Genomic DNA, 62,838 nt, shown 5'->3' on the forward strand with positions numbered 1-62,838 from the left:
AGGGGATGTTTAAACAGAATTTCTGCGCAAGTCAGAAGCAAGTACACAATAAGCGCTGCCCATGCAGCGTGCTGAGGGAAGCTGCACTTGATAGAAGTGGCACTCATGTACTGTACTGGTGCTGCGAACACTGCAGTTGTGAAAGCTTTACTTGGACGGACAGCTACGCAACAAGTGTTTCCATTTCGCCGGCAGAGGTGGTCACTCTAGGGAGGCTGGCTTCGCCGCCCACGCGAGGGGGGGGGGGGGGGGGACTAGCCCATGATGTAAACGCGAGAGGTTCGAGCGCGGGAAATTCGAAAGCAAGGCGCGCTCGCGTGAGCCTGCCGTCAGATGGCGACACCAACCCACGAGCATTGCATTTTCAAGTGCACCCTTGGTTTCCCACCCACCTCCGCACAGGACGAGGCGTGTCGAATGTGTAACCAAGGCGCACGACAGTGGTTCTGCTCAGGCAAGCCTACCTATAACAAAAATTGTTCTCCAAGTGTGTACCTTCATTTTCTCGTGAAAATGTGAAAGAGGAGTGAATGGGACTTTTTGAGGCGCGTGTTGATCTTCGTTTCTATTATGATTATTATTTTTCACCCTTTCATTGAGTCCATTTCCTGCTTTTTGTGCCACATATTTTTTTTTCTTTTTTAGTTTGAAGGCTTTATCAATTCTAATTTTGTTAATGTTGTGTATTCTTGTCAGCTGTGGTGTTCTGTTGCCGCCACCGCCACTGCCTTATGTACATTGGGGGGTGAGAACTTAGTCAAGCGGATAATCGCTTTTATTCTCACCCCCTCCATCAACTGTGTATTGGTGGAAAAATAAACCATTATTATTATATTATTATTATTATATTTAGCACTTAGAGGTGGGGGGGGGGGGGGGGGATTGCTGATGTGTAAGATGGAAAAGAAGAGGAAGGTGAGCCCCGAAACTGTCTGCATCAGGATGCGACACCTCAGCGGTAGCTCACAAGGGATGGGGGGTGAGGAGGGATTAAAAGGATAGGAATAAAGGTGTAGAGAAAGAGAGATGAGGGAAGCCAGAGTGAGACGACATATCGAGGGAATAGGAGTAAAAATGAAAGCAAACATTCGAACGCAAACACCCCGTACATCCAACCGCCATTGAGCGCACCTAGTAGTTTGGCAAGTATGTATGAGTGATTCTTAAGAGGGAAAGGAAGATAAAATTGAGTCCCGTTACTGTCTGCGATTGAGCAAGTAGGCGCGCTCAGTGGCAGTTGGATGTACGGGGTGTTTGTGTTAGAATGTTTTGTTGCGTTTTACTCCTTGTCGTTGCGCGGACGTGTATGCATATACCAACACTGCCGGTGGTCTCTCGTCGTCTTCGCCCATCTACGTAATGGTCGCAAATAAGCGACAACGCAAGGAGCAAGTTTTTTTGGCGTGGCAGTGCGCATTTGCCCTCGGTGATGCGAGGCGCTCTAGTGCGATGCGCGCTGTTGGCGTGAATGGTGGCGTCTCGCACTCCGTCGCGCCGCTTCGGGAAGCGACGAGCTACAGCGTCGATTGATGTGTTGCCTGGAAGGCGAAAGAAATGCGCAGCAGGCTGTATTGTACAGCGGTAGTGGTTTCGTTTCGGTGTACCTCTTTGCAGCCGCGAACTGCACGGTTGCCCGAAAATGAGCGCCAGCCAGCATCCTGGCGTACGCTTCCGCGCTCGCACGCGGACGGGTTCTCACGCTTCGGCCAATGGGAGGGAGAGAGATGGGTCGTGCGGCGAAGCCGCTTTTGCCGATCTCCGGCAGGAGCGCAGTTTCGCTCCGTCAGTCGAGGTGATCGGACGCACGCAGCATGGCCCGAACTAAACAAACCGCGCGCAAGAGTACTGGAGGCAAGGCTCCGCGTAAGCAGCTTGCTACCAAGGCTGCTCGCAAGAGTGCCCCTGCCACAGGCGGGGTGAAGAAACCTCACCGTTACAGGCCTGGAACCGTGGCCCTGCGTGAAATTCGCCGATACCAGAAGTCGACCGAACTGCTGATCCGCAAGCTTCCCTTTCAGCGCCTGGTGCGGGAAATCGCTCAGGACTTCAAGATGGACCTCCGTTTCCAGAGTTCTGCCGTGATGGCCCTACAGGAAGCTAGCGAGGCCTACCTCGTTGGTCTTTTCGAAGACACCAACCTGTGCGCCATCCACGCTAAGCGCGTCACCATCATGCCAAAGGACATCCAGCTGGCTCGGCGCATTCGCGGTGAGCGCGCCTAAGTTTGGCTGCTCCCTGCGCTTCGGTCGACAGGCAAGCAACAACAAACGGTCCTTCTCAGGACCACCAACGTGTCTGCTTTGGCTACGAGACCACTCCAGGCCACGTACTCCGGCCGCACCCTCTTTTGCTGTCATGTTTTGTACGTACGTGGCTGCCGTTGTCTAGCGCGCGGAAGAACGGAACGTCGGCGCGTCGTTATTACGAAGAAATGGCTCAGCTTTGACAAATTCAAGGTAAAAGTGTGTATCATTATGAGTAGACAGAGAAAAGGTAGGCTAGCTTCAGTCGGTGTGTGTGCAGCAGCCGTGCTGCGAACCTGTGGTGTGTCAATTTCATTTATGTGTTTACCTTTTTGCCCGCCGCTTGTAAGGTGTTTTTGAGGGCTTCTGTTTGCGTAACGCCATGGTGACTTGGGCTGCTGGACCCCGGCGCAACTTTTGGGTGCACTCGTAGGAGGTGATGAAGTTTTACCGAGAGACGAAATAAACAATTGTATCGGGCCAGTTGGTAAGGATCCATCTCGCTAGGAAGCGCAGCCACTATTACACAGACCTCACAACACAAGCGCTTAACTTCAACTGAACTTTCATTGCAAACGTCAGAGTTTATAAAAGGGGTGAACAGAGAAAAAGAATAGTAAAAGGTAGACAACAAAAAGCACACGTGCCAGTCCCGCACATTACTGTCTGTTATTCTCTATCACCCCATCCAAAAAACAGTTCTTTCCGCGTGAGCGCGATAGAGAGTGCACTAACGCACTCGAAATCATCGCGTGTCATTTCCTTTCATTTCTTTTGAAGCTGAACAAGTTTTTGTGCCATATTCTGGACAATTTTTTTTTTTTTTTTGCAATAAACGTTTAGTTGAAGTTAAGCGCTTGTGTTGTGTGTTCTGTGTAATAGTGGCTGCGCTGCCTAGCAAGATAGACGAAATAAATTGTGTTAGAAGCACCAAATGGAATGCGCTAACGGCGGGTTCTCTCTCTCTCCTTTTTTTTTTTTTTTACCTTACGTTTGTTTTTCTATTCAAAGGTATTAAATTTACTCTGTCCCTGTGCTGACCCGTTCAGGTGTCATCGTAAGGATAGACGGTTACGTGTGGAGCTTTTTTTTTTTTTTTTTTATGAGAAATGACAACGCTTACATGCTCTTTTCTGTCTTTTTCGGTGCCGAGCTGCGTGATTTGGTTGTCTCTTTGCAGCATTTGGCGTCGCGCACTTGTGGCTAACTGATGTCGCGAGGAAATATATATAAAGTATAGAAAAACAAACACGCTTGAGGGTACGAACAGAGCCATCGTGACTGCGAAGCGAAACACGGCCGCGTCACCTGTTTGGGTGGTCCTTAGAAGGACCGTTTGGGGAATGCGGCGAGCGCGCGGAAGGGGTGCTCGCTTACGCCTTCTTCTCCGTCTTCTTTGGAAGAAGCACGGCTTGAATGTTGGGCAACACACCGCCCTGCGCGATGGTGACGCCGGAAAGCAGTTTGTTCAGCTCCTCGTCGTTGCGGATGGCGAGCTGCAAGTGACGGGGGATGATCCGGGTCTTCTTGTTGTCACGAGCGGCGTTGCCCGCCAGCTCGAGCACCTCGGCGGCCAGGTACTCGAGTACGGCAGCCAGGTAGACCGGAGCGCCAGCTCCGACGCGCTCGGCGTAGTTTCCCTTGCGTAGGAGGCGGTGAATACGGCCCACGGGGAACTGAAGCCCCGCGCGGCTAGAACGGGTCTTGCTCTTGCCTTTCGCCTTGCCGCCCTTGCCACGTCCGGACATGGTGTTGCTTTTCGCTTGGTACGACGCCGGTTGCCGAAAACAAGAAAGCTGCTGCCTTCTGAGATGAGAGCCGTGCTCGAATGGTTTCCGTTGCCACCATCGCGCGCCGCCGCTCGCGGGGAACGGATGAGAGTGTGAGAGAGAGAAGCCGTGCGAACCAATGGGGCGCGCGCGTTGTGCTGATCTCGTCAACACCCCTCGCTCATATTTAAGCGCGGCGAGACGGGGGGACACGCGCATTCGACTCTGGTCTCGCGTGCGTGTTGTGTGAAATCATGCCTCCCCAACCGTCTGGCAAAGCCGTCAAGAAGGCCGGCAAGGCGCAGAAGAATGTGCGCGCCACGGACAAGAAGAAGAAGAAGCGCCGCAGGAAGGAGAGCTTCTCCATCTACATCTATAAGGTGCTGAAGCAGGTGCACCCCGACACTGGTGTCTCCAGCAAGGCCATGTCCATCATGAACAGCTTCGTGAACGACATCTTCGAGCGTATCGCCGCCGAGTCGTCACGCCTTGCTCACTACAACAAGCGCTCGACCATCACGAGCCGGGAGATCCAGACCGCGGTGCGCCTGTTGCTGCCCGGAGAGCTGGCCAAGCACGCGGTGTCCGAGGGCACAAAAGCCGTCACCAAGTACACCAGCTCCAAGTAGGCGTGCGTCGTGGGCCACAGCGAGCGGCGACAAAAATCAACGGCTCTTCTCAGAGCCACCCAAATTGTTTGCGTCGGCATAGGGGTTGTGCTGAGAGATTCGGCTCCAAATCCATCCTCTTCTCTCTGTTGAACACCGCTAGCAGGAGCGTTGGTGTGCCGCGCTCGACGTGTGTGCTCGGGGAGGTTGAACAGGTAAATTAGAGAGAAGACCGAGTGCGCGGAGAAAAGTGCCACAAGTACGGTAATGGAGGGAAAACCAGGAGCGTGGTAATTTAAAAAAAAAAAAAAAACAGGGGGAAGGTGGCCGCTTGTCTCAAAAGGTAACATGAACTCGAGTGTGTTCAGCTCTAGGGGAATGATAGAATAGGAAACTCGCGTCAGCGCTTGCCCGAGCAACTCCGACATGTCGGGCCAAATATGAAGGGGTATACACGGTATGCAGTGCATGCGGAGAGAAGGAAACTGCCGAACACTTGATAATGCTATGTAAAGGGCTTCACCTTATAGTTTAGAATGATGGCGCAGAGTTTTTCAAAAGCACCGGGGTTTAGAGACGGGGGAGGGCAAAATAGACTTTAGGCGGGTAGAATTAACTAGAAGGTGGTTATCTTATTGGTGGCTAAAGTCAAGGCAAGAGTGAAAACTAAACCATTCACTGCAAAGCACCGCGGTCCTATACTTCACTATTTAAAGAGAGAAAAAAACTGTAGCTGTTTGTTAGGTCAGCATTATGGCTAGGTGGTGATAGCTGCCGACCGATGTGAAGGGTACAGCCACATTCATCTGACAGCGCAGAGTTCCTTCTCTGCCACGCCATTAATTTGTTTACGAAATTGGGGCATTTATTTCTTGAGAGCGCAGGGCAGGCCCGTTTCGAGACTGTAGGAGGAGTGAATGTAGCTTAAAGTGCGTGGCGCGGTGAAAAATGTGCGGAAGCATTGATGCAAGAAAAGATAGGGGAGAAATATATAGACGCATGTGACAATAGCTGTAGAAGCAGAAAAGCGTGGCGGCGAACTGCATGCTAATTATTGTCCGAAAGCAAAGTATCGACAGCCCGAGTGAAGGAAAAAAAAAAAAAAAGAACTGTGCGTACGCATGACAGGGGTACCACGCAGGTGATTTATATAGTGCACAAAGAAGTACGAAATCCAGTAAAGAAAGTCGGTCGACAGGAGGTATGGGCATTTCCCGTTTTCGCACCGAGTGCTCCGTTTGCGCGTCGCCGAAAGAAACATAGCCAGGCCGGCCAGCAAACGACACTGCTCGGCTTGACGTTTACATAATCACACGGTGTAGCGGAACACTGTGTTCTCTTCGAAAGAACAAATGCGCCTGTGCTAGGCACAAATGAGTGGTACGTTCCATTCGGAATGTGGTGGGAAACTTACCTTAAATGAATGAGCGGACGCACCGTTTATTTCCGCTTTGTTTTAGATTACTGACTATGTTCGGCGGGTCGACAGTGCATTTGTATGAAGCTTTCAAGCGCGATCATTTTGTAATTTCGCATCGTGCGTCCCTGCCACCAGTTCGGGGAAGGAATACTTTCAATATGGGAACCCTCATGATTGTGAAAGATGAAACTGCGACTACTTAAACACACTTGCACCACAGAAATGGCACGCGCAGTTTGGTATTGGGGCACGTGAGAAGGGAATACAATAGATGGGCATTGGCGCGCATCTTTTTTTCTTATTGATATGATATGTAAGGAGATGTCGGCGCACCATTATGGCGCCGGCTACTCCTTGGCCGTTGAGTTAAACTTGAACACGTATCTTGAAGCAAAACGTACAAAGCAGTGCATGGAAAGTAGAAAACTCGGGCAGAGATATGCAAAGACACACTTACACTTATACGCACATATCAGAACACAATGGTAAGTAAATGTTCGAAAGTCAATGAATGAAGTCTCTGATATAATGTCCCTCGTTAATATTCGGTCCACCAGCACAAAACAGTAGAGCACACGTCTGGTCCGTATAAAGATGCATTCGCTCGTGCGTACATAATTGTCGACACGTCATTCATTTCACAACACACACATGATGAGAGTCACGTGATACTGTACATAATAAGTACATTTGTTACAAATGAAAGTTCGTTATTTCTTAATACTTATCAGCAATCCCGCTGTCTTGTAAAGAACGCGTTGATGCTTTTAAAGCGTGCGACTGTAAAACTCGAGTAGGCCACGGACCCAGAAGTTTCTTCATGTTAAACGGTCTGCGGTCTAATGCCAACTGTTCGGACTTAAGACGGCGTCTCGTGATGTGGACAGTCTACGAGAAGGTGACATACGTCTTCATCTATCAATCCGCATTCGCATTCGGGACTTTCAGCTCTGCCGTGTCTGTGCAAAGAAAAAAAAAAAAACAAATGTTTTGTGTATGCCGTGCCTAGCCTCAATCGGTCAATTAGAGTTTCCGATATTCTATCTAATGCCAGCGTAATTTTTAATTCAATAAATGGATCGATGTGGTATAAATCGCACCTCTTTGTACTTTGGTCAAACCAAGCAGTTTTGCTCATTCTGAAAGTTGTATTCTTTATAATACTACGCAATTCACTTTTTTCGAAATATTGGTTGCCACGATGTGTAGACCTACTTTGTGTGCTCTGGACGGCTCTGGAAGGCCAACTGCAAATCTTCTTTGCACAGCTGATGCCGTCCGGATAGTCGTTGATAGATTACTTAACAGGTTGTCAGCCTCCGAAGGTATTATGTAAGCGAAAGTACGCATGCGTAAAACATGCAGCGAACGAACACTCTTCCAACGCTGTAAAGAAGAAAGAATGCATAAAGGGTGGTGCATTTTACGCTCCAATCTCGTCCTATGTAAGGCGCTTTAGAGTTAGGGCTGTTTTGCCTGTAATTGCGTGACCCTTGCAGGGTTCCTCACAGTGCAACCGTGCACTTGAAACGGGCAGGTGTTGAACCACCCCGCAAGGAGATGGGGAAACTTCGCTGCGACCGGACCGCTTGACAGTCCGTGTTTACGGGAGGAGAGGCGCGCCCGAGAGGAGGTGCGCTCTCACTCTCTGCCGTCCCCGTGAATGCTGAAATGAGCGCGGTCGCGTTGCGTGGCTTCGGTGAAACTGCCGTATCGCGATATGTAGTAGAGCTGCCACAGTAAAATTTGAGACACGCGTAGCCAGCCAAAGGTGCTGTTACTTTGCCGAATTTCACGTGCCGGCGTCCACAACAACGCGAGCACGCTTTGTTTAGAAATTCCCGGCCATGAGGCCGTGCCCGGACCGCGTGTGTTAGTCCCTTGGTTTGGCGACAAGGATGGCGTCAAAGTGACGCCGTGAAACGGGTTTCGTGCGTGCAAATGAGGCATTGATGTGATTAGAGAGAAAGCGAGAACATAGAAAAGAAAAAAAAAAAGAGGGAGGGGGCACACGCCGGGGACGAGTAGTCGCAAAGTGTTAAGTGTGCAGTTTATTTACGTGCGGCACACAGGTAAGCTGTTGCAGCTGTGAGTTTTGACAAATATTGCGTGTGTCATGTTCAGTGGACACGATGAAACGTTTTTTTTTTTTTTTTTTTTTTTTTTTTTTTTTTTAGCGAACGCGTTGTATCCGCTGGGCTTGTACGTACGCGTACATGAATTGTCGCTTACTCGGTTTGATGTCTCCTTGCCGCTGGGGCAGCTGATACGACTGATACGCCATTTTGCAGCAGTGAAGGGTGCGTGAATGAATGGGCAAGAAACTTAGCAACAGTAACGAGAAAAGAATTAAAAACAAACAAACAAACGAAAGCATGTTTGCCGTGTATATTCAATCTTGTAGTGCAGAAAAATAGTCAGTGCAGCAACCTGCGCGGCCAACGCGCTCCTCGCGAAGAAAAGAGGGAGAGAGACGAGCTGGCCGCCGACCAACCGGCGTGCGCCGTTCGCCTTCCTCCTCAGTCTCGCGGGCCGGCGCCGACACCGCGACTCGATCGTGTGGAGCATTCGCTGGATTCGCTCGCAGGATTTCAAGCTGGACGGTTGTGCCCTCGCGATCTCCGACTTCAGCGTAGCTCCCGCCGACTGGTTCGCCCTCCGCGGTCTCCTGATGCCGTGTAGCTCTCGCATTGTGGCACCCCGCCCTTGGACTGCTTCGACCGGATCCCCACTTTCCTATCTCCTTCTTTTTCCTCTCGTTGGCTGTCTTCTTCTGCTTCTACTTTCCTTCTATTCTTTTTATCCCTCCTTCCCCCCACCCCTATAAGGCACTGCGCCGTGTCGCCTGAAGGCAGACAGAAATTAGGTGCCTTTTTCCTCTTCATTGTAACCACTACCACCACCACCATTCGCTTTCCGGGCGCGTTTCGAAGCAGAAGCAGAAACTTCGGAAGCCGTCATGTCTGGCCGTGGCAAAGGTGGCAAAGGGCTGGGGAAGGGTGGCGCCAAGCGTCATCGAAAGGTGTTGCGTGACAACATCCAGGGCATAACCAAGCCGGCCATCCGTCGTCTGGCGCGCCGTGGCGGTGTCAAGCGCATCTCTGGCCTCATCTACGAGGAAACTCGCGGCGTTCTCAAGGTGTTCCTCGAGAACGTCATCCGCGATGCCGTCACTTACACCGAGCACGCCAAAAGGAAGACCGTGACAGCCATGGACGTCGTGTACGCCCTCAAGCGTCAGGGCCGCACCCTGTACGGATTCGGAGGCTAAGAAGCCAGCGGCGTCGCCTGCAGCCAGCCAACGAGAACACAACAGCCCTCTTCAGGGCTACCCACTTGATGCTTCGGCAGTGTGATCCCAGCGGTTCGCCATACCCGCCCGTCCCTCTTTGCAATATCATTGCGTCATCGCTCAGGTGAGCAGCACCTCGTGTAGTAGTAGCTTGATCGCGCTGGGTACTTGTCACGTTCACCGCATTTCGTTCGCGTCGTCGTCTTTCTCCTGGGTCTGCATGCACGAATCAATCGCCGCATCTGCGAGTTCTTCCTCTCCTTCCTGCAAGCCAAGCTGCTAAAACGGGCCCGTCAAGCGAACGTCGCCTAGTTACCTTATCGCGCGAAGGAAGAAGCCGAGCGCAGCGTTCTACCCTGGTCACTGCATTCTTGGAGACACGACTATGCTCAGGAAGCACGAACTCGCTTTTTTCTTTGGAATGCCCACTACACGATCGCGTCACGTTGTGTCAAAATAAATAAAAACGCACTATGTTCTACCGTGGGGCACCCAGACGAAGAAGGGATGAGTACTTACAAATGAAAAAATTGATTGTGACAGGTTGGTCGTGTTTACCGCGCCCGCTGTGCACTCAGAAGTGCCCCATTCAATAACACATTGTGTACATTGTCACGCCTAATAATTTTTGTTTGTTTTTTTTTTTTCTTTCACACCTGGCGCTGCCGAGCTGCAAAATACAAAAAAAAAAAGAAAGAAAAGTGGAAGGGGATGTTTAAACAGAATTTCTGCGCAAGTCAGAAGCAAGTACACAATAAGCGCTGCCCATGCAGCGTGCTGAGGGAAGCTGCACTTGATAGAAGTGGCACTCATGTACTGTACTGGTGCTGCGAACACTGCAGTTGTGAAAGCTTTACTTGGACGGACAGCTACGCAACAAGTGTTTCCATTTCGCCGGCAGAGGTGGTCACTCTAGGGAGGCTGGCTTCGCCGCCCACGCGAGGGGGGGGGGGGGGGGACTAGCCCATGATGTAAACGCGAGAGGTTCGAGCGCGGGAAATTCGAAAGCAAGGCGCGCTCGCGTGAGCCTGCCGTCAGATGGCGACACCAACCCACGAGCATTGCATTTTCAAGTGCACCCTTGGTTTCCCACCCACCTCCGCACAGGACGAGGCGTGTCGAATGTGTAACCAAGGCGCACGACAGTGGTTCTGCTCAGGCAAGCCTACCTATAACAAAAATTGTTCTCCAAGTGTGTACCTTCATTTTCTCGTGAAAATGTGAAAGAGGAGTGAATGGGACTTTTTGAGGCGCGTGTTGATCTTCGTTTCTATTATGATTATTATTTTTCACCCTTTCATTGAGTCCATTTCCTGCTTTTTGTGCCACATATTTTTTTTTCTTTTTTAGTTTGAAGGCTTTATCAATTCTAATTTTGTTAATGTTGTGTATTCTTGTCAGCTGTGGTGTTCTGTTGCCGCCACCGCCACTGCCTTATGTACATTGGGGGGTGAGAACTTAGTCAAGCGGATAATCGCTTTTATTCTCACCCCCTCCATCAACTGTGTATTGGTGGAAAAATAAACCATTATTATTATATTATTATTATTATATTTAGCACTTAGAGGTGGGGGGGGGGGGATTGCTGATGTGTAAGATGGAAAAGAAGAGGAAGGTGAGCCCCGAAACTGTCTGCATCAGGATGCGACACCTCAGCGGTAGCTCACAAGGGATGGGGGGTGAGGAGGGATTAAAAGGATAGGAATAAAGGTGTAGAGAAAGAGAGATGAGGGAAGCCAGAGTGAGACGACATATCGAGGGAATAGGAGTAAAAATGAAAGCAAACATTCGAACGCAAACACCCCGTACATCCAACCGCCATTGAGCGCACCTAGTAGTTTGGCAAGTATGTATGAGTGATTCTTAAGAGGGAAAGGAAGATAAAATTGAGTCCCGTTACTGTCTGCGATTGAGCAAGTAGGCGCGCTCAGTGGCAGTTGGATGTACGGGGTGTTTGTGTTAGAATGTTTTGTTGCGTTTTACTCCTTGTCGTTGCGCGGACGTGTATGCATATACCAACACTGCCGGTGGTCTCTCGTCGTCTTCGCCCATCTACGTAATGGTCGCAAATAAGCGACAACGCAAGGAGCAAGTTTTTTTGGCGTGGCAGTGCGCATTTGCCCTCGGTGATGCGAGGCGCTCTAGTGCGATGCGCGCTGTTGGCGTGAATGGTGGCGTCTCGCACTCCGTCGCGCCGCTTCGGGAAGCGACGAGCTACAGCGTCGATTGATGTGTTGCCTGGAAGGCGAAAGAAATGCGCAGCAGGCTGTATTGTACAGCGGTAGTGGTTTCGTTTCGGTGTACCTCTTTGCAGCCGCGAACTGCACGGTTGCCCGAAAATGAGCGCCAGCCAGCATCCTGGCGTACGCTTCCGCGCTCGCACGCGGACGGGTTCTCACGCTTCGGCCAATGGGAGGGAGAGAGATGGGTCGTGCGGCGAAGCCGCTTTTGCCGATCTCCGGCAGGAGCGCAGTTTCGCTCCGTCAGTCGAGGTGATCGGACGCACGCAGCATGGCCCGAACTAAACAAACCGCGCGCAAGAGTACTGGAGGCAAGGCTCCGCGTAAGCAGCTTGCTACCAAGGCTGCTCGCAAGAGTGCCCCTGCCACAGGCGGGGTGAAGAAACCTCACCGTTACAGGCCTGGAACCGTGGCCCTGCGTGAAATTCGCCGATACCAGAAGTCGACCGAACTGCTGATCCGCAAGCTTCCCTTTCAGCGCCTGGTGCGGGAAATCGCTCAGGACTTCAAGACGGACCTCCGTTTCCAGAGTTCTGCCGTGATGGCCCTACAGGAAGCTAGCGAGGCCTACCTCGTTGGTCTTTTCGAAGACACCAACCTGTGCGCCATCCACGCTAAGCGCGTCACCATCATGCCAAAGGACATCCAGCTGGCTCGGCGCATTCGCGGTGAGCGCGCCTAAGTTTGGCTGCTCCCTGCGCTTCGGTCGACAGGCAAGCAACAACAAACGGTCCTTCTCAGGACCACCAACGTGTCTGCTTTGGCTACGAGACCACTCCAGGCCACGTACTCCGGCCGCACCCTCTTTTGCTGTCATGTTTTGTACGTACGTGGCTGCCGTTGTCTAGCGCGCGGAAGAACGGAACGTCGGCGCGTCGTTATTACGAAGAAATGGCTCAGCTTTGACAAATTCAAGGTAAAAGTGTGTATCATTATGAGTAGACAGAGAAAAGGTAGGCTAGCTTCAGTCGGTGTGTGTGCAGCAGCCGTGCTGCGAACCTGTGGTGTGTCAATTTCATTTATGTGTTTACCTTTTTGCCCGCCGCTTGTAAGGTGTTTTTGAGGGCTTCTGTTTGCGTAACGCCATGGTGACTTGGGCTGCTGGACCCCGGCGCAACTTTTGGGTGCACTCGTAGGAGGTGATGAAGTTTTACCGAGAGACGAAATAAACAATTGTATCGGGCCAGTTGGTAAGGATCCATCTCGCTAGGAAGCGCAGCCACTATTACACAGACCTCACAACACAAGCGCTTAACTTCAACTGAACTTTCATTGCAAACGTCAGAGTTTATAAAAGGGGTGAACAGAGAAAAAGAATAGTAAAAGGTAGACAACAAAAAGCACACGTGCCAGTCCCGCACATTACTGTCTGTTATTCTCTATCACCCCATCCAAAAAACAGTTCTTTCCGCGTGAGCGCGATAGAGAGTGCACTAACGCACTCGAAATCATCGCGTGTCATTTCCTTTCATTTCTTTTGAAGCTGAACAAGTTTTTGTGCCATATTCTGGACAATTTTTTTTTTTTTTTTGCAATAAACGTTTAGTTGAAGTTAAGCGCTTGTGTTGTGTGTTCTGTGTAATAGTGGCTGCGCTGCCTAGCAAGATAGACGAAATAAATTGTGTTAGAAGCACCAAATGGAATGCGCTAACGGCGGGTTCTCTCTCTCTCCTTTTTTTTTTTTTTTTACCTTACGTTTGTTTTTCTATTCAAAGGTATTAAATTTACTCTGTCCCTGTGCTGACCCGTTCAGGTGTCATCGTAAGGATAGACGGTTACGTGTGGAGCTTTTTTTTTTTTTTTTTTTTTATGAGAAATGACAACGCTTACATGCTCTTTTCTGTCTTTTTCGGTGCCGAGCTGCGTGATTTGGTTGTCTCTTTGCAGCATTTGGCGTCGCGCACTTGTGGCTAACTGATGTCGCGAGGAAATATATATAAAGTATAGAAAAACAAACACGCTTGAGGGTACGAACAGAGCCATCGTGACTGCGAAGCGAAACACGGCCGCGTCACCTGTTTGGGTGGTCCTTAGAAGGACCGTTTGGGGAATGCGGCGAGCGCGCGGAAGGGGTGCTCGCTTACGCCTTCTTCTCCGTCTTCTTTGGAAGAAGCACGGCTTGAATGTTGGGCAACACACCGCCCTGCGCGATGGTGACGCCGGAAAGCAGTTTGTTCAGCTCCTCGTCGTTGCGGATGGCGAGCTGCAAGTGACGGGGGATGATCCGGGTCTTCTTGTTGTCACGAGCGGCGTTGCCCGCCAGCTCGAGCACCTCGGCGGCCAGGTACTCGAGTACGGCAGCCAGGTAGACCGGAGCGCCAGCTCCGACGCGCTCGGCGTAGTTTCCCTTGCGTAGGAGGCGGTGAATACGGCCCACGGGGAACTGAAGCCCCGCGCGGCTAGAACGGGTCTTGCTCTTGCCTTTCGCCTTGCCGCCCTTGCCACGTCCGGACATGGTGTTGCTTTTCGCTTGGTACGACGCCGGTTGCCGAAAACAAGAAAGCTGCTGCCTTCTGAGATGAGAGCCGTGCTCGAATGGTTTGGTGGTGGTAGTGGTTACAATGAAGAGGAAAAAGGCACCTAATTTCTGTCTGCCTTCAGGCGACACGGCGCAGTGCCTTATAGGGGTGGGGGGAAGGAGGGATAAAAAAGAATAGAAGGAAAGTAGAAGCAGAAGAAGACAGCCAACGAGAGGAAAAGAAGGAGATAGGAAAGTGGGGATCCGGTCGAAGCAGTCCAAGGGCGGGGTGCCACAATGCGAGAGCTACACGGCGTCAGGAGACCGCGGAGGGCGAACCAGTCGGCGGGAGCTACGCTGAAGTCGGAGATCGCGAGGGCACAACCGTCCAGCTTGAAATCCTGCGAGCGAATCCGCTCGAATGGTTTCCGTTGCCACCATCGCGCGTTGCCGCTCGCGGGGAACGGATGAGAGTGTGAGAGAGAGAAGCCGTGCGAACCAATGGGGCGCGCGCGTTGTGCTGATCTCGTCAACACCCCTCGCTCATATTTAAGCGCGGCGAGACGGGGGGACACGCGCATTCGACTCTGGTCTCGCGTGCGTGTTGTGTGAAATCATGCCTCCCCAACCGTCTGGCAAAGCCGTCAAGAAGGCCGGCAAGGCGCAGAAGAATGTGCGCGCCACGGACAAGAAGAAGAAGAAGCGCCGCAGGAAGGAGAGCTTCTCCATCTACATCTATAAGGTGCTGAAGCAGGTGCACCCCGACACTGGTGTCTCCAGCAAGGCCATGTCCATCATGAACAGCTTCGTGAACGACATCTTCGAGCGTATCGCCGCCGAGTCGTCACGCCTTGCTCACTACAACAAGCGCTCGACCATCACGAGCCGGGAGATCCAGACCGCGGTGCGCCTGTTGCTGCCCGGAGAGCTGGCCAAGCACGCGGTGTCCGAGGGCACAAAAGCCGTCACCAAGTACACCAGCTCCAAGTAGGCGTGCGTCGTGGGCCACAGCGAGCGGCGACAAAAATCAACGGCTCTTCTCAGAGCCACCCAAATTGTTTGCGTCGGCATAGGGGTTGTGCTGAGAGATTCGGCTCCAAATCCATCCTCTTCTCTCTGTTGAACACCGCTAGCAGGAGCGTTGGTGTGCCGCGCTCGACGTGTGTGCTCGGGGAGGTTGAACAGGTAAATTAGAGAGAAGACCGAGTGCGCGGAGAAAAGTGCCACAAGTACGGTAATGGAGGGAAAACCAGGAGCGTGGTAATTTAAAAAAAAAAAAAAAAAACAGGGGGAAGGTGGCCGCTTGTCTCAAAAGGTAACATGAACTCGAGTGTGTTCAGCTCTAGGGGAATGATAGAATAGGAAACTCGCGTCAGCGCTTGCCCGAGCAACTCCGACATGTCGGGCCAAATATGAAGGGGTATACACGGTATGCAGTGCATGCGGAGAGAAGGAAACTGCCGAACACTTGATAATGCTATGTAAAGGGCTTCACCTTATAGTTTAGAATGATGGCGCAGAGTTTTTCAAAAGCACCGGGGTTTAGAGACGGGGGAGGGCAAAATAGACTTTAGGCGGGTAGAATTAACTAGAAGGTGGTTATCTTATTGGTGGCTAAAGTCAAGGCAAGAGTGAAAACTAAACCATTCACTGCAAAGCACCGCGGTCCTATACTTCACTATTTAAAGAGAGAAAAAAACTGTAGCTGTTTGTTAGGTCAGCATTATGGCTAGGTGGTGATAGCTGCCGACCGATGTGAAGGGTACAGCCACATTCATCTGACAGCGCAGAGTTCCTTCTCTGCCACGCCATTAATTTGTTTACGAAATTGGGGCATTTATTTCTTGAGAGCGCAGGGCAGGCCCGTTTCGAGACTGTAGGAGGAGTGAATGTAGCTTAAAGTGCGTGGCGCGGTAAAAAATGTGCGGAAGCATTGATGCAAGAAAAGATAGGGGAGAAATATATAGACGCATGTGACAATAGCTGTAGAAGCAGAAAAGCGTGGCGGCGAACTGCATGCTAATTATTGTCCGAAAGCAAAGTATCGACAGCCCGAGTGAAGGAAAAAAAAAAAAAAAAAAAGAACTGTGCGTACGCATGACAGGGGTACCACGCAGGTGATTTATATAGTGCACAAAGAAGTACGAAATCCAGTAAAGAAAGTCGGTCGACAGGAGGTATGGGCATTTCCCGTTTTCGCACCGAGTGCTCCGTTTGCGCGTCGCCGAAAGAAACATAGCCAGGCCGGCCAGCAAACGACACTGCTCGGCTTGACGTTTACATAATCACACGGTGTAGCGGAACACTGTGTTCTCTTCGAAAGAACAAATGCGCCTGTGCTAGGCACAAATGAGTGGTACGTTCCATTCGGAATGTGGTGGGAAACTTACCTTAAATGAATGAGCGGACGCACCGTTTATTTCCGCTTTGTTTTAGATTACTGACTATGTTCGGCGGGTCGACAGTGCATTTGTATGAAGCTTTCAAGCGCGATCATTTTGTAATTTCGCATCGTGCGTCCCTGCCACCAGTTCGGGGAAGGAATACTTTCAATATGGGAACCCTCATGATTGTGAAAGATGAAACTGCGACTACTTAAACACACTTGCACCACAGAAATGGCACGCGCAGTTTGGTATTGGGGCACGTGAGAAGGGAATACAATAGATGGGCATTGGCGCGCATCTTTTTTTCTTATTGATATGATATGTAAGGAGATGTCGGCGCACCATTATGGCGCCGGCTACTCCTTGGCCGTTGAGTTAAACTTGAACACGTATCTTGAAGCAAAACGTACAAAGCAGTGCATGGAAAGTAGAAAACTCGGGCAGAGATATGCAAAGACACACTTACACTTATACGCACATATCAGAACACAATGGTAAGTAAATGTTCGAAAGTCAATGAATGAAGTCTCTGATATAATGTCCCTCGTTAATATTCGGTCCACCAGCACAAAACAGTAGAGCACACGTCTGGTCCGTATAAAGATGCATTCGCTCGTGCGTACATAATTGTCGACACGTCATTCATTTCACAACACACACATGATGAGAGTCACGTGATACTGTACATAATAAGTACATTTGTTACAAATGAAAGTTCGTTATTTCTTAATACTTATCAGCAATCCCGCTGTCTTGTAAAGAACGCGTTGATGCTTTTAAAGCGTGCGACTGTAAAACTCGAGTAGGCCACGGACCCAGAAGTTTCTTCATGTTAAACGGTCTGCGGTCTAATGCCAACTGTTCGGACTTAAGACGGCGTCTCGTGATGTGGACAGTCTACGAGAAGGTGACATACGTCTTCATCTATCAATCCGCATTCGCATTCGGGACTTTCAGCTCTGCCGTGTCTGTGCAAAGAAAAAAAAAAAAAACAAATGTTTTGTGTATGCCGTGCCTAGCCTCAATCGGTCAATTAGAGTTTCCGATATTCTATCTAATGCCAGCGTAATTTTTAATTCAATAAATGGATCGATGTGGTATAAATCGCACCTCTTTGTACTTTGGTCAAACCAAGCAGTTTTGCTCATTCTGAAAGTTGTATTCTTTATAATACTACGCAATTCACTTTTTTCGAAATATTGGTTGCCACGATGTGTAGACCTACTTTGTGTGCTCTGGACGGCTCTGGAAGGCCAACTGCAAATCTTCTTTGCACAGCTGATGCCGTCCGGATAGTCGTTGATAGATTACTTAACAGGTTGTCAGCCTCCGAAGGTATTATGTAAGCGAAAGTACGCATGCGTAAAACATGCAGCGAACGAACACTCTTCCAACGCTGTAAAGAAGAAAGAATGCATAAAGGGTGGTGCATTTTACGCTCCAATCTCGTCCTATGTAAGGCGCTTTAGAGTTAGGGCTGTTTTGCCTGTAATTGCGTGACCCTTGCAGGGTTCCTCACAGTGCAACCGTGCACTTGAAACGGGCAGGTGTTGAACCACCCCGCAAGGAGATGGGGAAACTTCGCTGCGACCGGACCGCTTGACAGTCCGTGTTTACGGGAGGAGAGGCGCGCCCGAGAGGAGGTGCGCTCTCACTCTCTGCCGTCCCCGTGAATGCTGAAATGAGCGCGGTCGCGTTGCGTGGCTTCGGTGAAACTGCCGTATCGCGATATGTAGTGGAGCTGCCACAGTAAAATTTGAGACACGCGTAGCCAGCCAAAGGTGCTGTTACTTTGCCGAATTTCACGTGCCGGCGTCCACAACAACGCGAGCACGCTTTGTTTAGAAATTCCCGGCCATGAGGCCGTGCCCGGACCGCGTGTGTTAGTCCCTTGGTTTGGCGACAAGGATGGCGTCAAAGTGACGCCGTGAAACGGGTTTCGTGCGTGCAAATGAGGCATTGATGTGATTAGAGAGAAAGCGAGAACATAGAAAAGAAAAAAAAAAAGAGGGAGGGGGCACACGCCGGGGACGAGTAGTCGCAAAGTGTTAAGTGTGCAGTTTATTTACGTGCGGCACACAGGTAAGCTGTTGCAGCTGTGAGTTTTGACAAATATTGCGTGTGTCATGTTCAGTGGACACGATGAAACGTTTTTTAGCGAACGCGTTGTATCCGCTGGGCTTGTACGTACGCGTACATGAATTGTCGCTTACTCGGTTTGATGTCTCCTTGCCGCTGGGGCAGCTGATACGACTGATACGCCATTTTGCAGCAGTGAAGGGTGCGTGAATGAATGGGCAAGAAACTTAGCAACAGTAACGAGAAAAGAATTAAAAACAAACAAACAAACGAAAGCATGTTTGCCGTGTATATTCAATCTTGTAGTGCAGAAAAATAGTCAGTGCAGCAACCTGCGCGGCCAACGCGCTCCTCGCGAAGAAAAGAGGGAGAGAGACGAGCTGGCCGCCGACCAACCGGCGTGCGCCGTTCGCCTTCCTCCTCAGTCTCGCGGGCCGGCGCCGACACCGCGACTCGATCGTGTGGAGCATTCGCTTTCCGGGCGCGTTTCGAAGCAGAAGCAGAAACTTCGGAAGCCGTCATGTCTGGCCGTGGCAAAGGTGGCAAAGGGCTGGGGAAGGGTGGCGCCAAGCGTCATCGAAAGGTGTTGCGTGACAACATCCAGGGCATAACCAAGCCGGCCATCCGTCGTCTGGCGCGCCGTGGCGGTGTCAAGCGCATCTCTGGCCTCATCTACGAGGAAACTCGCGGCGTTCTCAAGGTGTTCCTCGAGAACGTCATCCGCGATGCCGTCACTTACACCGAGCACGCCAAAAGGAAGACCGTGACAGCCATGGACGTCGTGTACGCCCTCAAGCGTCAGGGCCGCACCCTGTACGGATTCGGAGGCTAAGAAGCCAGCGGCGTCGCCTGCAGCCAGCCAACGAGAACACAACAGCCCTCTTCAGGGCTACCCACTTGATGCTTCGGCAGTGTGATCCCAGCGGTTCGCCATACCCGCCCGTCCCTCTTTGCAATATCATTGCGTCATCGCTCAGGTGAGCAGCACCTCGTGTAGTAGTAGCTTGATCGCGCTGGGTACTTGTCACGTTCACCGCATTTCGTTCGCGTCGTCGTCTTTCTCCTGGGTCTGCATGCACGAATCAATCGCCGCATCTGCGAGTTCTTCCTCTCCTTCCTGCAAGCCAAGCTGCTAAAACGGGCCCGTCAAGCGAACGTCGCCTAGTTACCTTATCGCGCGAAGGAAGAAGCCGAGCGCAGCGTTCTACCCTGGTCACTGCATTCTTGGAGACACGACTATGCTCAGGAAGCACGAACTCGCTTTTTTCTTTGGAATGCCCACTACACGATCGCGTCACGTTGTGTCAAAATAAATAAAAACGCACTATGTTCTACCGTGGGGCACCCAGACGAAGAAGGGATGAGTACTTACAAATGAAAAAATTGATTGTGACAGGTTGGTCGTGTTTACCGCGCCCGCTGTGCACTCAGAAGTGCCCCATTCAATAACACATTGTGTACATTGTCACGCCTAATAATTTTTGTTTGTTTTTTTTTTTTCTTTCACACCTGGCGCTGCCGAGCTGCAAAATACAAAAAAAAAAGAAAGAAAAGTGGAAGGGGATGTTTAAACAGAATTTCTGCGCAAGTCAGAAGCAAGTACACAATAAGCGCTGCCCATGCAGCGTGCTGAGGGAAGCTGCACTTGATAGAAGTGGCACTCATGTACTGTACTGGTGCTGCGAACACTGCAGTTGTGAAAGCTTTACTTGGACGGACAGCTACGCAACAAGTGTTTCCATTTCGCCGGCAGAGGTGGTCACTCTAGGGAGGCTGGCTTCGCCGCCCACGCGAGGGGGGGGGGGGGGACTAGCCCATGATGTAAACGCGAGAGGTTCGAGCGCGGGAAATTCGAAAGCAAGGCGCGCTCGCGTGAGCCTGCCGTCAGATGGCGACACCAACCCACGAGCATTGCATTTTCAAGTGCACCCTTGGTTTCCCACCCACCTCCGCACAGGACGAGGCGTGTCGAATGTGTAACCAAGGCGCACGACAGTGGTTCTGCTCAGGCAAGCCTACCTATAACAAAAATTGTTCTCCAAGTGTGTACCTTCATTTTCTCGTGAAAATGTGAAAGAGGAGTGAATGGGACTTTTTGAGGCGCGTGTTGATCTTCGTTTCTATTATGATTATTATTTTTCACCCTTTCATTGAGTCCATTTCCTGCTTTTTGTGCCACATATTTTTTTTTCTTTTTTAGTTTGAAGGCTTTATCAATTCTAATTTTGTTAATGTTGTGTATTCTTGTCAGCTGTGGTGTTCTGTTGCCGCCACCGCCACTGCCTTATGTACATTGGGGGGTGAGAACTTAGTCAAGCGGATAATCGCTTTTATTCTCACCCCCTCCATCAACTGTGTATTGGTGGAAAAATAAACCATTATTATTATATTATTATTATTATATTTAGCACTTAGAGGTGGGGGGGGGGGGGATTGCTGATGTGTAAGATGGAAAAGAAGAGGAAGGTGAGCCCCGAAACTGTCTGCATCAGGATGCGACACCTCAGCGGTAGCTCACAAGGGATGGGGGGTGAGGAGGGATTAAAAGGATAGGAATAAAGGTGTAGAGAAAGAGAGATGAGGGAAGCCAGAGTGAGACGACATATCGAGGGAATAGGAGTAAAAATGAAAGCAAACATTCGAACGCAAACACCCCGTACATCCAACCGCCATTGAGCGCACCTAGTAGTTTGGCAAGTATGTATGAGTGATTCTTAAGAGGGAAAGGAAGATAAAATTGAGTCCCGTTACTGTCTGCGATTGAGCAAGTAGGCGCGCTCAGTGGCAGTTGGATGTACGGGGTGTTTGTGTTAGAATGTTTTGTTGCGTTTTACTCCTTGTCGTTGCGCGGACGTGTATGCATATACCAACACTGCCGGTGGTCTCTCGTCGTCTTCGCCCATCTACGTAATGGTCGCAAATAAGCGACAACGCAAGGAGCAAGTTTTTTTGGCGTGGCAGTGCGCATTTGCCCTCGGTGATGCGAGGCGCTCTAGTGCGATGCGCGCTGTTGGCGTGAATGGTGGCGTCTCGCACTCCGTCGCGCCGCTTCGGGAAGCGACGAGCTACAGCGTCGATTGATGTGTTGCCTGGAAGGCGAAAGAAATGCGCAGCAGGCTGTATTGTACAGCGGTAGTGGTTTCGTTTCGGTGTACCTCTTTGCAGCCGCGAACTGCACGGTTGCCCGAAAATGGTGGTGGTGGTAGTGATTAGAATGAAGAGGAAAAAGGCACCTAATTTCTGTCTGCCTTCAGGCGACACGGCGCAGTGCCTTATAGGGGTGGGGTGAAGGAGGGATAAAGAGAATAGAAGGAAAGTAGAAGCAGAAGAAGACAGCCAACGAGAGGAAAAAGAAGGAGATAGGAAAGTGGGGATCCGGTCGAAGCAGTCCAAGGGCGGGGTGCCACAATGCGAGAGCTGCACGGCATCAGGAGACCGCGGAGGGCGAACCAGTCGGCGGGAGCTACGCTGAAGTCGGAGATCGCGAGGGCACAACCGTCCAGCTTGAAATCCTGCGAGCGAATCTCCCCGAAAATGAGCGCCAGCCAGCATCCTGGCGTACGCTTCCGCGCTCGCACGCGGACGGGTTCTCACGCTTCGGCCAATGGGAGGGAGAGAGATGGGTCGTGCGGCGAAGCCGCTTTTGCCGATCTCCGGCAGGAGCGCAGTTTCGCTCCGTCAGTCGAGGTGATCGGACGCACGCAGCATGGCCCGAACTAAACAAACCGCGCGCAAGAGTACTGGAGGCAAGGCTCCGCGTAAGCAGCTTGCTACCAAGGCTGCTCGCAAGAGTGCCCCTGCCACAGGCGGGGTGAAGAAACCTCACCGTTACAGGCCTGGAACCGTGGCCCTGCGTGAAATTCGCCGATACCAGAAGTCGACCGAACTGCTGATCCGCAAGCTTCCCTTTCAGCGCCTGGTGCGGGAAATCGCTCAGGACTTCAAGACGGACCTCCGTTTCCAGAGTTCTGCCGTGATGGCCCTACAGGAAGCTAGCGAGGCCTACCTCGTTGGTCTTTTCGAAGACACCAACCTGTGCGCCATCCACGCTAAGCGCGTCACCATCATGCCAAAGGACATCCAGCTGGCTCGGCGCATTCGCGGTGAGCGCGCCTAAGTTGGGCTGCTCCCTGCGCTTCGGTCGACAGGCAAGCAACAACAAACGGTCCTTCTCAGGACCACCAACGTGTCTGCTTTGGCTACGAGACCACTCCAGGCCACGTACTCCGGCCGCACCCTCTTTTGCTGTCATGTTTTGTACGTACGTGGCTGCCGTTGTCTAGCGCGCGGAAGAACGGAACGTCGGCGCGTCGTTATTACGAAGAAATGGCTCAGCTTTGACAAATTCAAGGTAAAAGTGTGTATCATTATGAGTAGACAGAGAAAAGGTAGGCTAGCTTCAGTCGGTGTGTGTGCAGCAGCCGTGCTGCGAACCTGTGGTGTGTCAATTTCATTTATGTGTTTACCTTTTTGCCCGCCGCTTGTAAGGTGTTTTTGAGGGCTTCTGTTTGCGTAACGCCATGGTGACTTGGGCTGCTGGACCCCGGCGCAACTTTTGGGTGCACTCGTAGGAGGTGATGAAGTTTTACCGAGAGACGAAATAAACAATTGTATCGGGCCAGTTGGTAAGGATCCATCTCGCTAGGAAGCGCAGCCACTATTACACAGACCTCACAACACAAGCGCTTAACTTCAACTGAACTTTCATTGCAAACGTCAGAGTTTATAAAAGGGGTGAACAGAGAAAAAGAATAGTAAAAGGTAGACAACAAAAAGCACACGTGCCAGTCCCGCACATTACTGTCTGTTATTCTCTATCACCCCATCCAAAAAACAGTTCTTTCCGCGTGAGCGCGATAGAGAGTGCACTAACGCACTCGAAATCATCGCGTGTCATTTCCTTTCATTTCTTTTGAAGCTGAACAAGTTTTTGTGCCATATTCTGGACAATTTTTTTTTTTTTTGCAATAAACGTTTAGTTGAAGTTAAGCGCTTGTGTTGTGTGTTCTGTGTAATAGTGGCTGCGCTGCCTAGCAAGATAGACGAAATAAATTGTGTTAGAAGCACCAAATGGAATGCGCTAACGGCGGGTTCTCTCTCTCTCCTTTTTTTTTTTTTTTTACCTTACGTTTGTTTTTCTATTCAAAGGTATTAAATTTACTCTGTCCCTGTGCTGACCCGTTCAGGTGTCATCGTAAGGATAGACGGTTACGTGTGGAGCTTTTTTTTTTTTTTTTATGAGAAATGACAACGCTTACATGCTCTTTTCTGTCTTTTTCGGTGCCGAGCTGCGTGATTTGGTTGTCTCTTTGCAGCATTTGGCGTCGCGCACTTGTGGCTAACTGATGTCGCGAGGAAATATATATAAAGTATAGAAAAACAAACACGCTTGAGGGTACGAACAGAGCCATCGTGACTGCGAAGCGAAACACGGCCGCGTCACCTGTTTGGGTGGTCCTTAGAAGGACCGTTTGGGGAATGCGGCGAGCGCGCGGAAGGGGTGCTCGCTTACGCCTTCTTCTCCGTCTTCTTTGGAAGAAGCACGGCTTGAATGTTGGGCAACACACCGCCCTGCGCGATGGTGACGCCGGAAAGCAGTTTGTTCAGCTCCTCGTCGTTGCGGATGGCGAGCTGCAAGTGACGGGGGATGATCCGGGTCTTCTTGTTGTCACGAGCGGCGTTGCCCGCCAGCTCGAGCACCTCGGCGGCCAGGTACTCGAGTACGGCAGCCAGGTAGACCGGAGCGCCAGCTCCGACGCGCTCGGCGTAGTTTCCCTTGCGTAGGAGGCGGTGAATACGGCCCACGGGGAACTGAAGCCCCGCGCGGCTAGAACGGGTCTTGCTCTTGCCTTTCGCCTTGCCGCCCTTGCCACGTCCGGACATGGTGTTGCTTTTCGCTTGGTACGACGCCGGTTGCCGAAAACAAGAAAGCTGCTGCCTTCTGAGATGAGAGCCGTGCTCGAATGGTTTCCGTTGCCACCATCGCGCGTTGCCGCTCGCGGGGAACGGATGAGAGTGTGAGAGAGAGAAGCCGTGCGAACCAATGGGGCGCGCGCGTTGTGCTGATCTCGTCAACACCCCTCGCTCATATTTAAGCGCGGCGAGACGGGGGGACACGCGCATTCGACTCTGGTCTCGCGTGCGTGTTGTGTGAAATCATGCCTCCCCAACCGTCTGGCAAAGCCGTCAAGAAGGCCGGCAAGGCGCAGAAGAATGTGCGCGCCACGGACAAGAAGAAGAAGAAGCGCCGCAGGAAGGAGAGCTTCTCCATCTACATCTATAAGGTGCTGAAGCAGGTGCACCCCGACACTGGTGTCTCCAGCAAGGCCATGTCCATCATGAACAGCTTCGTGAACGACATCTTCGAGCGTATCGCCGCCGAGTCGTCACGCCTTGCTCACTACAACAAGCGCTCGACCATCACGAGCCGGGAGATCCAGACCGCGGTGCGCCTGTTGCTGCCCGGAGAGCTGGCCAAGCACGCGGTGTCCGAGGGCACAAAAGCCGTCACCAAGTACACCAGCTCCAAGTAGGCGTGCGTCGTGGGCCACAGCGAGCGGCGACAAAAATCAACGGCTCTTCTCAGAGCCACCCAAATTGTTTGCGTCGGCATAGGGGTTGTGCTGAGAGATTCGGCTCCAAATCCATCCTCTTCTCTCTGTTGAACACCGCTAGCAGGAGCGTTGGTGTGCCGCGCTCGACGTGTGTGCTCGGGGAGGTTGAACAGGTAAATTAGAGAGAAGACCGAGTGCGCGGAGAAAAGTGCCACAAGTACGGTAATGGAGGGAAAACCAGGAGCGTGGTAATTTAAAAAAAAAAAAAAAAACAGGGGGAAGGTGGCCGCTTGTCTCAAAAGGTAACATGAACTCGAGTGTGTTCAGCTCTAGGGGAATGATAGAATAGGAAACTCGCGTCAGCGCTTGCCCGAGCAACTCCGACATGTCGGGCCAAATATGAAGGGGTATACACGGTATGCAGTGCATGCGGAGAGAAGGAAACTGCCGAACACTTGATAATGCTATGTAAAGGGCTTCACCTTATAGTTTAGAATGATGGCGCAGAGTTTTTCAAAAGCACCGGGGTTTAGAGACGGGGGAGGGCAAAATAGACTTTAGGCGGGTAGAATTAACTAGAAGGTGGTTATCTTATTGGTGGCTAAAGTCAAGGCAAGAGTGAAAACTAAACCATTCACTGCAAAGCACCGCGGTCCTATACTTCACTATTTAAAGAGAGAAAAAAACTGTAGCTGTTTGTTAGGTCAGCATTATGGCTAGGTGGTGATAGCTGCCGACCGATGTGAAGGGTACAGCCACATTCATCTGACAGCGCAGAGTTCCTTCTCTGCCACGCCATTAATTTGTTTACGAAATTGGGGCATTTATTTCTTGAGAGCGCAGGGCAGGCCCGTTTCGAGACTGTAGGAGGAGTGAATGTAGCTTAAAGTGCGTGGCGCGGTAAAAAATGTGCGGAAGCATTGATGCAAGAAAAGATAGGGGAGAAATATATAGACGCATGTGACAATAGCTGTAGAAGCAGAAAAGCGTGGCGGCGAACTGCATGCTAATTATTGTCCGAAAGCAAAGTATCGACAGCCCGAGTGAAGGAAAAAAAAAAAAAAAAAGAACTGTGCGTACGCATGACAGGGGTACCACGCAGGTGATTTATATAGTGCACAAAGAAGTACGAAATCCAGTAAAGAAAGTCGGTCGACAGGAGGTATGGGCATTTCCCGTTTTCGCACCGAGTGCTCCGTTTGCGCGTCGCCGAAAGAAACATAGCCAGGCCGGCCAGCAAACGACACTGCTCGGCTTGACGTTTACATAATCACACGGTGTAGCGGAACACTGTGTTCTCTTCGAAAGAACAAATGCGCCTGTGCTAGGCACAAATGAGTGGTACGTTCCATTCGGAATGTGGTGGGAAACTTACCTTAAATGAATGAGCGGACGCACCGTTTATTTCCGCTTTGTTTTAGATTACTGACTATGTTCGGCGGGTCGACAGTGCATTTGTATGAAGCTTTCAAGCGCGATCATTTTGTAATTTCGCATCGTGCGTCCCTGCCACCAGTTCGGGGAAGGAATACTTTCAATATGGGAACCCTCATGATTGTGAAAGATGAAACTGCGACTACTTAAACACACTTGCACCACAGAAATGGCACGCGCAGTTTGGTATTGGGGCACGTGAGAAGGGAATACAATAGATGGGCATTGGCGCGCATCTTTTTTTCTTATTGATATGATATGTAAGGAGATGTCGGCGCACCATTATGGCGCCGGCTACTCCTTGGCCGTTGAGTTAAACTTGAACACGTATCTTGAAGCAAAACGTACAAAGCAGTGCATGGAAAGTAGAAAACTCGGGCAGAGATATGCAAAGACACACTTACACTTATACGCACATATCAGAACACAATGGTAAGTAAATGTTCGAAAGTCAATGAATGAAGTCTCTGATATAATGTCCCTCGTTAATATTCGGTCCACCAGCACAAAACAGTAGAGCACACGTCTGGTCCGTATAAAGATGCATTCGCTCGTGCGTACATAATTGTCGACACGTCATTCATTTCACAACACACACATGATGAGAGTCACGTGATACTGTACATAATAAGTACATTTGTTACAAATGAAAGTTCGTTATTTCTTAATACTTATCAGCAATCCCGCTGTCTTGTAAAGAACGCGTTGATGCTTTTAAAGCGTGCGACTGTAAAACTCGAGTAGGCCACGGACCCAGAAGTTTCTTCATGTTAAACGGTCTGCGGTCTAATGCCAACTGTTCGGACTTAAGACGGCGTCTCGTGATGTGGACAGTCTACGAGAAGGTGACATACGTCTTCATCTATCAATCCGCATTCGCATTCGGGACTTTCAGCTCTGCCGTGTCTGTGCAAAGAAAAAAAAAAAAAACAAATGTTTTGTGTATGCCGTGCCTAGCCTCAATCGGTCAATTAGAGTTTCCGATATTCTATCTAATGCCAGCGTAATTTTTAATTCAATAAATGGATCGATGTGGTATAAATCGCACCTCTTTGTACTTTGGTCAAACCAAGCAGTTTTGCTCATTCTGAAAGTTGTATTCTTTATAATACTACGCAATTCACTTTTTTCGAAATATTGGTTGCCACGATGTGTAGACCTACTTTGTGTGCTCTGGACGGCTCTGGAAGGCCAACTGCAAATCTTCTTTGCACAGCTGATGCCGTCCGGATAGTCGTTGATAGATTACTTAACAGGTTGTCAGCCTCCGAAGGTATTATGTAAGCGAAAGTACGCATGCGTAAAACATGCAGCGAACGAACACTCTTCCAACGCTGTAAAGAAGAAAGAATGCATAAAGGGTGGTGCATTTTACGCTCCAATCTCGTCCTATGTAAGGCGCTTTAGAGTTAGGGCTGTTTTGCCTGTAATTGCGTGACCCTTGCAGGGTTCCTCACAGTGCAACCGTGCACTTGAAACGGGCAGGTGTTGAACCACCCCGCAAGGAGATGGGGAAACTTCGCTGCGACCGGACCGCTTGACAGTCCGTGTTTACGGGAGGAGAGGCGCGCCCGAGAGGAGGTGCGCTCTCACTCTCTGCCGTCCCCGTGAATGCTGAAATGAGCGCGGTCGCGTTGCGTGGCTTCGGTGAAACTGCCGTATCGCGATATGTAGTGGAGCTGCCACAGTAAAATTTGAGACACGCGTAGCCAGCCAAAGGTGCTGTTACTTTGCCGAATTTCACGTGCCGGCGTCCACAACAACGCGAGCACGCTTTGTTTAGAAATTCCCGGCCATGAGGCCGTGCCCGGACCGCGTGTGTTAGTCCCTTGGTTTGGCGACAAGGATGGCGTCAAAGTGACGCCGTGAAACGGGTTTCGTGCGTGCAAATGAGGCATTGATGTGATTAGAGAGAAAGCGAGAACATAGAAAAGAAAAAAAAAAAGAGGGAGGGGGCACACGCCGGGGACGAGTAGTCGCAAAGTGTTAAGTGTGCAGTTTATTTACGTGCGGCACACAGGTAAGCTGTTGCAGCTGTGAGTTTTGACAAATATTGCGTGTGTCATGTTCAGTGGACACGATGAAACGTTTTTTAGCGAACGCGTTGTATCCGCTGGGCTTGTACGTACGCGTACATGAATTGTCGCTTACTCGGTTTGATGTCTCCTTGCCGCTGGGGCAGCTGATACGACTGATACGCCATTTTGCAGCAGTGAAGGGTGCGTGAATGAATGGGCAAGAAACTTAGCAACAGTAACGAGAAAAGAATTAAAAACAAACAAACAAACGAAAGCATGTTTGCCGTGTATATTCAATCTTGTAGTGCAGAAAAATAGTCAGTGCAGCAACCTGCGCGGCCAACGCGCTCCTCGCGAAGAAAAGAGGGAGAGAGACGAGCTGGCCGCCGACCAACCGGCGTGCGCCGTTCGCCTTCCTCCTCAGTCTCGCGGGCCGGCGCCGACACCGCGACTCGATCGTGTGGAGCATTCGCTTTCCGGGCGCGTTTCGAAGCAGAAGCAGAAACTTCGGAAGCCGTCATGTCTGGCCGTGGCAAAGGTGGCAAAGGGCTGGGGAAGGGTGGCGCCAAGCGTCATCGAAAGGTGTTGCGTGACAACATCCAGGGCATAACCAAGCCGGCCATCCGTCGTCTGGCGCGCCGTGGCGGTGTCAAGCGCATCTCTGGCCTCATCTACGAGGAAACTCGCGGCGTTCTCAAGGTGTTCCTCGAGAACGTCATCCGCGATGCCGTCACTTACACCGAGCACGCCAAAAGGAAGACCGTGACAGCCATGGACGTCGTGTACGCCCTCAAGCGTCAGGGCCGCACCCTGTACGGATTCGGAGGCTAAGAAGCCAGCGGCGTCGCCTGCAGCCAGCCAACGAGAACACAACAGCCCTCTTCAGGGCTACCCACTTGATGCTTCGGCAGTGTGATCCCAGCGGTTCGCCATACCCGCCCGTCCCTCTTTGCAATATCATTGCGTCATCGCTCAGGTGAGCAGCACCTCGTGTAGTAGTAGCTTGATCGCGCTGGGTACTTGTCACGTTCACCGCATTTCGTTCGCGTCGTCGTCTTTCTCCTGGGTCTGCATGCACGAATCAATCGCCGCATCTGCGAGTTCTTCCTCTCCTTCCTGCAAGCCAAGCTGCTAAAACGGGCCCGTCAAGCGAACGTCGCCTAGTTACCTTATCGCGCGAAGGAAGAAGCCGAGCGCAGCGTTCTACCCTGGTCACTGCATTCTTGGAGACACGACTATGCTCAGGAAGCACGAACTCGCTTTTTTCTTTGGAATGCCCACTACACGATCGCGTCACGTTGTGTCAAAATAAATAAAAACGCACTATGTTCTACCGTGGGGCACCCAGACGAAGAAGGGATGAGTACTTACAAATGAAAAAATTGATTGTGACAGGTTGGTCGTGTTTACCGCGCCCGCTGTGCACTCAGAAGTGCCCCATTCAATAACACATTGTGTACATTGTCACGCCTAATAATTTTTGTTTGTTTTTTTTTTTCTTTCACACCTGGCGCTGCCGAGCTGCAAAATACAAAAAAAAAGAAAGAAAAGTGGAAGGGGATGTTTAAACAGAATTTCTGCGCAAGTCAGAAGCAAGTACACAATAAGCGCTGCCCATGCAGCGTGCTGAGGGAAGCTGCACTTGATAGAAGTGGCACTCATGTACTGTACTGGTGCTGCGAACACTGCAGTTGTGAAAGCTTTACTTGGACGGACAGCCACGCAACAATTGTTTCCATTTCGCCGGCAGAGGTGGTCACTCTAGGGAGGCTGGCTTGGCCGCCCACGCGAGAGGGGGAGGGGGACTGGCCCATGTAAACGCGAAAGGTTCGAGCGCGGGAAATTCGAAAGCAAGGCGCGCTCGCGTGAGCCTGCCGTCAGATGGCGACACCAACCCACGAGCAATGCATTTTCAAGTGCACCCTTCTTTTCCCACCCCCCTCCGCACAGGAAGAGGCGCGTCGAATGTGTAACCAAGGCGCACGACAGTGGTTCTGCTCAGGCAAGCCTACCTATAACAAAAATTGTTCTCCAAGTGTGTACCTTCATTTTCTCGTGAAAATGTGAAAGCCGAGTGAATGGGGCTTTTTGAGGCGCGTGTTGATCTTCCTTTCTATTATGATTATTATTTTTCACCCTTTCATTGAGTCCATTTCCTGCTTTTTGTGCCACATATTTAGCACTTAGAGGTGGGGGGGGGGGGGATTGCTGATGTGTAAGATGGAAACGAAGAGGAAAGTGAGCCCCGAAACAACTGTCTGCATCAGGATGCGACACCTCAGCGGTAGCTCACAAGGGATGGGGGGTGAGGACGGATTAAAAGGATAGGAATAATGGTGTAGAGAAAGAGAGATGAGGGAAACCAGAGTGAGACGACATATCGAGGGAATAGGAGTAAAAATGAAACAAAACATTCGAACGCAAACACCCCGTACATCCAACCGCCATTGAGCGCACCTAGTTGTTTGGCAAGTATGTATGAGTGATTCTTAAGAGGGAAAGGAAGATAAAATTGAGTCCCGTTACTGTCTGCTATTGAGCAAGTAGGCGCGCTCAGTGGCAGTTGGATGTACGGGGTGTTTGTGTTAGAATGTTTTGTTGCATTTTACTCCTTGTCATTGCGCCGACTTGTATGCATATACCAACACTGCCGGTGGTCTCTCGTCGTCTTCGCCACTCTACGTAATGGTCGCAAATGAGCGACAACGCAAGGAGCAAGTTTTTTTGGCGTGGCAGTGCGCATTTGGCCTCGGTGATGCGAGGCGCGCTGTTGGCGTGAATGGTGGCGTCTCGCACTCCGTCGCGCCCCTTCGGGAAGCGACGAGCTACAGCGTCGATTGATGTGTTGCCTGGAAGGCGAAAGAAATGCGCAGCAGGCTGTATTGTACAGCGGTAGTGGTTTCGTTTCGGTGTACCTCTTTGCAGCCGCGAACTGCACGGTTGCCCGAAAATGAGCGCCAGCCAGCATCCTGGCGCACGCTTCCGCGCTCGCACGCGGACGGGTTCTCACGCGTCGGCCAATGGGAGGGAGAGAGATGGGTCGTGCGGCGAAGCCGCTTGCCGTTCTCCGGCAGGAGCGCAGTTTCGCTCCGCCAGTCGAGGTGATCGGACGTACGAACCATGGCCCGAACTAAACAAACCGCGCGCAAGAGTACCGGAGGCAAGGCTCCGCGTAAGCAGCTTGCTACCAAGGCTGCTCGCAAGAGTGCCCCTGCCACAGGCGGGGTGAAGAAACCTCACCGTTACAGGCCTGGAACCGTGGCCCTGCGTGAAATTCGCCGATACCAGAAGTCGACCGAACTGCTGATCCGCAAGCTTCCCTTTCAGCGCCTGGTGCGGGAAATCGCTCAGGACTTCAAGACGGACCTCCGTTTCCAGAGTTCTGCCGTGATGGCCCTTCAGGAAGCTAGCGAGGCCTACCTCGTTGGTCTTTTCGAAGACACCAACCTGTGCGCCATCCACGCTAAGCGCGTCACCATCATGCCAAAGGACATCCAGCTGGCTCGGCGCATTCGCGGTGAGCGCGCCTAAGTTGGGCTGCTCCCTGCGCTTCGGTCGACAGGCAAGCAACAACAAACGGTCCTTCTCAGGACCACCAACGTGTCTGCTTTGGCTACGAGACCACTCCAGGCCACGTACTCCGGCCGCACCCTCTTTTGCTGTCATGTTTTGTACGTTCGTGGCTGCGCTGTCTAGCGAGCGGAAGAAAGGAACGTCGGCGCGTCGTTATTACGAAGAAATGGCTCAGCTTTGACAATTCAAGGTAAAAGTGTGTACCATTATGAGTAGACAGACAAAAGGTAGGCTAGCTTCAGTCGGTATGTGTGCAGCAGCCGTGCTGCGAACCTGTGGTGTGTCAATTTCATTTATGTGTTTAGCTTTTTGCCCGCCGCTTGTAAGGTGTTTTTGAGGGCTTCTGTTTGCGTAACGCCATGGTGACTTGGGCTGCTGGACCCCGGCGCAACTTTTGGGTGCACTCGTAGGAGGTGATGAAGTTTTACCGAGAGACGAAATAAACAATTGTATCGGGCCACTTGGTAAGGATCCATCTTGCTAGGAAGCGCTGCCACTATTACACAGACCTCACAACACAAGCGCTTAACTTCAACTGAACGTTTATTGCAAACGTCAGAGTTTATAGAAAAAGAATAGTAAAAGGTAGACAACTAAAAGCACACGTGCCAGTCCCGCACATTACTATCTGTTATTCTCTATCACCCCATCCAAAACACAGTTCTTTCCGCGTGAGCGCGATAGAGAGTGCACAAACACACTCAAAATCATCGCGTGTCATTTCCTTTCATTTCTTTTGAAACAGAACAAGTTTTTAAGCCATATTCTGGACAGTTTTTTTTTGTTTGTTTTTTTTGCAATAAACGTTTAGTTGAAGTTAAGCGCTTGTGTTGTGTGTTCTGTGTAATAGTGGCTGCGCTTCCTAGCAAGACAGACGAAATAAATTGTGTTAGAAGCACGAAATGAAATGCGCTAACGGCGGGTTCTCTCTCTCTCTTCTTTTTTACCTTACGTTTGTTTTTCGATTCAAAAGTATTAAATTTACTCTTTCCCTGTGCTGACCCGTTCAGGTGTCATCGTAAAGATAGACGGTTACGTGTGGAGCTTCACAGTAACTAATGACAACGCTTACATGCCCTTTTCTGTCTCTTTCGGTGCCGAGCTGCGTGATTTGGTTGTCTCTGTGCAGCATTTGGCGTTGCGCACTGGTGGCTAACTGATGTCGCGAGGAAATATATATATAATATAGACAAAAACAAACACGCTTGAGGGTACGAACAGAGCCATCGTGACTGCGAAGCGAAGCCCGGCCGCGTCACCTGTTTGGGTGGTCCTTAGAAGGACCGTTTGGGGAATGCGGCGAGCGCGCGGAAGGGGTGCTCGCTTACGCCTTCTTCTCCGTCTTCTTCGGAAGAAGCACGGCTTGAATGTTGGGCAACACACCGCCCTGCGCGATGGTGACGCCGGAAAGCAGTTTGTTCAGCTCCTCGTCGTTGCGGATGGCGAGCTGCAAGTGACGGGGGATGATCCGGGTCTTCTTGTTGTCACGAGCGGCGTTGCCCGCCAGCTCGAGCACCTCGGCGGCCAGGTACTCGAGTACGGCAGCCAGGTAGACCGGGGCGCCCGCTCCGACGCGCTCGGCGTAGTTTCCCTTGCGTAGGAGGCGGTGAATACGGCCCACGGGGAACTGAAGCCCCGCGCGGCTAGAACGGGTCTTGCTCTTGCCTTTCGCCTTGCCGCCCTTGCCACGTCCGGACATGGTGTTGCTTTTCGCTTGCCGGTTGAGAAAAACTGCTGCCTTCTAAGATGAGAGCCGTGCTCGAATGGTTTCCGTTGCCACCATCGCGCGCCGCCGCTCGCGGGGAACGGATGAGAGTGTGAGAGAGGGAAGCCGTGCGAACCAATGGGGCGCGCGCGTTGTGCTGATCTCGTCAACACCCCTCGCTCATATTTAAGCGCGCCGCGCAGGGGCGACACGCGCATTCGACTCTGGTCTCGCGTGCGTGTTGCGTGAAATCATGCCTCCCCAACCGTCTGGCAAAGCCGTCAAGAAGGCCGGCAAGGCGCAGAAGAATGTGCGCGCCACGGACAAGAAGAAGAAGAAGCGCCGCAGGAAGGAGAGCTTCTCCATCTACATCTATAAGGTGCTGAAGCAGGTGCACCCCGACACTGGTGTCTCCAGCAAGGCCATGTCCATCATGAACAGCTTCGTGAACGACATCTTCGAGCGTATCGCCGCCGAGTCGTCACGCCTTGCTCACTACAACAAGCGCTCGACCATCACGAGCCGGGAGATCCAGACCGCGGTGCGCCTGCTTCTGCCCGGAGAGCTGGCCAAGCACGCGGTGTCCGAGGGCACAAAAGCCGTCACCAAGTACACCAGCTCCAAGTAGGCGTGCGTCGTGGGCCACAGCGAGCGGCGACAAATCAACGGCTCTTCTCAGAGCCACCCAAATTGTTTGCGTCGGCATAGGGGTTGTGCTGAGAGATTCGGCTCCAAATCCATCCTCTTCTCTCTGTTGAACACCGCTAGCAGGAGCGTTGGTGTGCCGCGCTCGACGTGTGTGCTCGGGTAGGTTGAACAGGTAAATTAGAGAAGACCGAGTGCGCGGAGAAAAGTGCCACAAGTACGGTAATGGAGGGAAAACCAGGAGCGTGGTAATTAAAAAAAAAAAAAAAAAAAACAGGGGGAAGGTGGCCGCTGCTCAAAACGTAACATGACCTCGAGTGTGTTCAGCTCTAGGGGAATGATCGAAAAGAAAACTAGCGTCAGCATTTGCCCGAGCAACTCCGACATGTCGGGCCAAATACGAAGGGGTATACACGGTATGCAGTGCATGCGGAGAGAAGGGAACTGCAGAACACTTGATAATGTTATGTAAATGGCTTCACCCTATAGTTTAAAATGATGGCGCAGAGTTTTTCAAAGCACCGGGGGAGGGCAAAATATACTTTAGGCGGGTAGAATCAACTAGAAGGTGGTTATCTTATTGGTGGCTACAGTCAAAGCAAGAGTGAAAACTAAACCATTCACTGCAAAGCGCCGGTCCTATACTTCACTATTTAAGGGGGACAAAATAAAAAGATAAATCTAGTTGTTGTTTAGCTAAGCATGTCCGATGTGAAGGGTACAGCCACATTCATCAGCCAGCGCCGAGTTCCTTCTCTGCCACGCCCACTCATTTGTTTACGAAATTGGGGCATTCATTTCTTGAGAGCGCAGGGCAGGCCCGTTTCGAGACTGTAGGAGGAGTGAATGTAGATTGAAGTGCGCGATGCGGTGAAAAATGTGCGGAAGCATTGATGCAAGAAAAGATGGGGGAGAATGTATAGACGCATGTGACATTAGCTGTAGAAGCGGAAAAGCGTGGGGGCGGGCTGCATGCTAATTATTGCCCCAACGCAAAGTATCAACAGCCCCCATGGAAAGGGGAAAAAAAAAAAATAAGCTGTGCGTACGCATAACAGGGGTACCACGCAGGTGATTTATATAGTGTACAAAGAAGTACGAAACTCAGTAAAGAAAGGCGGTCGACAGGGGGTATGGGCATTTCCTGTTTTTTACCACCGAGTGCTCCGTTTGCGCGTCGCCGAAACAAACATAGCCAGGCCGGCCAGCAAACGACACTGCTCGGCTTGACGTTTACATATCACACGGTGTAGCGGAACACTGTGTTCTCTTCGAAAGAACAAATGCGCCTGTGCTAGGCACAAATGAGTGGTGCGTTCCATTAGGAATATGGTTGGAAACTTACGTTAAATGAATGAGTGGACGCACCCTTTATTTCCGCTTGGTTTCGTGACGTGATGGACGGCAGCGAGCGTTGCAGTGTAACCGATACACATGTAACTGAGCGGTTGACGTCGGTCAGAATGTAGAAATGTGCAGTTTTCTGCGCGAAAAAGGAAAAGGGGGATGGGAGAAAAAATAATTGTTTGACGCTACCGCAGCTATCGTTATGGTGCGTCGTAGCGCCGCTAGAGATGCGTAGCATGCCAAGGGGAAGTCCGCGTTTAACTCGTCGTGAGCAAATGAATATAACGAGAGAAAGGACATCGCCAAAGAAAGAAAACAGCGGTGACTCACAATTAAGGCTGAACCAGCCAGAGTTGGCTGGCATGTTATCGTGGCCTTGGATGTCGTTTGGATCGCGGGGCTTGTCTGAGTACTGGTGCACGCGTTCGGCTGCAGCCGCCTTTCGTTCAGCAGGGATGATGGTTCGCGGTCAGTGGCCCTGTTTAAATAGATGCGAAGCCTAGTTAAAGTTGTTATCTACGCAGAATCGCCACACTTCATGTACCATTAGAACCGTGTCGTAGATGCGGTGCGGGAGGACTCAGTCCTAAATGGTGGGTTAATTAATTAAAAAAAAAGAAAAAAAGCGGCTACTCAGGATTCGCAGTTGGACTGGATGCGAACCAAAGGTGGCAGTTTGGTTGTTGGGTTGCGATTGCCGCGGGCGTGTACCTGCACAATGCGGCCGTCGTTTGTAAGATGATTTCATTTGCGGAGGTTAGTGAGACCAGGCTGTGTTTTTATTGATGTTTCATTTCAGGATACCAACCGCGGCTTTTTCGAACGGCTTGTGGGTGTTTTGTGAGATCTTTTTAGATTACTGACTATGTTCAGCGGCTCGACAGTGCATTTGTATGAAGCCTTCAAGCGCGATCATTTTGTAAATTTGCATCGTGCGTCCCTGCCACCATGGGACCGCTCATGATTGTGAAAGATGAAACTGCGACCGCTTGAACACACTTGCACCACAAAAATGGCACGCGCAGTTTGGTATTGGTGCACGTGAGAAGGGAATACAATAGATGGGCATTGGCGCGCATCTTTTTCTCTTATTGATATGATATATAAGGATATGTCGGCGCACCATTATGGCACCGGCTACTCCTTAGCCGTTGAGTGAAACTTGAACACGTATCTTGAAGCAAAACATACAAAGCAGTGCATGGAAAGTAGAAAACTCGGGCAGAAATATGCAAAGACACACTTACACTTATACACACATATCAGAACACAATGGTAAGTAAATGTTCGAAAGTCAATGAATGAAGTCTCTGATAATGTCCCTCGTTAATATTCGGTCCACCAGCACAAAACAGTGGAGCACACGTCTGGTCCTTATAAAGATGCATTCGCTCGTGTGTACATAATTGTCGACACGTCATTCATTTCACAACACACACATGATGGGAGTCACGTGATACTGTACATAATAAGTACATTTGTTACAAATGAAAGTTCGTTATTTCTTAATACTTATCAGCAATCCCGCTGTCTTGTAAAGAACGTGTTGATGCTTTTAAAGCGTGCGACTGTAAAACTCGAGTAGGCCACGGACCCAGAAGTTTCTTCATGTTAAACGGTCTGTGGTCTAATGCCAACTGTTCGGACTTAAGACGGCGTCTCGTGATGTGGACATTCTACGAGAAGGTGACATACGTCTTCATCTATTAATCCACATTCGCATTCGGGACTTTCAGCTCTGCCGTGTCTGTGCAAAAAAAAAAAAAAAAATGTTTTGTGTATGTCGTGCCTAGCCTCAATCGGTAAATTAGATTTGCGATATTCTATCTAATGCCAGCGTAATTTTTAATTCAATAGATGGATCGATGTGGTATAAATCGCACCTCTTTGTACTTTGGTCAAACCAAGCAGTTTTGCTCATTCTGAAAGTTTTATTCTTTATAATACTACGCAATTCACTTTTTTCGAAATATTGGTTGCCACGATGTGTAGACCTACTTTGTTTGCTCTGGACGGCAGATATCAGGCGTAATGAAGCTAGGAACACATGTGAGCCTCGGAAAAAGAAGTGCGAATAAGAAAGGCCAACTGCAAATCCTCTTTGCACAGCTGATGCCATCCGGATAGTCGTTGATAGATTACTTAACAGGTTGTCAGCCTCCGAAGGTATTATGTAAGCGAAAGTACGCATGCGTAAAACATGCAGCGAACGAACACTCTTCCAACGCTGTAAAGAAGAAAGAATGCATAAAGGGTGGTGCATTTTACGCTCCAATATCGTCCTATGTAAGGCGCTTTAGAGTTAGGGCTGTTTTGCCTGTAATTGCGTGACCCTTGCAGGGTTCCTCACAGTGCAACCGTGCACTTGAAACAAGATGGGGAAACTTCGCTGCGACCGGACCGCTTGACAGTCCGTGTTTACGGGAGGAGAGGCGCGCCCGAGAGGAGGTGCGCTCTCACTCTCTGCCGTCCCCGTGAATGCTGAAATGAGCGCGGTCGCGTTGCGTGGCTTCGGTGAAACTGCCGTATCGCGATATGTAGTGGAGCTGCCACAGTAAAATTTGGGACACGCGTAGCCAGCCGAAGGTGCTGTTACTTTGCCGAATTTCACGTGCCGGCGTCCACAACAACGCGAGCACGCTTTGTTTAGAAATTCCCGGCCATGAGGCCGTGCCCGGACCGCGTGTGTTAGTCCCTTGGTTTGGCGACAAGGATGGCGTCAAAGTGACGCCGTGAAACGGGTTTCGTGCGTGCAAATGAGGCATTGATGTGATTAGAAAGAAAGCGACAACATAGAAAAGAAAAAAAAAAGAGGGAGGGGGCACAGGCCGGGGACGAGTAGTCGCAAAGTGTTAAGTGTGCAGTTTATTTACGTGCGGCACACAGGTGAGCTGTTGCAGCTGTGAGTTTTGACAAATATTGCGTGTGTCATGTTCAGTGGACACGATGAAACGTTTGTTTTAGCGAACGCGTTGTATCCGCTGTGCATGAATTGTCGCTTACTCGGTTTGATGTCTCCTTGCCGCTGGGGCAGCTGATACGAGTGATACGCCATTTTGCAGCAGTGAAGGGTGCGTGAATGAATGGCCAAGAAACTTAGCAACAGTAACGAGAAAAGAATTACAAACAAACAAACGAAAGCACGTTTGCCGTGTATATTCAATCTTGTAGTGCAGAAAAATAGTCAGTGCAGCAACCTGCGCGGCCAACGCGCTCCTCGCGAAGAAAAGAGGGAGAGAGAGACGAGCCGGCCGCCGACCAACCGGCGTGCGCCGTTCGCCTTCCTCCTCAGTCTCGCGGGTCGGCGCCGACACCACGACTCGATCGTGTGGAGCATTCGCGGATTCGCTCGCAGGATTTCAAGCTGGACGGTTGTGCCCTCGCGATCTCCGACTTCAGCGTAGCTCCCGCCGACTGGTTCGCCCTCCGCGGTCTCCTGATGCCGTGTAGCTCTCGCATTGTGGCACCCCGCCCTTGGACTGCTTCGACCGGATCCCCACTTTCCTATCTCCTTCTTTTTCCTCTCGTTGGCTGTCTTCTTCTGCTTCTACTTTCCTTCTATTCTTTTTATCCCTCCTTCCCCCCACCCCTATAAGGCACTGCGCCGTGTCGCCTGAAGGCAGACAGAAATTAGGTGCCTTTTTCCTCTTCATTGTAACCACTACCACCACCACCATTCGCTTTCCGGGCGCGTTTCGAAGCAGAAGCAGAACTTCGGAAGCCGTCATGTCTGGCCGTGGCAAAGGTGGCAAGGGGTTGGGGAAGGGTGGCGCCAAGCGTCATCGAAAGGTGTTGCGTGACAACATCCAGGGCATAACCAAGCCGGCCATCCGTCGTCTGGCGCGCCGTGGCGGTGTCAAGCGCATCTCTGGCCTCATCTACGAAGAAACTCGCGGCGTTCTCAAGGTGTTCCTCGAGAACGTGATCCGCGATGCCGTCACTTACACCGAGCACGCCAAAAGGAAGACCGTGACAGCCATGGACGTCGTGTACGCCCTCAAGCGTCAGGGCCGCACCCTGTACGGATTCGGAGGCTAAGAAGCCAGCGGCGTCGCCTGCAGCCAGCCAACGAGAACACAACAGCCCTCTTCAGGGCTACCCACTTGATGCTTCGGCAGTGTGATCCCAGCGGTTCGCCATACCCGCCCGTCCCTCTTTGCAATATCATTGCGTCATCGCTCAGGTGAGCAGCACCTCGTGTAGTAGTAGCCTGATCGCGCTGGGTACTTGTCACGTTCACCGCATTTCGTTCGCGTCGTCGTCTTTCTCCTGGGTCTGCATGCACGAATAAATCGCCGCATCTGCGAGTTCTTCCTCTCCTTCCTGCAAGCCAAGCTGCTAAAACGGGCCCGTCAAGCGAACTTCGCCTAGTTAGTTACCTTATCGCGCGAAGGAAGAAGCCGAGCGCAGCGTTCTACCCTGGTCACTGCATTCTTGGAGACACGACTATGCTCAGGAAGCACGAACTCGCTTTTCTGTTTGGAATGCCCACTACACGATCGCGTCACGTTGTGTCGAAATAAATAAAAAACGCCCTATGTTCTACCGTGGGGCACGCAGACGAAGAACGGCTGTGTACTTACAAATGAAAATTGATTGTGACAGGTTGGTCGTGTTTACCGCCGTGCACTCAGAAGTGCCCCATTCAAGAACACATTGTGTACATTGTCCCGCCTAATTTTTTTTTTTTTTCCACACCTGGCGCTGCCAAGCTGTAAAAAAAAAAAAAAAAAAAGCAAGAAAGAAAAGTGGAAGGGGATGTTTAAACAATTTTCTGCGCAAGTCAGAAGCAAGTACACAATAAGCGCTGCCCATGCGGCGTGCTGAGGCAAGCTGCACTTGATAGAAGTGGCACTCATGTACTGTACTGGTGCTGCGAACACTGCAGTTGTGAAAGCTTTACTTGGACGGACAGCCACGCAACAATTGTTTCCATTTCGCCGGCAGAGGTGGTCACTCTAGGGAGGCTGGCTTGGCCGCCCACGCGAGAGGGGGAGGGGGACTGGCCCATGTAAACGCGAAAGGTTCGAGCGCGGGAAATTCGAAAGCAAGGCGCGCTCGCGTGAGCCTGCCGTCAGATGGCGACACCAACCCACGAGCAATGCATTTTCAAGTGCACCCTTCTTTTCCCACCCCCCTCCGCACAGGAAGAGGCGCGTCGAATGTGTAACCAAGGCGCACGACAGTGGTTCTGCTCAGGCAAGCCTACCTATAACAAAAATTGTTCTCCAAGTGTGTACCTTCATTTTCTCGTGAAAATGTGAAAGCCGAGTGAATGGGGCTTTTTGAGGCGCGTGTTGATCTTCCTTTCTATTATGATTATTATTTTTCACCCTTTCATTGAGTCCATTTCCTGCTTTTTGTGCCACATATTTAGCACTTAGAGGTGGGGGGGGGGGGGATTGCTGATGTGTAAGATGGAAACGAAGAGGAAAGTGAGCCCCGAAACAACTGTCTGCATCAGGATGCGACACCTCAGCGGTAGCTCACAAGGGATGGGGGGTGAGGACGGATTAAAAGGATAGGAATAATGGTGTAGAGAAAGAGAGATGAGGGAAACCAGAGTGAGACGACATATCGAGGGAATAGGAGTAAAAATGAAACAAAACATTCGAACGCAAACACCCCGTACATCCAACCGCCATTGAGCGCACCTAGTTGTTTGGCAAGTATGTATGAGTGATTCTTAAGAGGGAAAGGAAGATAAAATTGAGTCCCGTTACTGTCTGCTATTGAGCAAGTAGGCGCGCTCAGTGGCAGTTGGATGTACGGGGTGTTTGTGTTAGAATGTTTTGTTGCATTTTACTCCTTGTCATTGCGCCGACTTGTATGCATATACCAACACTGCCGGTGGTCTCTCGTCGTCTTCGCCACTCTACGTAATGGTCGCAAATGAGCGACAACGCAAGGAGCAAGTTTTTTTGGCGTGGCAGTGCGCATTTGGCCTCGGTGATGCGAGGCGCGCTGTTGGCGTGAATGGTGGCGTCTCGCACTCCGTCGCGCCCCTTCGGGAAGCGACGAGCTACAGCGTCGATTGATGTGTTGCCTGGAAGGCGAAAGAAATGCGCAGCAGGCTGTATTGTACAGCGGTAGTGGTTTCGTTTCGGTGTACCTCTTTGCAGCCGCGAACTGCACGGTTGCCCGAAAATGAGCGCCAGCCAGCATCCTGGCGCACGCTTCCGCGCTCGCACGCGGACGGGTTCTCACGCGTCGGCCAATGGGAGGGAGAGAGATGGGTCGTGCGGCGAAGCCGCTTGCCGTTCTCCGGCAGGAGCGCAGTTTCGCTCCGCCAGTCGAGGTGATCGGACGTACGAACCATGGCCCGAACTAAACAAACCGCGCGCAAGAGTACCGGAGGCAAGGCTCCGCGTAAGCAGCTTGCTACCAAGGCTGCTCGCAAGAGTGCCCCTGCCACAGGCGGGGTGAAGAAACCTCACCGTTACAGGCCTGGAACCGTGGCCCTGCGTGAAATTCGCCGATACCAGAAGTCGACCGAACTGCTGATCCGCAAGCTTCCCTTTCAGCGCCTGGTGCGGGAAATCGCTCAGGACTTCAAGACGGACCTCCGTTTCCAGAGTTCTGCCGTGATGGCCCTTCAGGAAGCTAGCGAGGCCTACCTCGTTGGTCTTTTCGAAGACACCAACCTGTGCGCCATCCACGCTAAGCGCGTCACCATCATGCCAAAGGACATCCAGCTGGCTCGGCGCATTCGCGGTGAGCGCGCCTAAGTTGGGCTGCTCCCTGCGCTTCGGTCGACAGGCAAGCAACAACAAACGGTCCTTCTCAGGACCACCAACGTGTCTGCTTTGGCTACGAGACCACTCCAGGCCACGTACTCCGGCCGCACCCTCTTTTGCTGTCATGTTTTGTACGTTCGTGGCTGCGCTGTCTAGCGAGCGGAAGAAAGGAACGTCGGCGCGTCGTTATTACGAAGAAATGGCTCAGCTTTGACAATTCAAGGTAAAAGTGTGTACCATTATGAGTAGACAGACAAAAGGTAGGCTAGCTTCAGTCGGTATGTGTGCAGCAGCCGTGCTGCGAACCTGTGGTGTGTCAATTTCATTTATGTGTTTAGCTTTTTGCCCGCCGCTTGTAAGGTGTTTTTGAGGGCTTCTGTTTGCGTAACGCCATGGTGACTTGGGCTGCTGGACCCCGGCGCAACTTTTGGGTGCACTCGTAGGAGGTGATGAAGTTTTACCGAGAGACGAAATAAACAATTGTATCGGGCCACTTGGTAAGGATCCATCTTGCTAGGAAGCGCTGCCACTATTACACAGACCTCACAACACAAGCGCTTAACTTCAACTGAACGTTTATTGCAAACGTCAGAGTTTATAGAAAAAGAATAGTAAAAGGTAGACAACTAAAAGCACACGTGCCAGTCCCGCACATTACTATCTGTTATTCTCTATCACCCCATCCAAAACACAGTTCTTTCCGCGTGAGCGCGATAGAGAGTGCACAAACACACTCAAAATCATCGCGTGTCATTTCCTTTCATTTCTTTTGAAACAGAACAAGTTTTTAAGCCATATTCTGGACAGTTTTTTTTTGTTTGTTTTTTTTGCAATAAACGTTTAGTTGAAGTTAAGCGCTTGTGTTGTGTGTTCTGTGTAATAGTGGCTGCGCTTCCTAGCAAGACAGACGAAATAAATTGTGTTAGAAGCACGAAATGAAATGCGCTAACGGCGGGTTCTCTCTCTCTCTTCTTTTTTACCTTACGTTTGTTTTTCGATTCAAAAGTATTAAATTTACTCTGTCCCTGTGCTGACCCGTTCAGGTGTCATCGTAAAGATAGACGGTTACGTGTGGAGCTTCACAGTAACTAATGACAACGCTTACATGCCCTTTTCTGTCTCTTTCGGTGCCGAGCTGCGTGATTTGGTTGTCTCTGTGCAGCATTTGGCGTTGCGCACTGGTGGCTAACTGATGTCGCGAGGAAATATATATATAATATAGACAAAAACAAACACGCTTGAGGGTACGAACAGAGCCATCGTGACTGCGAAGCGAAGCCCGGCCGCGTCACCTGTTTGGGTGGTCCTTAGAAGGACCGTTTGGGGAATGCGGCGAGCGCGCGGAAGGGGTGCTCGCTTACGCCTTCTTCTCCGTCTTCTTCGGAAGAAGCACGGCTTGAATGTTGGGCAACACACCGCCCTGCGCGATGGTGACGCCGGAAAGCAGTTTGTTCAGCTCCTCGTCGTTGCGGATGGCGAGCTGCAAGTGACGGGGGATGATCCGGGTCTTCTTGTTGTCACGAGCGGCGTTGCCCGCCAGCTCGAGCACCTCGGCGGCCAGGTACTCGAGTACGGCAGCCAGGTAGACCGGGGCGCCCGCTCCGACGCGCTCGGCGTAGTTTCCCTTGCGTAGGAGGCGGTGAATACGGCCCACGGGGAACTGAAGCCCCGCGCGGCTAGAACGGGTCTTGCTCTTGCCTTTCGCCTTGCCGCCCTTGCCACGTCCGGACATGGTGTTGCTTTTCGCTTGCCGGTTGAGAAAAACTGCTGCCTTCTAAGATGAGAGCCGTGCTCGAATGGTTTCCGTTGCCACCATCGCGCGCCGCCGCTCGCGGGGAACGGATGAGAGTGTGAGAGAGGGAAGCCGTGCGAACCAATGGGGCGCGCGCGTTGTGCTGATCTCGTCAACACCCCTCGCTCATATTTAAGCGCGCCGCGCAGGGGCGACACGCGCATTCGACTCTGGTCTCGCGTGCGTGTTGCGTGAAATCATGCCTCCCCAACCGTCTGGCAAAGCCGTCAAGAAGGCCGGCAAGGCGCAGAAGAATGTGCGCGCCACGGACAAGAAGAAGAAGAAGCGCCGCAGGAAGGAGAGCTTCTCCATCTACATCTATAAGGTGCTGAAGCAGGTGCACCCCGACACTGGTGTCTCCAGCAAGGCCATGTCCATCATGAACAGCTTCGTGAACGACATCTTCGAGCGTATCGCCGCCGAGTCGTCACGCCTTGCTCACTACAACAAGCGCTCGACCATCACGAGCCGGGAGATCCAGACCGCGGTGCGCCTGCTTCTGCCCGGAGAGCTGGCCAAGCACGCGGTGTCCGAGGGCACAAAAGCCGTCACCAAGTACACCAGCTCCAAGTAGGCGTGCGTCGTGGGCCACAGCGAGCGGCGACAAATCAACGGCTCTTCTCAGAGCCACCCAAATTGTTTGCGTCGGCATAGGGGTTGTGCTGAGAGATTCGGCTCCAAATCCATCCTCTTCTCTCTGTTGAACACCGCTAGCAGGAGCGTTGGTGTGCCGCGCTCGACGTGTGTGCTCGGGTAGGTTGAACAGGTAAATTAGAGAAGACCGAGTGCGCGGAGAAAAGTGCCACAAGTACGGTAATGGAGGGAAAACCAGGAGCGTGGTAATTAAAAAAAAAAAAAAAAAACAGGGGGAAGGTGGCCGCTGCTCAAAACGTAACATGACCTCGAGTGTGTTCAGCTCTAGGGGAATGATCGAAAAGAAAACTAGCGTCAGCATTTGCCCGAGCAACTCCGACATGTCGGGCCAAATACGAAGGGGTATACACGGTATGCAGTGCATGCGGAGAGAAGGGAACTGCAGAACACTTGATAATGTTATGTAAATGGCTTCACCCTATAGTTTAAAATGATGGCGCAGAGTTTTTCAAAGCACCGGGGGAGGGCAAAATATACTTTAGGCGGGTAGAATCAACTAGAAGGTGGTTATCTTATTGGTGGCTACAGTCAAAGCAAGAGTGAAAACTAAACCATTCACTGCAAAGCGCCGGTCCTATACTTCACTATTTAAGGGGGACAAAATAAAAAGATAAATCTAGTTGTTGTTTAGCTAAGCATGTCCGATGTGAAGGGTACAGCCACATTCATCAGCCAGCGCCGAGTTCCTTCTCTGCCACGCCCACTCATTTGTTTACGAAATTGGGGCATTCATTTCTTGAGAGCGCAGGGCAGGCCCGTTTCGAGACTGTAGGAGGAGTGAATGTAGATTGAAGTGCGCGATGCGGTGAAAAATGTGCGGAAGCATTGATGCAAGAAAAGATGGGGGAGAATGTATAGACGCATGTGACATTAGCTGTAGAAGCGGAAAAGCGTGGGGGCGGGCTGCATGCTAATTATTGCCCCAACGCAAAGTATCAACAGCCCCCATGGAAAGGGGAAAAAAAAAAAATAAGCTGTGCGTACGCATAACAGGGGTACCACGCAGGTGATTTATATAGTGTACAAAGAAGTACGAAACTCAGTAAAGAAAGGCGGTCGACAGGGGGTATGGGCATTTCCTGTTTTTTACCACCGAGTGCTCCGTTTGCGCGTCGCCGAAACAAACATAGCCAGGCCGGCCAGCAAACGACACTGCTCGGCTTGACGTTTACATATCACACGGTGTAGCGGAACACTGTGTTCTCTTCGAAAGAACAAATGCGCCTGTGCTAGGCACAAATGAGTGGTGCGTTCCATTAGGAATATGGTTGGAAACTTACGTTAAATGAATGAGTGGACGCACCCTTTATTTCCGCTTGGTTTCGTGACGTGATGGACGGCAGCGAGCGTTGCAGTGTAACCGATACACATGTAACTGAGCGGTTGACGTCGGTCAGAATGTAGAAATGTGCAGTTTTCTGCGCGAAAAAGGAAAAGGGGGATGGGAGAAAAAATAATTGTTTGACGCTACCGCAGCTATCGTTATGGTGCGTCGTAGCGCCGCTAGAGATGCGTAGCATGCCAAGGGGAAGTCCGCGTTTAACTCGTCGTGAGCAAATGAATATAACGAGAGAAAGGACATCGCCAAAGAAAGAAAACAGCGGTGACTCACAATTAAGGCTGAACCAGCCAGAGTTGGCTGGCATGTTATCGTGGCCTTGGATGTCGTTTGGATCGCGGGGCTTGTCTGAGTACTGGTGCACGCGTTCGGCTGCAGCCGCCTTTCGTTCAGCAGGGATGATGGTTCGCGGTCAGTGGCCCTGTTTAAATAGATGCGAAGCCTAGTTAAAGTTGTTATCTACGCAGAATCGCCACACTTCATGTACCATTAGAACCGTGTCGTAGATGCGGTGCGGGAGGACTCAGTCCTAAATGGTGGGTTAATTAATTAAAAAAAAAAGAAAAAAAGCGGCTACTCAGGATTCGCAGTTGGACTGGATGCGAACCAAAGGTGGCAGTTTGGTTGTTGGGTTGCGATTGCCGCGGGCGTGTACCTGCACAATGCGGCCGTCGTTTGTAAGATGATTTCATTTGCGGAGGTTAGTGAGACCAGGCTGTGTTTTTATTGATGTTTCATTTCAGGATACCAACCGCGGCTTTTTCGAACGGCTTGTGGGTGTTTTGTGAGATCTTTTTAGATTACTGACTATGTTCAGCGGCTCGACAGTGCATTTGTATGAAGCCTTCAAGCGCGATCATTTTGTAAATTTGCATCGTGCGTCCCTGCCACCATGGGACCGCTCATGATTGTGAAAGATGAAACTGCGACCGCTTGAACACACTTGCACCACAAAAATGGCACGCGCAGTTTGGTATTGGTGCACGTGAGAAGGGAATACAATAGATGGGCATTGGCGCGCATCTTTTTCTCTTATTGATATGATATATAAGGATATGTCGGCGCACCATTATGGCACCGGCTACTCCTTAGCCGTTGAGTGAAACTTGAACACGTATCTTGAAGCAAAACATACAAAGCAGTGCATGGAAAGTAGAAAACTCGGGCAGAAATATGCAAAGACACACTTACACTTATACACACATATCAGAACACAATGGTAAGTAAATGTTCGAAAGTCAATGAATGAAGTCTCTGATAATGTCCCTCGTTAATATTCGGTCCACCAGCACAAAACAGTGGAGCACACGTCTGGTCCTTATAAAGATGCATTCGCTCGTGTGTACATAATTGTCGACACGTCATTCATTTCACACTGTAAAAAAAAATGTCTCGGTACACAGCAAAAGCTGCTGGTAAATCGTTGCCGGAGGCATTCTGTAAATGAGTAACAGCAGGCTCCGTATCACGAAGTCTCTGTTATACATTTTTCCGTATTCTCTTTCACATCATATCTGTATTCCTGAACACAGCAGATCTGTTATTTCAAACACAGCAAATCTGTTAACCCAAACACAGCAAATCTGTCAACCCAAACACAGCAAATCTGTCAACCCAAACACAGCAAATCTGTTAACCCAAACACAGCAAATCTGTTATTCCAAACACAGCAGATCTGTTATTCCAAACACAGCAAATCTGTTATCCCAAACACAGCAAATCTGTTATCTCAAACACATCATGACTCTGTTTGTAGGAATACAGAATTTGCTGTATTTAGAGGAGGAATAAACGGAGATCGCTGTAGAGCAGTCTGGCTGTAAATTATTCCGTTATTATTAATGAAAACAGAAGCTTCAGTAAAACACCTGGTTTCGTTTAATGGCTTTTCTGTGCTTGACTAAGGTTTTGTGTAGTTTCTTTGCCTTGAAGGAAAGAGTTGTTTCACTGAGCATAAAATAAACTTAGTTTTGGTAGTAACTTAATTTGTGAAAAACTAACACAAGCTTTTGTTGACCAGTACTGTCGAAAAGCCGATGTTTTACGGGATGGAATGGAATGTTTATGTGGCTGCCTGTAGATTCTCATGATTGAGTTTTATGTCCAATTTTATGTACTGTTTCAACCTACACTAATGCAGTCTTTATGTACTGTGTGTGTGTAAACCACCCCTGCTGCTGCATACCATATAAATAATAATGCAACATTAACAAAACACAGATGAATTTATTTACATATAATACATGTGCTGTAGCTTGCTACATCACCATTCTTCATCACTTCAGCATGTTTATGCCTGAAAAGAATGTGAAAAACAAGTGATCAAATGAATGCAAGAAGCAACTTACACACACTTTATAATGCCTTCTCTGTGTATGTATATGGCCCTTGATACAAAAAGTAGGGGCACGTGGTAGAGCAAAATGTGAAAAAAAAAATCGCTTTGTTTTCTTTGCAATTTGGGGAGGGGTGTCCCTTTGTGCATCCACATTCGTGCTTTTCATAAACAGCATTTTTGGTGGCTCAAAACCAGTTTTTCCAAAAGGAAGTAGCCAGTGAAAACACACTCTAGTGCAAGCCCCTTGCATTCGCTCTATGCTTACGGCCTAATTTTCTGACGTACAAAAGTCAAAATGCTTGTCTAGAGTCAGCTGTGTATAGAAGATTGTCGGGTAACTTCTAAAGCAGTCCGAAGACACTGTGCACCTTTGTATTCACAATCCGCCTTCAGAATACATAGGTTGGAACACTTTCAGCTCCTAGCATCATTACACCTTGCATTTGCCGTGCTTGTCGATAACCTTAGATGCTGGGGGTAAAGAAGGTTCTGAGGAAGTGTAAATTTCGTTGAAGCCCGTACAGTTTTCTTGTTAATGTGAATAAATCCCTGTGACGTACTGAGGTGCTGAACCAGCAAGCTCTTTATTGTTAAACCTCCCAGCCTTTTCAGCATCTTTCGAGGTGAATCACGTATATACATGGGGACAACGGGTATGCTCTAATGGACATGGACTAATATTTCTGATGCAACTGAATAACAATGTGTGAGAACGACTCAGTGTAAGTGTTGAGTTAATGGGAATTGAGTCACAGAATCTTTCCTTTCTTTGTTTAGGGTGAGAGTCCTAGAAATGGCGACATTGAATATTTTTTTTGCATTTAATAATGGTAGTATCACACGAGCCTCTATTCTGAGATAGGATTGAAGCTTGGCCAAACTACAATGAATTTGCTGGAAATCGTTGACCACACTTGACGATACGTTGCAGATAGAGCTGAATGACATCTCACAAAAAAAAAAAAACAAGACAAGCATTGCGAGAGGCTCCACGGCGAAAAATTGACTTTGGCAGTGATTACCAAGCTTGTAACTACTAAACAAAATAATTGAACAGTGTTTCTGACAGTGCGATCACTTTTCACCTGTTTTTGAACTTTATTCCATATCTCAAAACAGTTTTTTATTACTTAGCTACCATTATTTCCCATGTATTTTAAGATAACCAGTTGATTATTTTTTTTGTATACAGCTACTGAAGCAAAATAGAAGCTATGCACTTTACCGTTATTGTGTTACAAATTTTCATAGATGCCAATTAACTCAAAAGTCAAGCTCTAGTGGTAAAAAATTCACAAAAATTCTATATTATGAAGTTAAAAGAGCAAAAAGTTTGGAAGAAAATGATGTATGGATTATATGAATATCCCTTTTAGTCACTGAGAAAACTACCTAAAATCAGCAAAAATGCACAGGATGTATAGGGCCTGCCCGGCGCTCCTGAGAAGTTTCCCACTGGCTCTGATCATGCTCAGAATGAGCAGTTACATTTTCAGAAATATTTGTTGCTATTGTATAGCAGAATGCACGGGTGAATACCTATACTGATTTTCAACTTTGCATTCTGCTGTTAAGCTCTATGTGCCACATATAGCTACAAATTATGGCTGAACTTTCTTAATATAGATTTACCAGCGCAAAAAAAGACGGCACATATTTTAATCATGAACCAACTCGCCCAAGCAGCAGCTTTAGTGAAATTTTTTAAGCACTGTTTATTGATCACAGAATGTTTTTTTTCACTATGCTGAGGTGGGAGGGGGGGGGGGTTGAGGATCCTGTAAAAAAACTGAAAGAGCTTGACCTGAACTAAGAAACATCATGTGAATATACACTACACTTATTCGTAGCCAGGCGGTGGCACACCGGGCCCGTGCCTCTCCCCTCCTTCCCCCCAAACTTTTTTCTCCATGAAATACTTAGCGCAAAATTACCATTTGCCTGCCCAGACCTCTGGTTCAGATCAAAAAGGGCCCCCTCCCCCTAAAAAGTTCTGTGTATGCCCTTGGTTTAGATGAATGAATTTCCAAACCCTGTTTAACATAAGCATCAGTGAGATTAGATAGATATATGGGGTTTAATGTCCTAAAACCACATATGGTTATGAGAAACGCTGTAGTGGAGGGCTCCGGAAATTTCGACCACCTGGGGTTCTTTAACGAAGCATCAGTGAGATTGATAACTAGGATAAAATTAAGGCCAAACCTTCCATTTTTCTCTTTTCACAACATACTATATGTCCTTGGCACAATTCACAGTATATAGAAATCTCAATTGAGAGTGCATTTTCATGTGCTGGCTCTTGTGAAATAATAGCAGTATATTTTGACTACACTCCGAAGGACAAAAAAAAAGAAAACGCCAGGCTCATAATACTTACAAACAAATTAAATTGAAAATGCAAAGCCACAATCAAGATAATATTCAGCTCTAATAACCGGATATCATCAGAAAATGTGTATGATTCATGCTCACACTTTCACTGATTGAAACGCAGCTTCTGGGCCAACTTCATTATCTTTGTGTGCACACTTGTGCGAGACTTCTGGCCACCTTCGCACCTGCTGCCCTTTTTCGTGTTGGAGCCCTTTAAGGTTATCAAGGTGTGGTTCAAATGAAACATATGAGAAGAGCACAAGGATGGGTACAGACTCGTCAATGGGCTTCATTTAGAACACGTATGGTTACACGCTACAGTCTGCAAATTCCTCATCTATGCATCATAGACTTGCATTAATTCTTGTACAATCTGAGCCAAATACGCTGGCCCAATCATTTTCCTCCTGAAAAAAAAAAAGAAGACCTCAGCAAGCTTAGGAGCCAATTGGTCAAGGCTGCATCTCCGAATTTCATTCTTGCCAGTAATGGCTGTCATAGTTTCTGACAAGTAATCAATGGACTTTCACTGAAGTCAGAGGCAGATAAGACCCTTGTCAGGAATCAACAACTTGTGTTCCCTGCGCCGTTCATATATATATTGGCCTGTTTGATTGATGTAAACATTCCTCCTGGTTTGATAAGCAACTAACAAACTAAAAGGTGTGGCACTTAGTGCAATTTTACACACCCTACTAGTGGTTTGTACGCTCCCAAAATTTTTCCAAGGCTTCCTTTGAAAAAATGTGCAATGGCCTTTTTCAGTCTTCGAATACGCACAATCATAAAATAAGTCTTCACATGCTCGTGGTAAATATGTTCAGAATGTATGATCTGATGTTAAAGTTGGGTTAATATTAAAGCACAGCATTTTGTCTGGTGAGCTAGTTTGTGGGTGAAGGTTACTCTTCTGTGCCGTTCAAGGTAAATGCTAAGACCCCGCATTGCCTCTATGAGGTGTGCAAGATTGCACTAAGTGCCACCCCACTGAGTTCGACGTGCGCTCGTCAAGTAGGATAACGAAGTCACTCAGACATGGAGGAATGTTAACATTGGTCATACAGGTCAATGTATAAATGAATGATGTAGGGAACACCAGCCCTTGATAAAGACCAGACAAGGTTCTCACCTGCCCAACTTAAATGCATACGAATTGTTTACTTTTAGTAAACCATGGCAGACTTTACTGGCAAAGACAAGAATTGAGATGCAGTTGTGACCCAATGGCACTTGAGCTTGCCTAGGCTTTTTTCCTAATGAACAAAAGCAATGATTGTGTCTGTGATACTTCACTCAGACTATCAGAATGAACGCAGGTTCCCTGCATGAGTGTACTGAATAAAACCCAGTTGCAGGTCTGCCCTCATCTTCCACTCTTCTCCTCCGACAACATCTGTTATTTAAGTGTATAAGTATCTACTGCACCTTGTAGCTGGAGTTAGGCTCACACTCATGTTGTAAAATGTCATCAATTTACTTGACCTCCTCGCACAACAATCAACACATAATGATATCGACAAGGGAACTCACCCAGTGCAATGATTGTAGGCGTTGATGGCAACTCGGCAAGCTTTTCAGTGATGCTTGTTCCCTCCTGGATGAGCAAAAATATCCCATGTACACAAAAGCACAAAGAGATATGTACAGTTGCGGCCATTCCAATATATAAATCAGAGATGCGATCCCTGCAATTCCGTTTTCCACCATGGTTCCTGGTCTATTGCAGGCTGTGTGCACCAAGTACAAATTACCTACCTAGGAGCCTTGAAACTTGGAACAATTTTAGAGCAAAGTAGAATGGATAGCGAGCACGCAAAAAAACCTGCTCACATTTTGATTCATTTTTCTCTTTGGATTACAGCAACATCATAGACAACTCTGAATGATTGCAGGTCAATATATCAATGTTAGTGGTGATAGTATTGCTTAAAATTATTTTGCATGTGCGACAGCAAGGGACAAAGTGAGCAACATCTTGCAACAACTCTGGCCTATTCCCATTCTTAGTGCCCTCCTCACTGCGTCGTAATGAGGCACTACAGCCAAAGTGACGAGAAACATTGTTCTGCAGTGCATTGCAAAAAACTAATGCTTTGTGCATGTGGAGCACTCTGATTGCACACAAACACTTTTTTTCCCATTGAGCCTGAAAAAGGCTAGTAAACCAAGTTTGTGCACTGTGGTTCACCATGCGTGCACCATGCCCCAACACAGTTTTTGTTGCATGAAGTCTCACTTTTCACAGCGCTACGTTCCTTCTCATTCACTCTGTGAACTTTATAGTCGGATGCTTGGGGACTTCACTCCCTATCCTAGTGGCTCTGATGAAACAATGGCACCTGCCCGCACTAACTGTTGGCTCAAGGGCAGTGTATTTTTTTTTTCAGAACATTTTTGTGACTACGACACAATGCGGATAACCAAAGTAAGTTCCACAAAAAAATTGAAAATTGCCTTTTTTTTACACTATCTTCAAATGCTGATACTTGTGACAAAGCGCGTGTTCCGGTGTAATTTTAATGAATAATGCTGCTGTACAAAGCCACCAAAATTACCTTAAAATGAAGCACAAAGGCAAAAGATATGCAAAGCTACACTATCCTCCTTTTAACTTGTGTCCAGCAATTCATGAATTAGGTATTTTTGGATGTTTAGCATATTTGTTCTGTCAAAAAATTTTGCTGCAGCGGTCACTAAATTCTCATACGGTAGCATTGCACTTGTTCTTTATGGGAAGAAAATACATCGATTAAGAAGTGTAAAAAAGTTAAGTCTGCTCAAAGTTCAGAAATTGTGAAATTAGAAGAAAACTGATTTCAGCAGTCAAAGTTTAATTTTCCTTTATACAAAAGCAGCTTTTTTCACAAAATTCAACTGAAAAAGCTATTGTTTTGTGCTAAAAACCTGCACAGCATTCAGTCGATCCCAGATATATTGAACTCGAAGGGGATCGCGATATATGTAGTTCAATATATCGATGAGTCGAAACACAAAATATGTGTATTTAAGGCATAAATTAGAGCATCTCAGACCTAAAAACAGTTTTTTGAAATCCTAACAAGCACTTAAAGAATGATTCTCTCACAATATGATAAAGAACAAGGCCTGAACATCTACTTTTGCAAGTTATCGCACTTCATTTCACTTGAAAATAGTCTGTAAACTTTTCTCTCTTTTTGCGTGCCACCAAGTTTCAGTTGTCCTCAATATCACTGGACCCTTCCAAGTAAGCAAATTCAGCTCATTCGGCCACAACAGCGCTGAGTGGCACTGAATGCCAATGTAAGCTCCGTAGAGCGTTGGTGGCGAAAGCAATAATTCCACGGCACCGTCAACATTGGGCATCATCTCGGCATCCATGCAGTCAGAACCAGCGACGTCGTCTTCTGCTCCAATGAAGCCGCTCGCTGTCCGAGATGGTGCCCGAAAACACTAACAAGGCATAGAATTTACTGAGGCATTGTACGCCCTTGACAGCAGTCATGACGCACTCAAAGTCGTCACCTGGCACAAAGCCCGCAAAGAAACAGTTCACGACTGTGCTTTACTTGAGGTCGCTCCTAGCACCAGCCATGATTTTTATCGCTACGAGCGTATCAATGTGTAGCGCCGACTTCCAAATGATGATTTATCAGTAACGAGGCGAGAAGTACACAGGTCCACAAGCCACAAAAGGCGATGCTGCCCACAAACGAGCAAGCTCCCACCGTCAGCATGTTGGTGATAGCGATGTCACTTGTGGCTTTGTCATTTTGTAACCGACAGCTGTTGCTTTGGTGCGGAAAGCTAGAAAAAAGCGTAGCCTCCGAAATGAGCGTTCTAAAACCGGAAGCACCAAAATACCTCATGAAGTTGCACATCTCGAAGGCCACGCTTTTCAGTCCCACATGCCATCATACACGATTGAATGCGAACATCGCAATGAGATCACTAAACTTCCTTAAGTCATTCCACTTCGTTTTGGTGCCCTCGGTCATCACCATGCCCCCACGTTAAAACCTGCAGATCGCACATCAAGCATACCGGTGCACTCACAAGTGCTGTGCAACGAGCTAGATCAGCAAGATGGAGTTTCAATGTTTCACTTTTCAGCACCCCCTTTTAGTCACTTGCACGCGAAAAGGGATCGGAACTTGTCGAATTGTGGCTATAAATGATCATTATTTGTTAGGAAAAATGCAATTTGTGGGCTTTAGCGTGGCTCAGAGTTCAATTTAGCGGATGTTCTGCTGTGCGTGAGTTCGATAGATGTGTACAGCAGTCCCGTATTTTTGCATGGGAAATTCAAGGGGATCTCTCAACTTTTTGATATAGCCAATAATTCGATATATCATAGTTTGATATACCCGGGATCGACTGTATTCTATAAAATCTAGAACCTAAAGCTGTTCTCAACAAACCAATACATCACTTTCTGAAAAGATGTTACTGTCCAGTTTTGTACTAACATAATGCAACAAAGTGAAACTTACTTCAAATACTTGGTAAAGGTAGTTCTTGTCTTCCTTAAAATGCGCGCAGAGGAATGGTAGCACAGCTACCTGGACTGCTTTTTCTCTTTGTCCTTCGTCTCTCACGCGCACCACCAGTTCCATAGTATGTTTCGTCGGCGCCTCCTCCATCATCTGAAATAATGCAGGCGCACAGGCCGCCATCCTCTCCTGGAAGATTTCCTGCAATTATTCCAAAAATCAAAGTAAATAACAGTTACTTGATAATAGATGAATTCATCTGTAGAGATATTAAAGTGAAAACTGATTGAAATGTAGAACTATATTACCACCCTACAATTGAGTGCAACAGCTGTGACACGCCAAAAAAAGAAGACAAAAAACAGACTGGTGGGGAATACCACCCTGAAACTACTGCACCAGCTTACTAGAACATGTTGTTGGCTAGTAGGTTCAGGCTGAAGAAAGGTAGGGACGTAAACCACATAGACAAGAAAAAAAGAAGTGGACGAGATAGAGCATTGATTGCAACAGATTTTGTTTGCAAAATAAAAAAGGCTCCTTTTGTTTTTGTAAACACCAAAGCATATGAGCAGGAAAATGGCGTGCACTCCACGATTATGACATCACTATAAAAAAAAAAAGGGGTTCAGCGGCAAATCGCTGTCACAACCAGACTCCCTTTCACAGTTATCTCCAACATCAGCAGGGGGTGTGCTACTGTGCTCTTGATCTGAACTGGATTCAATTTCAGGTACTTCCGTGCACTGTGTTGCAGTTTTGCCCCGGTGATACCTTGAAACATGTGTTCTGAAGGAACCTGCTGACCTCAGCACACTACCACAACCCACAAAAGGACACATAACAGCATCAATTCCACTCTCCAGATGGGCAGCTATGTGACCAAGAAGCTCCGTGCGAGTAGGCACACTCGCCCCGCATGACAACACAGAGCAGACAAACGCATCATCAGTCTGTTTGCTGCATCGCTTCTTGTGATGTCTGAAGACGTGACTTCTTAGGCTCTGATAGTTTTTAAACAAAGCTCCACAAGGCTCACAAGGGCAAAGGGCACCGCCCAACACACTGCTGTGATAGTGGTAGTGCTCGAAGTAGTCGGTCAATGTTGAAAATGTCTGTGCGCAATGCCGGCAAGTGGGCATTCTTCATTGATGTTATGGCTGCAATGAAGGTAGAGCACTTATTTTGCTAAATTACATTCACTGGCTTGTGCACTTTTTCAGACCGCCCAATTTTATAATAAAAACACTGCTACAATGGTAATAATACCTTACAGTCTACAATAGTAGAATCATTCCAATATCTGGTTAGCATGTCAGGTTATGTTCAATTTCATATGAACATTAGCCAATGCTTTTTAAGCAGTCCTCTATATAAGAGCACAGTGAATATAAATATTCTTGACCTGCTACAAATGTTTAAACTAAGTTGAAGCAGGCGGCGCAAGGAAAAGAAATAATGACGGAGACTGTAACATTAACTGCACAAATTCTACAGAAAACTGCACCCATACTTGCGCAACTTGGGTCTCTTAAAAGGCTATTCCTGAATGTGCAGTCAAAAGTGAGCTTAGCATATGCTCCAACATTACACATGTTCACAACTTAAGTAATGCTATCCATTATATCGCTAATGTTGACAACAGATGTTCATATCTTGCACATATGTGAAAGCAGCTTCAGCCTCTCAAGTGCAGCCAGGTCCAATATTGAATACAATTACTTTAAAATTTTAGCTTGAAACATAATTACTTTAAACAATTACTTAAAGCTTTTTGTGATATATTGACTAATCAAACAGTTGATACCAAGTATGAATTGCACCGTAGCCTGCCAGTAGTACGCGCAAGAGATGGAAATGGGTGGCTTCAAGATAGGGCACCCAAAACTTCGCATATGCGATCGCTTGATTCTGTTGCCATACACCAACTTCTTGGGTACACACAAGGACTCCCATGCTGGATTAGCTGCAGTTAAGCAGTAGTATGGCTAAGTGACGTGCAAATTCGCAATGTTGTCGGGTGTAAGCAATGTGTCGTGCAATTCCAAAGAAATGAACTGCTGAGCACGCAAATCAATAGACACAACAGAACATGCATGCGAAATGCGAGCGCCAATCGTACCTCACGGCTGTCACTCAAATTCCGCCAAGTACGGCAAAATAAGTTTACACACAGCCAAGTGACAGTTGCTGCCCCTGTCGTCTCCTACACCTATTTTTGTAGTAATGGACGTATGACTTGCAAGCGATGCAGGCATGGAAAACACGAGTGCTTTGTCTGCGCTCGATAAGACGACAAAGACACGTACACGCCTGGTGTGTACGTGACAGCAGACTCCTGCTGATCCGGCTTACAAGTGCACCTTATAACAGCCATGTGCATGGGCACCGAGGAGATCACTAATGAGTGCGTGCACAAACTGACCTGTGACATCCTCAAACTACAAAGATGCAACTCAACAGCAGGCTTCACCACAATAATACAATTAAGTGACACTAACAAAGGAAAAATGCCGTTATTGCTGAGTGCAAGCAATGCTTCATATAATTCCGAAGAATTAAACTGTTCACTGTACTGCTTCCTGCATGCGCAACTCAATAAAGGTGCAACACAGCGTGCGAGCACTATGGTCGTACCTCATAGCCGACACTAAAAATCCACAAAATGCACTGAAATATGCCTACGCACAGTAATGTTACCGTTGCTACCCCTACTGTTTTCTGTGCCTAATTTAGTAATAAGGTATGTATGAGCGATGCAAGCATGGCAAACACGTGTTTCATTATTCACCTTATAATAGCGACAGACATGTTACATGCCTAGCTCGTATGAGCTGTGGCATGCGAGTGCACCTTATAACTGTTTATAAGATAGGTAATGATCGATAACGGTGAAATAAATGCCTACCTGATTGTGATGTGTGCCAGGTGATGGACTTCGCAGGAAGGTGAGAGAGCTCTGACAATAGCCGCCTGCCTTGACCACGTAGGGTGCCAGAGACCACTGAGCTGAACAAGTGAAGAGTGCGCCAAAAAACTTGACAAGTGAGGAACCAAACAAATGAACTGCTAGCACTACTTGGTCCTGAGCACGTAAATCAATAACAAGATGCAACACAACCTGCATGCAAAATGCGAGCACCAATCGTACCTCACGGCTGTCACTCAAATTCCGCCAAGTACGGCAAAATAAGTTTACACACAGCCAAGTGACAGTTGCTGCCCCTGTCGTCTCCTACACCTATTTTTGTAGTAATGGACGTATGACTTGCAAGCGATGCAGGCATGGAAAACACGAGTGCTTTGTCTGCGCTCGATAAGACGACAAAGACACGTACACGCCTGGTGTGTACGTGACAGCAGACTCCTGCTGATCCGGCTTACAAGTGCACCTTATAACAGCCATGTGCATGGGCACCGAGGAGATCACTAATGAGTGCGTGCACAAACAGACCTGTGACATCCTCAAACTACAAAGATGCAACTCAACAGCAGGCTTCACCACAATAATACAATTAAGTGACACTAACAAAGGAAAAATGCCGTTATTGCTGAGTGCAAGCAATGCTTCATATAATTCCGAAGAATTAAACTGTTCACTGTACTGCTTCCTGCATGCGCAACTCAATAAAGGTGCAACACAGCGTGCGAGCACTATGGTCGTACCTCATAGCCGACACTAAAAATCCACAAAATGCACTGAAATATGCCTACGCACAGTAATGTTACCGTTGCTACCCCTACTGTTTTCTGTGCCTAATTTAGTAATAAGGTATGTATGAGCGATGCAAGCATGGCAAACACGTGTTTCATTATTCACCTTATAATAGCGACAGACATGTTACATGCCTAGCTCGTATGAGCTGTGGCATGCGAGTGCACCTTATAACTGTTTATAAGATAGGTAATGATCGATAACGGTGAAATAAATGCCTACCTGATTGTGATGTGTGCCAGGTGATGGACTTCGCAGGAAGGTGAGAGAGCTCTGACAATAGCCGCCTGCCTTGACCACGTAGGGTGCCAGAGACCACTGAGCTGAACAAGTGAAGAGTGCGCCAAAAAACTTGACAAGTGAGGAACCAAACAAATGAACTGCTAGCACTACTTGGTCCTGAGCACGTAAATCAATAACAAGATGCAACACAACCTGCATGCAAAATGCGAGCACCAATCGTACCTCACGGCTGTCACTCAGATTCCGCCAAATATGGCAAAATAAGTTTACACACAGCCAAGTGATAGTTCCTGCCCCTGTCGTCTCCTACACCTATTTTTGTAGTAATGAACGTATGACTTGCAAGCGGTGCAGGCATGGAAAACACGTGTGCTTTGTCTGTTGCACTCAAAGGTGGTGTGGTGTCCATGTCGAACGCGGACAGCATCATGGGCACTTCGGCATTGGGGTCACTAGTAGCCGGCGTTGCGCCCGCGCCAGTGTTGGGTCGGCGCGGGTGCTTTGTTAGGCCTAGCCTTGAACGTACCCCGGGCGCGTCCTCGTTGTGGGGTTTTTTTCGCTTCTGTGCTTTAAGTCCCGAAGATTTTGGTTGCAAAAGAGTCTTAGCAGCTTTACTGACCTTGCGCACAGGAATCTTGGAGGCAGGAAGAGAAGTTCCGGGGCAATCCGGCGTTTTTGTGGGAGCAGATGCAGCCGTGACTGATGTACACGACGCTCGTAGCGCCCTCTTAGGCTACGAAGGGAGGCGCTCAGCTGAAACGGCACCGGCGGGTGGTGCGGCTTTTAATCGAACTCGCGACGCTCCCTTTGGGGCAAACTGACTACTTTAGCGCCTGCCTACAATTTGTTTTTGTATTCTAGCCGACACCACGATGCACCGATGCTATCTTGCACCCATTCTATTGGGCAGTGATGGCCGGACACACCGCAGCAGTCGTGTTATTTTGTGTGACCATCAACGCATTTTTTTTTCTTTTGGCCTGTTGTGGTTGGGAAGAGCTATGGTGGTGCAAAAAATTTATCGGTTATTCAGGAAAAGTGGTGTAAAGGGAAATAGTTCTGAAGAATCGATGTTCTCGTCGCAGGTAGTGAGAACCATTCAACAACCGATGAATTCTTCGGTGACGAAGTGAAGTCGCCGTCGGTGTTCACCGAGTAGACTCATGAATTCATAAAAAGAACAAACGTTTCCCCGAGCCTTCCAAATTTTATTATTGGGCTTGAGCTTGCATGGTAGGCTTGACGGTGCGAAACAGCGTGAAAACAACGAGTTCATACAAAGAAACAGCAAACCGCACCCTTTTAAAATACACTTCATTACTGTGTTTCATTGACTGCGTGTTAATTGGTGTGCCAACTATACAACGCAGCTACGATTATAGGATTGCTCTCACTAAACAAGTCAAGGCTTGCAAGCACGAAAAAAAAAAGGAACGAAAATAGGAGAACATGTACACTGTCTCTTCTTCTGTGTGTCGTGCATTCTCACGATGTGACGAAAAAAAAAAAAACGTAAACTATTATGCACACCATCAAGATTCACATATATGCAGGGATTCTTGGACGGGTATGTTTTTTTTTCACTATCTTTTGTCAATAAAGTCTCATAGACGCAGTACAAGTACCTGTTCGCTTTCAATCTTGCAAGATTGAAAACGAAGTGCAGCGCCTTTCGACGATATATATATATATATATATATATATATATATATATATATATATATATATATATATATATATATATATATATATATATATATATATATATATATATATATATATATATATATATATATATATATATATATATATATATATATATATATATATATATATCGGAAGCGAAAAAGCACGACGTACGCCGAAACACCTTTACTAATTACAAATGTTTCGGCTGATGGGCCAGCCTTCGTCAGTGTGACCACACTAACGAAGGCTGGCCCACCATATCGTCTCGCTTTATAACTTTTTATGGCAACCCGACTTCGCTACTAATAGTAAATTTAGCTTCCCTTGCGGTGAAGTATCATAATGCTGTAATTATCCTCTTCCTTAATCGGTAAAAACTCTGAAACGTTCTCTTTTTCTTTTTTACCGCTGCTATCCTTCTCCGCCTCTCCGAATATATATATGTATCCATACTGGCACTTTCCAGTGATCCTGCATGCAGCTCTTTTTCTCCATTGTGAGTTAATGAACAGTTTCTCTTCCTCATTCTCTCGTATTTCTTAGTCTATCTTCGAACCCAATGTTGCTCTAAGCTTAATTTCCTCATCAAAGCCTGCCCAGTTATCACACTTTCCGTCTTCGTTTTCTGACTTTCCATGAGCGTACAATGCGAATCTGCGCATTCCTTACACACTGTGGGACGCCTCATCTTAGTCGGCGACTGCAGCGTTGCCGCTGTATGTATACGTTAGCCACCCGCCACGATAGCTCTCTCAAGGCATTGTCCATGGCTATCGCTTAATTTTCTGTTCTAGTTCACTGTATCATTGTCGAACGGGGGGAATGGTCAAAGTTCAGCCAGTATGTCGCCGACAGCTCTCTCAAGGCATTGCCCATGGCTGTCGCTTAACTTTCTGTTCTAGTTCACTGTATCATTGTCGAACGGGGGGAATGGTCAAAGTTCAGCCAGTATGTCGCCGTGCACACAAATCACGGAAGCGTGTTCTTGAAGTACAGAAGACATACGTTTTTCTGGTGTTTTACGGAAGGAGCGAAAGAACGGAAACATCGACTGCTGCTTTACGGCAACTCCTGCTGTTTCCCATAAACCGCAGCACAGTTTGTGCTTTAAACGTCCAGTCTCGCTATTTTTCAGGAAACAGATGTTACTCTGTAGTTTCTACGGTCTGCTCCGACGTTAAAACACGGATATTTTTTACAGTGTATACGTATCTAGCGCGGAACTGTACTTCCTTTATGTAATAGCCTGCAACGCTGTGGAAGTTGCGCAGGGAGCTGCGGCTGTCAAATAGTGAGTCGTGCCGAGTGCATTGCGTTCTCATTGGTAGAAGAGACATTTAATTATATTTATTACGCGGGGTTTTACGTCCCAAAACTACGATATGATTGCTAGACGCCGTAGTGGAGTGCTCTAAAAATTTTGGTCATCTGGTGTTCTTCACTGACTTGGCACAGTACACGGATCTCTGCCAAGAACGTTTACATTTGGGTGAGCTGGTTACGATTCATCTAAAATGGGGCCCTGCAACAATTTTCTCATTAATCTTGAAATGGTCTCGTAAAAGAAAAGTTTATTGTCTCACGGATCGACTGTCGCAAAAAATAATGAAATGCATTTGTTTGCACATATGGCCGTCTCTTTGGGGGACATTGCAGAGGGCGTATAGAAGTTGTCTGCGAATCAGACGCGACATAGAACGAATTAGCATGC

General features: G+C 48.8%; 1 protein-coding gene across 1 annotated transcript; it reads right to left on the minus strand.

Moving 5' to 3' along the window:
• Window positions 1–48,219: 48,219 nt before the first annotated feature.
• Window positions 48,220–60,191, minus strand: LOC142791885 (uncharacterized; the record flags this gene model as incomplete). The annotated part of the gene is made up of 6 exons (XM_075885558.1): window positions 48,220–48,590; window positions 52,539–52,602; window positions 55,481–55,681; window positions 58,389–58,489; window positions 59,418–59,518; window positions 60,058–60,191. Coding segments are annotated over 6 exons (621 nt in total), but the record flags the coding sequence as incomplete, so codon positions are not given.
• Between the last annotated feature and the right edge of the window lie 2,647 nt (window positions 60,192–62,838).

The sequence above is a fragment of the Rhipicephalus microplus genome, unplaced genomic scaffold (assembly GCF_043290135.1).
Source record: "Rhipicephalus microplus isolate Deutch F79 unplaced genomic scaffold, USDA_Rmic scaffold_193, whole genome shotgun sequence".
Lineage (NCBI taxonomy): Eukaryota > Metazoa > Arthropoda > Arachnida > Ixodida > Ixodidae > Rhipicephalus > Rhipicephalus microplus.